The sequence below is a fragment of the Diorhabda sublineata genome, chromosome 6 (assembly GCF_026230105.1).
Source record: "Diorhabda sublineata isolate icDioSubl1.1 chromosome 6, icDioSubl1.1, whole genome shotgun sequence".
Classification (NCBI taxonomy): Eukaryota; Metazoa; Arthropoda; class Insecta; order Coleoptera; family Chrysomelidae; genus Diorhabda; species Diorhabda sublineata.
The window spans coordinates 28,159,196-28,215,629 of record NC_079479.1 but is presented as its reverse complement, the minus strand read 5'-3'; the positions used below and the strand labels follow the sequence as shown (position 1 = coordinate 28,215,629).

The following is a 56,434-nucleotide window of genomic DNA, read 5'->3' as shown; positions in this document are numbered from 1 at the left end:
AGTTAACGAGTATGAATTTATGAAACTAGAAAAGTACCTCGGAGTTATGATCAATAATATAGGAGACGGGAGTAATGATACTTAAGAAAAAATAATTAATACAAATAAGTTATTAAAAAGTGAACTACTAACAAATTGAACGAAGGTCAACATATATAAAACGATGATTAGATCAGTAATGATGTATTTAGCTGAAACATTAACTAGAAATGATAAAGAAAAAAATGAGAAAAATGAATATAAAGATAATCAGAACAATAATGAGACAACTAAAAGTAAGTGAGGTAGAATATACCTACATGGAGAGAAGAAACAAAATATATAGCATGGAGTATGATGCAATGGGATCTCGTTGGTTGAAAAAGACGCGGCAGATCTAGTGGAAGATGATCCAAGCAGAGTAGTAGTTATAAATTGGCAGGAAAAGACAGGAAATACGAAGTTGTGGCAGAAAATAAACGTTCAGGTGTAGACATGAACTATGATAACTGATCCAGCCCAACAAGAGAATCTAGAGAGTATATTTGAGGCGCAACCCCATTAGCTAGACTCATCACACGCCACTCTTCAAGATTCGGGAAGGCCAGCTGGTAGTAGAAGCATATAAACGCGGTCCTTTATAAAAGGTACAAATTATACAAAGTCATAAATTTCTCCGATTCATCTTCTTTCAACATAGTTGTAGAGAATCGAGATATGAAGTACCTACTGGTTACAGTTACTTCACCAAAAAAGCACATAAACTTTCCGCTGAGCTACGGCACAAAAATATTTAATTTTGGCTTGTTGCACTTGCACCACCACGTGAGGATTCTGTGCGCTTCCTACATACATTATGAGAGTTAGCTTGTCCACGAAGGTTGGACACATTATTGACAATGACATAAAAACCACAAACGAAAAATTCCGTTGTCATGTATGTTTTAGAACTGCAAATGCAGCTCTCGAACGGATTTCCTTGTACTATACCCATACTCATATTCACTCAACACTATCTTAATCTTGATGGGCGCGTACTCTTTTCTATGTAACGACAGCCGGTGTCTTTAAATTTACGGTACCATCTAAAGATATTATTATCACAACAGAGATTAAAACGGACCACGCGTTGAACATTGACTACTGATTTCGTTTTTTTTTGTTGTATTGCATGCGCTTGCTCATTGAGATCAGCAATTGGGACAAAATCAGATTTGGCATTTTATACAGGGATTTGATTATATGTATATACAGTGTAATACTTAAAATAAAAAGCGAGGTATACATTTCCTGTATAACATTATTAATCGAATTTTTCAATTAGTTGCGAGATGATTTCCTGTCTAAGGTCGAAACTTTCCATTTCCACCCCTCTCCATTTTATGGTTATTTTTGTTATATTTTCTTATTTTTTGGCCAGAAAAAGTTTAACTAGAGGGTTCGAACTTCGCATGCAAGTAGGGGTGATGTTGAAAAATTGTCTTTCTCAAGTTCTTTCTTCAATTCTTCTAGCACAAAACGCCCGAAATCATTTTGATCGTTGTAATTGTTGAACTGGACCGACTCCTATTTAATGAATAATACGAGTATGATCGTTGCTAGGGTGATTTTTTTTACTTCCCATTTTCGAAATTTCTTCATGACATGTCATTATGACAATTTTTACTTTGTTGTCAATTGGAATTGAACAAGAGGGTTCGAGACCACCGGGTCTATTGAAATTATGAATTTTCATTCGAGAGAGAGAGAGAGTTAACTTGTGAAATGAAAAGTTATTGAGGAATAGCAAATTTTTCATATAAAGAAATAAGATGGAGAATTGATATCATTTCCAAGAAATTCATTTTATGGAAAGATTTGTTTGTGTATTAGTTAAATTCTTCATTCGACGAAAAATTCGACTTTCGTGATGGAGCTCTGCTGCTCACGGCTTTTTTATATTGTAATCATTCACTTTAAAAACATTAATAGTATTTTTTAAAAGCACTATTATATATTTTTAAACAGAAAAAAGTGCATTTTCATATTATCGTATTCTTATTGCTATTTCAATTATTATGCTTTATATATTGAGTTCATTCATGATTAATTTCTGCATTCGAATTTATAAAATATCTAGAACGGTTGATATACTCGAAACAAGAAAAGACAATAAAGAAACATAAGGGCTGATTTTTCTCTTTACAATGCAATATATTCTAAAACGACGCGATAGAAGCTGCAGCCCCTGGCGACAATATTCAGTTGTTTTCTCTCCTGCCTCCGCTGCCTCTTGCCATCTCTTTGTGAACCGCCAACGACCGCCACATTGCTTTGTACTCGCTCTATTTTCTATTTACTCTGCCGCCAACTCTTATTCAAACCTCAACGAAATTGCTTTTCTACGGGGTTTACGAGGTTTTGTTGAGGGTTAAAGGTATACATGTTAGGAATATATTTGAAATGAAATTTCTGTAATAAGCCAAATTCCAGAAACAGAGAAAGTTAAGTATTGCGTTGAAGGGTAGATGTTTTAGGTATCTTCTGCTAATACATTTTGGGCGGTTGACTTATAATGCACGATATTAATTATGGGAAACATATTTTTGTTCAATTTTGTGTAACATTATTCCCAAATTCAACTATGGATAGGTACACAATTGAACAGCTCCTCAGGATTATTGAAGCCTTGAAACTGGTCGTTTAGTCAGCATATTCGAACAAAATTCGTCAACAATCAAATTTCAACAAAAATGTGAAAACAATTCTGCGAAGAACATTGCTGCTGTTCGAGGTTCTGTGGCAGCAGAACGGTCAACCTCGATTCACTACAGTGCACAACAAATGATCATTACTCTTGATCATTTTAATCCTTGTTAGTATGGTTGATTGGACAAGCAGAAGTGATTGATAACTATTTGAAGAAAATTATTTTCAACGATGAGACACACATTTACCGCACTGTAAATAAATACGAAAGTCGGGGTGTCTGTTTTATTATACATATTTTCAAAACTAATATGAAGCAAACGTGACTGTTATTTCGGAAAAAAATACTACTATCAGGCCGATCAAAAGATTTTGTTAATTTAATTCCACCCACGACAAAAAATACTATTGAATCGTGGAAAATGATTGCCAGTGGCTTCTGGTATGATGGTATTTTGTAATCTAATTTTTATGGTATATAATCAAGCAAAAACACTATATCATATATTTTCAAATATTAAACAATAATTAATGATTTTTAGATGATGGAACAGAAGTGACTGCACGATATCTGGATTTATTGTGCCTCATTTTTTGCTGCGATACTGAAGAATTCAGTGTTTTCAGCTGATCCATCAATTCCACTCCTATTAAAAAGTCTTGAATTTGGAATGATTTTAATTGCCAGAGATCTTCATCTTCTATTTCATACGCACCCAGGTGTAGTGCTTTGGAGCTACTTAGTGTTTCACACTTCGAGCGAAGTGGATAGAGGTTTCGTCCTCTGTGCAACAAAAACTGGACACCGAATTGTTTGCTAGGTCTAGCGTCTCCAGGTGTTTGTTGAGGCGACAGTGCCCCGAGAGAACTCCTGTTAGTATTCGTAGATTGTTGATACATCCAGCAGATGTACTCTGGTTATAGTTATCCAGAAGAGGGAGATCGCCTTAGTAGACTCATTTGCAATTCGAATTGTCAACGGGAGTCTCACGCAACCTTGTCCGTGTTTTACAGTGGGAGTCCTCAACTACCAGTCGTCAACTCAAATCCAGTTGGCAACGTGAATCGCATGAGTTGCAGGCAACGCTGCCTTCTGGTCGCCTGCAATCTCAGTCGCGTAGTTGCGTGCCGTACAATATAAGACCACGGGTGCGGAAGGTCTTATATTATTTAAAATGAGTGATCAATCTCAATCAATCAATATTTCTTTTGTTGAAGAGGTGGAGAAGCATGAAGTGTTGTACAACTACCAATCTATCATTTCTTCCGCAGACTCACTACTGCTAGAATGCATTTTCAAAAACTAGCATTACATAAAGTAAAATTATAAAAATATAATTTCACTCATCCGAGCTCTGTTGCAAACAGGTTACATAACTTCGATTGCATGATTCCAATTGCGCGTTGCGCAGTCAAGTTGCAAACTCAAATTGCAAATGAGTCGACCCGCATGCGGAGGGCCTCAATGTTTTTTGTTGAACTGTATATTTACAAAAAGTAGGATTTTTCATTGAGATCTCTAGAAATGATACTTAAGCGGTTATCGCTCGTATTTTTTTGAATAACAATAAATGCAGATAAACATCGATTTTCAATGTTTATATAAAGCTAAATGTTTATGTTCTAATAAAAAGTTCATTTAATCTTTATATCAGCGGGGAAAAATAAAATATTTGTAGCAGTATATGATATATCTTTATCGGTGTGTTTAGATCTATTTATGGTACTAAATAAATTTTCGAACAATATCTGAGAATTTAGAAAAATGAACAAGTATTCTAGTTACCTGTCGACTCAGATATGCAACATATGTTTACAATGGTAATAGGAGATCAATTTCTAGTTAATGAATATTTTACTTAAAATTTCTGTATATCCTCAAAAATTCTAAAGTCGAAGGTTTTTCTCGAAACTAAAATGGTCGATTAAAAAACTACTGAATCATAATTATATATTTTCTTAATGGTTTTGAATACCTCAACTTTTTTCACGCTTTTTTCAATTCTTACCTACTCACCTAACGGTATAGGTATTTTTAGATATATGTAGAAAGATTTTAACTCAATACCGAAAGATAAGTCGCTTAAGTTCTAACACCGCGTAAGTCCAAATAATACCTTTCAAAAATGTCATTCGATAGCGAATCGAAAGATGTATCTCTAGACAACTGATACAAAAATTTTCAAAAAAAATATAAATATAAATGTATAATATAAACAAAGACAGTTTTTTTGGTCTTCTGAAAAGTTGTCATGTTTTATTTAAGCGCTGTTAGATCTTAAGCGACGATAATCGTTACTTTCTTTGATTTTTTTTAATACTTCGATCGATGAAGGTCATTAGCATTTAACAATATGATGTTATCCTACTGTAAGTTAAGGTGAAGTTATATAATAAGTTGTTTCTACCTTAACAATCGCTAAATATTATACAGGGTCGGGCAAAATGGTCGGAGCACCGAATTTGTAGAAAAATGTCTCAGTCAAACAGTTTATATATTATGTATACTACCTATTGGTGTCTGCAGATTTCCTATTTATGCCACATGTTTTGAGATATGACACCATCGGACAATATTTTAAATAAATTACGCTAATAGCATCATAACTTTCTGAACGAGAAATTATAGTCGAATATGAGAGAATAAAAAAAAACCCAACACTTTGAAATATTCTATATGATGATTTGTTAATGGAAGCATGCCATAAGGCGTTACCATAATAGGCTTCGCCAGACATAGCATTGGTGGTTGTTTTTAAAGACGAGATGAACCTTGTAGAAAAAGTAAATCTGAGAATACTAATAGTGTCAAATTGTATGGAAAATAACTGTCTAAGACTAGCACCAGAGAAGACAGAAGCTGTGGAAGCAGGAAATTAAAATCAGCTCAAAGAGATCTGTGAAATACCCAGGAGTATGGTTAGACTCGAAGCTCTCTTTCTTATGGCCAATGGGGGTGGTACAAAAGCTACCAATAGACGAATACTAGTATCTGTTGCTGTGGGGCTCAGTTACTAATAACAAACGACTGAAGAAAAGATTCGTAGGGATCCAGAAACTTATGTCGATCAGAGTAGCTAGCGCCTATAGGACAATATCAGCTGAAACCTAGGGATTGATGGTTGATATACCCCCAATCGACCTCTTAATTAAAGAATAGCGATTTACGAAGGAGTTGATGGGAACAGTGCACGTAACTACTTACATACTTGTTGGAAAGAACGCTGGGCAACTGGTACAAATGGACGATGTACTTACAAGATAATTCCATAGGTATATAAAACCGTGGATAAATCGACCTTTCGGTGAAGTCGACACTAGCACTCTCTGGGTACGCTGTGTCTAGTCATTCCTCCACAAAAGAAAGAAATCTGCTCTACCGATCGTTGACAGAATTGAGGAAATTTGGACGACGTAGAACACAGTCCATGAAGGAAACAAGCAAGAGTTCATATCTTTTGAATGATGCTAGATATCTAGGGACGGGGATCAATTTGAGAAATGAAAGCAGTGAAGGGAAGATAAAAATAAGAATTGAAATTTCTCGCAGTGCATTTTAAAAAATTAAAAAGTTCTTTCGATATAAAAACTCGAAAATCGACTTGAAAAAGAGAATGATAAAATTTTACATATATTCCTTCCTCCTGTATGGAGTACTTTAAACAAAGCAATAATGGTAAAACTGGAAGCCTTTGAAATGTAGATACTACGAATGTCATGGACAGATAGAATCGCAAATTAAGAAGTTTTACGCAATTATTGACTACCGTAATAGCCCGCAAATTAGAGTATTTCGGTCATGTAATGAGGGGAAAACGATATGAACTCCAGTGATTGATTATGCAGGAAAAAATAGAGGTAAAGGGAGGTAGAGGACGACTAAGAATATCATGGCTGCGAAATTTAAGAGAGAGGTTTAACTACACATCAAACCAATTGTTTAGAGCAGTTGTACTTATATGAAATAAAAATAGTCATGATAGTACTTTGAGAAATAGAAGAAAATACAAGATAAACTTCATGCAGTTAATTCGATTTTCTAAATGAAAGCTATCTTTGTATTTTTATGTCTCTCAATGAATTTTGGAGATAAAGTGGAATAGATAAATTTTAATAATCGCTATCTACTGAATACCTCAAATTATGGTACATATTTATACAGTTGTAGTGTCATGAATAATTACAAATTCAATTACCAAGGAAAAAATATTTTTTTACAAAAACGTGTTTACTTAACAACTTTATCTACCACATGGATAAGAAATATTTTAAATATATAACTATACAGAATATTTATTATTATACGAGGATATATTGAGTAATTCTTAGACTACTATAGAGCTAAACAAAATTTCAAAGTCAATATATTCTCCTCTTAATTGGATACATTTATTACAGCGAACCTGCAACGTCTCTAGACCTTTCAAAAAAATGTTTCTTCTTGCTCTGCAAACTAGACCACCACAGCTTTCGTTACCTCCTCGTTGGGAGAAAATTCACGACCTCTTATACTTTATTCAGTTGAGGAAAGAGATGATAGTCACATGGAGCCAAATATGGTGAATAAGGGGGGGGTTCTAGTAATTCAAACCCTAAATCACGAATTTTTTGCATGGCAACATGAGATTTGTGTGCAGGGGCGTTATGCTGAAAAAACAAAACACTTTTGGATAGCTTTCCGCGTCTGTTCTCTTTAATTTTTTGCCATAGAGTGGTCAGTAATGTTGAATAGTAATCTCCAGTTATTGTTCTACCCTTATCCAAATCATGATTACTCTATGGCAATCCCAAAAACTGAAGAACTTTTCCAGCAGATTTTTGGACACGAAACTTCTTAGGTCTTGGAGAACCAGAGTATCGCCATTCCATCGATTGTTGCTTTGTTTCTGGATCGTAGAAATGTACCAAGTCTCATCCATAGTAACAACTCGGTTTAAGAAGTCTACAACTCGATGCTTCTACTCTTGCACGCTTTTGGTCAACATTCAAACATTTGGGGATCCATTTTGTAGTAATTTTTCTCATGTCCAAATTGACGTGAACTATATGATGAACGCATTCGTGTGAAATATTCAGTGTTTCAGATATCCGTTTTAGCCCAATTCGATGGTCTGATAAAATCATGTCATCGATATTTTCGTGGACTGACACAGAAACTGGCCAGATAAGTCATCATCTTCAATGGAAAATTTACCTCTTTTGAAGCTTGCAGTCCAATTTTTCACGATCGCATACGAACGAAATTGATCACCAAGGGTATTAACCATATTTTCGTAAATCTGCTTACCTCTTAACCCTTTTAAATACAGGTACTTGATGATGGCTCGATACTCCATTTTTCGATTTTCACAATACATCCTCCTGTGCTGAATCTAGAGAATGCCATGCAGTCTATGTTCATAATATGAATAATGTACCTACATGCAACATATTTCTATCACCTAGATTAATTAACATACCTACCTTTCCAGGTATTTTTTTAAAATGTTTTTTTTTCATCCAAAAATGTCACTGGCTTTCAGACTATGAGACAGAGCTCGCAGTTGTTTTTGGAAATAGCCATATTGTAAGGTAATTTATTTCTTTCGTGAACGAACGTGTAAAAATATTTTTTCTTCGACCGTGCGTTTTAACCCACTTTCCCGCACGCATTTTAGTTTAGTTTTCAAAGTAAAATTATGTAAATTTTGACCTTATTAAATAGTTTTTTACTTCTGAGATTATAACTATTGTTACTACAGGTAAATAAATATTTACGAAATAGTCCATCAAATAAAATTTAAACCTTTTCTAGCTTTTTGTAGCATTCTTAATTTTTTGAAAATATAAAATAATACAGATATTTTTTATATAACCATGTAATTGTAACTAAAACGTCAAAGTTGTTCAAAACGTCTTGAAAGTGACCGAATATGTGGAATCTTCTTTTAAATTAAACCACATTAAACCGAATCCGATACAATAATATTAATGTATTCATTCGACGAAGAACTTACCTGCCAAATGACTTAAAGCCGTTGCCGTCACCGTCATCTTTATGCGACCTGCAACCGATGCCATCCTCATCGACGTCATCTACCTTCCAGTTTTTATACTTTTTATATACTTTTTTGTATATACGGTCGTAGAAAAAATAATGTTCCTAACTCATGCGTAAAGTGTCTTCCCCGCACTTGATAACTGCAGTCGCGTGCGGGAAAGTATCGCTTTCCGCACTTGTTAGGAAAATAACTATTTTCATATGGAACAATTTTTATTTTAAATTCACTATATGTGGAAAACAAATTGCAATCTATTAAATACATATTACTTATTCATTGGTACATATACCAACAGAAAAGTGGCAACGAATCTAATTATATCTCAAACAAATATCCATAACTTTTTATCCCTGAATTTCGTACAGAAATTCAGAAATAGGCACGTAAATTGCAAATAAAATTACATAAGAACTAAAGGCAAATTGCGAACAAAACCAGTAAGGGCTAAACAAAGGAGTGAAGCCAAAGCATTCCATATTATTTCCAAGAGGGTAGTCAAGCGTCGAAGAGTGGATGAATCTAATATAACATCCCCCCGACCCTTTCTCCTCTAGCACTCTACATGCCATGTTAAACCATAGTTATGTATACGAGAGCCGCAAGACACGTCAGAATGTGAAAAACGTTATGAGATTTCGTTCAACTGTTGGTCACAGTCTGTGCTTTCTAAAGGTGTGTAGATTGTGCAAAATATTATTTACCTTGCAAACAAAAGACATGCTGACTCCTCCCAATCCAGGCCACTGGCTAATGATAACAAGTCGGCCAGCTGGCTCCACCTACCGCGAATCCGGCAGGGGTAAACTAGGGGAGAGTTACATCATTTTAACAGGATTGTTTTCAGGGATTGTCAGTAGATGAAGAAGTTCAAAATACCGATAGAAAATAACACTGGATTTAAAGTTTGATTAACTCATAATACAACATCGATTCGAAGGATATTTTGTTCTAGAATATTTGAAAATTAATGAAACTATAATGTTTATGACGCAGAAGTTAAAAGTTAATAATCTTATAACAATTCTTACCAGCCAAAAATGAAGATTGCAAATTAATTTTTTTGCGTTCGTCCAATGAACACAACTTTATTGAACTATATTTACCGAATCTTTATTGCACTCATCTGTCATTATAGTACCTGCAGAGGTTTGTGACCAAGACAAACATAAACATTGATTTATCAAATATTTAGTCTTAATTTTGTGTGATTGCGATTTTCACTTTAGGTAATTATACACTTTCACGGTCACCTGGTTTTTTGGCTCTAGAAAATCGAAAAATTGATGGATTTTAATGATCTTGGTCTCAAAATGTTCCATTTTACGGCGGATTTATAAAAAAAAATTAGTAGAAATAGCTGGAATGAAAATTTCTCATAGTTTTACTGTTTTAAATCGTAAAAAAAACGGTTTTGCAAAATAATCCTTTACAAAAAATTATGGTAATTATACTCTTTCGCGGTCACCTGGTTTTTTGGTTAGGTTAGGTTAGGTTAGGTTAGGTTAGGTTAGGTTAGGTTAGGTTAGGTTAGGTTAGGTTAGGTTAGGTTAGGTTAGGTTAGGTTAGGTTAGGTTAGGTTAGGTTGGCTCTAGAAAATCGAAAAATGGATGGATTTTAATGATCTTGGTATCAAAATGTTCCATTTTACGGCGGATATATAAAAAAAATACGAGAATTAAAAAAAATATTTTTTACAGTTTCATGACACTGAATGCAAAAAAAAATGACTTTCTACATATAATCCTTCGTAACTGTTTCTGACGTCGTGGAATCAAGTTCGTATATTTTTTTTTTCGCAATTTACATAAAAAAATGAATATTTTGAAAAAAAAAGTTTTTCTACTATTTAAGGTTTAAAACTATTAAAAACCGCAAATTCAGCCACTACCCCCGTGTTTTTCATAAATTCGTCGTAAAATGGAACATTTTGAGACCAAAATTATAAAATTTACCTATTTTTCGATTTTTAATGGTCCAAAAACTATTAACATTGAAGAATATAGTACGAAACTATTCAAGAAAATTGATTGTTTTTCATCGATTTCATTTTAAACTATAAAAACTGAAAAAATCATTCCTTTTGGATTTTTTTTAAATTGTTTATTAATTTATGTAGAATACAAAATATAAGAACCTTATCTGATAATGAGATAATTTTTTGTAAAGGATTATTTTGCAAAACCGTTTTTTTTTACAATTTAAAACAGTAAAACTATGAGAAATTTTCATTCCAGCTATTTCTACTAATTTTTTTTTATGAATCCGCCGTAAAATGGAACATTTTGAGACCAAGATCATTTTTCGATTTTCTAGAGCCAAAAAACCAGGTGACCGTGAAAGTGTATAATTACCTCACTTTATTATCAATCATATTTATTACGTACTGGATTACGAAATTATTAGAAAATGCATTTTTTTCTAAAATGCCATATGATTACAATTTATAAACACAAACGTAAAAGCTTAAAAAATACGCGAACACGATTACTACGATTTGGATAATGCAACTCTACAGTTCTAGAAATGTCGGTCAAAAATTAATTTTGTACATCATCATCGCACAATTACTCTACGTTCTCAATACAGATTTAAATTAAAAAAGGAAATAAATATCTTGAGATATTGATTATACGTCTGACGGAATCGAAGATTGGCTCGAAATTGAAGCGTTTCACATTAAAAATTTAAAATTTCTTATTCCTTCTCTATCAGAAGATTTGTTCGGATGAAATTAAATCAAATAAGTTTCAAGGATTATTTTTAGATAGTGACTATTCGCAATATATTTCTTATGTACACAATGCATTAATTTATTGGGTAATCCATATTGTAATAATGTGTAATTATATCTCAAGTATGAGTTTTGTTGTTTTTAGTATTTTTTCGATATTTCTATAAATAATGATAGATATAAAGAGATACTTCAATTTTCTCAAAAGTTTAAATAATTCTGGGAATTCTACATTAACGATAATTATATTTAACAAATAATTATTACGAAAAATAATAATGAATGGAAATACTTGAAAAATATCGATTCAAAGATATTGCAAGACAATTGATATCAGATTAAAATTTTAGTCTAATTGAAAATGTGAGTTCAATAGTATTGCGTAGAATCCAAAGACGTGCTCATTAATATTTGAGAAGGTTTGAGGACGAACAATATAAATATTTTCCCACAAACTGAAACGTTTTGCAAGTTGACTGACAACAGTAAGGGATGGAGTCTTCAAAAGTTTCAAACTTTTGAAAAAAATTCTGTATATTATAAACATAATAAGGGGCCATCCATAAAGTACGTCTCTCTCGTTAATGGGGAGGGAGGGTATCACCGAAGTGTGACATCGTGTGACAAGGGGCATGGGGGAGTCAATAGTTTTGTGACGTCACATGTTAAAATTTAAAATAGTAAAATGCAAAGTTTGGATGTGAATTGAAAATTTAAAAAAATCTATGAAATTTTGGACGGCGCAGGAAGCGGTATTGTGCAGCCGCTCTTATTAAGTTAGGTAATGGACTTTTTTGTTTATACAAAATTGATTATCGTAGATTTCAAGTTGCTTGGCAGTTGTTTATTTATACAAATACACTAAGCATTTGTTTAGTTTAACTATATTTAATTTTATTTCACACCAAGTATGCGACTTTTTTTTTAATAGAGGTTATTTCAAAGTACCTCGCAGTGAGGTATGTTGTAACACTTTTACGGGGTAAGTTGTAACGTGTTCTATGATAAGAATTTATTTCATATCATTTATTCAAGTTTGTCAAACCGTCGGAGCAAGAACCTGTCCTCCTATTACTCGATAATCATCATTCACACGTAAACATCTCAGAGGTGAAAAAAGCAGAGGAAAGTAACGTTATCGTGCTATCGTTTACCCCCACTGTTCACATAATCTGCAGCCGTTGGATGTTGGAGTTTATGGTCCATTCAAGAATTACTTAAGCCGAACACAGTGTGGATGCATAACAACCCAGGGAAAACGATGATCATATACGACATTCCTGGAATCGCAACAGGCATATGGCCTCTGAATGCAGATATTTTTAAAGATTCAGATTTTGTTCCATCTTATGTTTCGGATCAGCCAAATCCTGCAAGCAAAGAATCTGAAACAGATATGAACGTTACTGCCTCCATCTCGACAACAGATATTCCCAATATAGATTCATTTGATAATTGTTCCTTAGATAAAAGTTTCAGTGAAATCATAAGTTCCATGGAAAATTGTAATCCAGAAATTTCAGCTTTAACTGGGGGACAATCGAACTTTGAGGCGACTCCTGGACCTTCTGGTATTCAAAAGCAAAATGATTTCTCTCAATCTAAAATAAGGCCCGAAAGCTCCACCATGAAAATTGACTAACCGCCCTCAACGTAAAAGAAAATGCCGTGTTCTCACAGACACGCCAGAAAAGAACGAGTTACAAAAAGAACATGAAGAAAAGTTAAATAAGGCAAAGAAAACACAAGAGACTAAGAAGGGTGAAAGAAAAGGCAAAAGATCGATGACAAATGATCGAGAGGAAACAGAAAAGATAAAAATAGCTAAAAGACAAGGAATAGAAAAAGTAGAAAAGAAAGTTTTAAATTCTGATTCAGAATCTGAACCCGAGGAATGGTTTTTCTTAGCTTGTGGGGAAACTTATGAAAATTTAAACGAGGAGTGAATACAATACATTATAAATAAGATTTGGGTACATGTGAAATGTGCAACCGGTAATAAGATCTCATTTGTTTGTCTTAATTGTAATTCTGATGAAGACTGATTGAATATTTTACCTACGTCAATCATAAGACTGATTACTTAAGAAATTGATATTTTGTTACTGGCTGTGAGCCTGAAGTTCCTTTATAGTTTAAGAAAGACCATGTTTTTGACAATATTTGATTATTGTCATTTTAGATTAAGAATAAAACTTGAATGTCTAAGTTTGTTATAATGCTAAATAAATCAAAAGTCTGATTATTGAAGCAATTAAGATTATAAATGGCTGTAAGCCTAAAAAGCCTTAATAGTTTAAGTAAATAAACATGTTACATATTTGTTTATTTTCTTTTAGATTAAAAATTTGACTTAAAGTGTCTAAGCCTGTAAAGTTTCTTATACTAAATATGCCAAATAAATCTTTATAAAATATAAAACTGGTTTTCAATTCCTAATGTTACAATTTGCCCCAATCATGGGGTAAGTTGTAACATTCGTCAGTTTTTTTTCAAAGCCATTTCTACCAAAAATCGTTACAGGTTCTATCAAAACATTATTTGGGATCGATAGTTGAATAGTTGTTAATTGGAATAGTACTGCTAGATTTCATAAATTCGAAACAAGTAAGCTTTCATAGCCAAGAAGCGACAAATTGTTACAACTAGCCCCCCGCTTCCCTACATGAATGAATTTCACATTTTCGTTTTTACTGGCATGATACTATTTATTATTAATATGTAATCGTCAGAGAAAATGGCATTCAAATTACTCATACGTATTCGGAAACCCAGTCCAACGATATAAAACAGCTGGTAGGGAACTCACCGAACACCTTCACGGACTATTAATGGACATCTGATCGGCAAAGGAAATGCCGCAAGATTGGAAAAGTAGCATCTTTATCTAATTTATTTTGAGTTTAGGTCTCTTTTTAATGGAGAGCAGTTTGAATTAACATAAAAATTGACGTTTCGGCCTTAATACTAACTATTTACGTAATTGTATTGATCAATAGATCACCTACATCATGAATATCGAAATAAAAATCTGGTTTAACAAAAAAAAAATTTATTTTTCTTTAGTTTTTACATCTCGAAAATTTACTGCAACCATCAATAAAGCTACTCCTTTTCTTTTCTGTGTATTTCATACCGTTTGGTAATGTAGTTGCATTTTTTTTCGTACACGTACACATGACTAATACTAAGATCATATTTATTAAAATAAGTCAATCGTTGTTGAGAAAGTACATATGGTAAGAAAAAAGGGTTTATGATGTGTTATTCATTGTTGTTTTACTTCTTAAATGATTACGAAGTGCTTTCATTTTCCGAATGCGATGTGTACTGTCTCTGTATCCGTAACCTTCGTTTGTACAGGTGCTTTTTGTTTGATATTTTGTAGAGATGATTATAGAAATTGAATACAGGTGATATAATATTTTTCTAATTAATTAACTATTTCGTTTTGTCTTTTATTCGACTAGACCATAGAAAGACATTTTTCCCATAAAATATATAACGTATCGCCCTATATGATCATATATATGATATTTGAATATTACTTCTTAGTAAGATTATCATCAAATTAGAAATAGTTCCTTAATCATCAACTTATTTTAGATTTAAAGGGATTTAAAATAAAGTCGACGAAATAAACTGAATAAATTAATATCAGGTTAATAGTTTATTGAATATTTGAACGGTTTGACAAAGACATTTTTTCGTGATGATTTCTTATTAAGAAGAAGAACTCAAGAAGAAAAAGCGTATTCGAACTCAAATTAGAAAGAGAAGAATGAGGAGTAGAATTTAAAAGTACATAATACAGGTACACATCAATTTTTTCCTTCGACGGTTTCTCCGAACAAATTCCTCTATAACATAACAATCCTTCGAGCTCGGGACTTCTAAATTGTCTTCTTTTTCTTTCTCGAGACAACGAAGTAAGCAGATTTCGACAAGCAGATCTCAGCGAAGCTACGCTGCTCCTAGAAATTCGGCTTGCGCAACTTAGTTTTGTATATATTTTTGTGTATATTGTTTTCTTGGTATATTTATATATAGAGAGAGAAATTAAGTAGTTGTCTAACTTTGATTATTGTGCTGCCTGTTCACTTGACCCTAAGATTGTAGCGCCCATGGTTCTATTGTCCATCTTCTAAAATATTTCTTTACCTGGAAAAAATCAAGGCAATAAAGCGATTAACTGAATATGTTTTATAAAAGTTAACAACTATACGGTATAAAAAAATGTTTAGCTAAAATAATTTAGACATGAGGGTAGTATACGAGGTCTATTCTACATTCGAATGCCCCCCTTCAATATAATCCTCTTCCCTCGCCACACACCTTTCCATACATTTTTTTCCATCGATCGAAGCAGTGTTCGAAGTCTTTTTTGGCGTGGGCCTCTGGTTATATAATAGCCAGACCTCGTAAACTATCTCGATTCACTAGTACAATTTTCTAAAATAAAATATGTAGAACCAAAATTAAATATTCACTAATATTTTTAAGGTAAATAAAGTTTGGAATCATGTAAAGTAACTTCTTTATTTTATCTTCTTCTATCAACGGGTATTACTTTTGAAAAGAAACTTGGCATTAAAACATAATACTCTTAATCATCAATCCGTTTTCAATACGGCTTATCTTGTCAAAACGGTACTGCTAAAAAACAAATCTATCATTATAAATCAAAAAATGTCAAAAAATAAGTTTTTATAGAATTACCAAATAATAATATTGAGTTCTGAATACAAAATAAATACCCTAGTTAAAAAAATTATGATATATTTAGTTGTGGATTTAGTAGCAAAATCTTCTAATCTTTGGGTTTCATTGGCCCTTATAGCTCGTTTCCAGCTTGGCTTATGGAAACCCTCTCCACGCAAATCGTTCACAGTTCTTCAAAAACATTCTGATGAGAGTCTAGGAAATGAATCTAGCTTGACATGTTGCAACCCCCATTGCTTGATAAGCCAGAAACAACTCCAACAAATTCTTTGAACTTTTACTCACTCTTACCTATCAACTTATTGACAATTTGCCACATCGTTTTCAGGAATTTGCTCATTTTTCTTCAAATACTGAATCATCTATTAACTCCCTGATTTGATAACACGGAAAGATCCTCTTTTAGCTTTCCGTCTCTTATTTTGAGAATTACTCATTATTATATTCAAAAATTCGCTCCCATTGCGATCCATCCACTTTAATTCAATTTCAAGTAGGCCTCATTTGATGGGCAATGGTGGAAGAAGAACCTCAGATGACTCTACAAGAAGTAAATTCACATTTTTTTGTGTTTGAAGATGTTCGCGTAGGATATACTTTTTTGTACTTTTTTGTGATAATAGTTTCTTTTGATCCGGTTATTCCATTCAGAAATAAAATAAAACCATAAATAAAACAAGCGATACAATAAATTATATTAATTCTTGGATGGCTGAAATCATTCGACGGAAACGAAGAAATTTGAATTGAATTGAAATTCCATCGAAGCTGTAGTTGTGGATTCGCACTTCATAAGCAAGTGCCGAGTTATACATAGAGGTCAGCTGTGAAGACGGCAAACGACGTGTCAGATAAGATCTCTTCTTGCCGAAGAAGGTTGTAAAGAGTTTACCCAAGGCAACTACAATACACACATTAAGACGTTCAGAAAACCAAGAAGACAAGAGTGTATAGCCAACAGGCTAACTCTTAACAAAAAGACAAGACCTCCCATAGAACTTAGGGGAGTAGAAGGAGTCTACGCAAAACTATGACACGAGGATGAGAACCTGTTTAAATGACAGGGGGATGTTGGAATGTCCTTCTTCGCATAGATTTATAAAGGATACGAGACAGTTGGACTTTTCTCCAAGATTAGCGGAGCACACGAATTATGTAAAAAACTTATCAAAAACTTTCTCAACTGCATGCATTATGTTGAAGACGTTGTTGGTGTGTGCACGTGGGCCCACAATATACGTTGAAAGATCTTTTGAGTAGTGAGATTCTTCACATAGTTGTTTACTTTTCATACAGTAGACAATGGTCGTTATATACTTTCATTTTTATGATTTTTACTAATGAAAAAAAGAATATTTTACGTTAATTGACCATTGTAATTTTATAGGTTACAAGTTTGCCATAATGGATTGCTATAATGGATATTAAACAGTGTAATGCGAGCAGTGTATGGCCCAAAATATAAATAGCTGACCAGCATGACCAAATCATGGCTTCAACAGTATAGAAACCTCAAATTGGCCGTGGGTTACATTGGATTCGGAGGAGGAAAAGACGGTCAACTAATGCTTGTAAATTTTTTCAAAGCTCCAATTTATGATTTACATCCAGATATCCTTAGTTTATAAAATGTTTTCAAAACATTTCAGTAATTTAATTAACGTTTAAAAAAATAAATGTAGTTTGGTTTGTTTCAATTTCAATTTATCTTGTTGTTTCATATTCTATAACCTAATCTCTGACCTTCGAACCGACTTGCACCTTTGAGATTAAGACCAACTTAAATTAAAAGCGACTGTCGTGTCGAAATGAGTCATGTCCATTATGTTGTCTGGATTTTATTTTCATGAAGGGGAAATACATCAGATATTACGAAAATATTCGAAGAATTGAAAAATTATACTTAGATAGTAATTGTATTCTGTTAAGTGTGATAAGGATACGTCAAATATTTTAAATGTTCAACAAAACAACCTTAGGAAAAAGCCAAGCTTAATTGACTGACACTGAATCTTAATAGTTTGAGCTCAATACTTAATATCCAGACCTTTTCCAATTATAAATGAGTTTATAGGATTGCAAAATGGTTGGAAAGATAATTTTTCGTTTTATATAAAATACCCCCATTGCAAAAATAAAATATTGGCAGGCATGCACATCTTTGCATGCTTTCAACTTGTCCAGTAAATTTTGCACAAACTCGTGAAAGAAAAATTCTAAAGTCTTGTGCAGGTTTCCGGTCGCGGTTTTCGTAATTATCCCAAACATGCTCCATGTCATACAGGTTAGAGGACCTGGATGGAAACAGTAGATGAGGAAAATCTTAATTTTCTATTTCTTCTAAAACCACCGCAGGTCGTTGTGGCTTCACATTATCATCAATAAAAATTAACTGATGGCATATAGCGTCAATAAGTTGAAGCAGTATCCACACTATCCCTAAATACTTGTCATATCATGCTTTCATCCAATACAATCAACTCAGTACGATCATTAAATCGAATTAATTAAAAAAAATATATGAGACTTTTGTTAAATAATGCTCAAGTTAACTTTTGTTATTTACGCGCAGGTGTCAATGGTATTCTCCTTAGGAATCAGCTGAATCTTAAATCACGGATTCTTCGCCACCATTATTTAGATCAATACAGAAATACCTAGGATTAAAAACGTCTTAAGATATTACAAAAATTTCTATGAGCCATAAGTGTTTGTTACTGTGAATCTACTAGCTCTTCCATTTTCAGCAGCAGCTCCAGTTTCCTAAAAGCGATTAAGCATTTAATAATAGGATATTTAATCGATTTTGTAAAACGCCTCAATGTTTAACCTGCTTTGAATAATCCACTGACATTCTAAAATAATAGTGAAGCTCATGTTCTTTCAGTTTTGAGTATAATTTTAGAAACATTCCTTTCGTCTAAGTCTTAATATGCATCCGAAATTCTCTCTGTCGTTTTTTACATTAACAGTAAAATGGCAATTTCCGAAAAGTAAGAAGTATGAAAACTCTGCTCTGCGCCTTGCTGAGACTGCTGTGTATGCACGCTCCCAACGCCACGCAAACAAGCAGAACTTTATCAAATTAATTTTTCATTTCAGTTTAAAAATAGCATACACATTGGTTCAGTCTAAAGGTTAAAATAAACTCAAGGTCAATTATTGCCTTAGATAAAACGATCTGCTAAAATTGCATCATAAAAAAACATTTTTATTATAAGTTCAACAAGTTTAATCCCTTTAGGTGTATGTTATCTTAACTCATAATCCGCATTGTTAAATGAAATCCCTAAAGTATGGTTTTAAGTGTGTATAAAATGACATTTTTAAGCTCTTATCATTCGAAAAGTAACTAATCTTGCTCAAATTTTTCGTATTTAGATAATGCTGATAAATCCTTATTCACACATTATTTTTATTTTGTGTGATTTTTTTTCAATATAAATCAACTTCACCAGCCCGAAGGTTATTAAAGGTGTGGCACTAATAATAATAATAGCCAAGTTGATTCAGATCTGGAAATGAAGCTGGAAATATTATTATAACGCATGTTCATTACATATTGGGTTTTGAGTTAATGGAGTTACACCTTGTCTAATTTCATTTTGTCTAAGCTTTGAATGATCTTTCGATACTCATGTAGGAAGTTGTAGTAGCTACCATTTGCTAACAGAATACCGTAGAGTGTTCTGAGAAAAAATTTTAATATGGAATTCGAATAGCTCGACCAAAGAAGGTCATCTAAGATGCCATCTTCTTGTTTTAGGTATTACGAATGATTCTGTATGCTGCTGGTGCTTGAAATTGGAAGAGTGGTGACTACCCAGCATACAAATACGCGAGAACAAACTTATCCACAAATTCTACAGTTTTATCAGTGACGTTAAAAGTTTCGAGCATAGGTACCTGATTGGCTTTACTAAAGACATCGGCACTTGGTAGTTTGCAGTGAGAATATCATAACGTTTTTACATAGTAAACAAATAAATTGAAGCAATTGAGATAATCCTAAACAGTATTGGGGATTTCTTCTTAACGTGCACTACGGCTCTTCGTCGTTGTCAAAGCAGGTTTTCAGCTTATTGTGAATTGATGTAACTTCATTCTTATTTTTTGGTCTAATTTGACCGTACTAGTAAGCAATTTTGCTACCCATATTGCACAAATTTTTTTGTTGTAGCTTAGCTTCTGTTTTATAATTTCAAAGAATAAATTCTGTTATACTATTAGAATCGAAAATTTCGTTATCGCGAAACAAAGGTTTTCACAAAACTCTAGTAACCAGTTCACCACTCAAAATGGTCGGGCGTCCACTTTCTTTTCATCATGAAATTTAGTTCAACCATATTTAAAATGAATGTACCATTTCTAAAGAGACCTACCATTTATTACGCTGTTTCCGTACACTTAACGTACTTGCCTATAAGTTCCAAGATTTCAAGTTTTTACCCAACAATCAGAATCTGCACCCAGTCCAAAGATTTTCAATTGCAGCGTACATTTCAAATTCAAATATCGCATAATACCGCATCCGAAAATACCAAAATAAAAGTGGTCAAAGCGCTCCTTGTGGTGTCGAATGGAAATGTTCCGTACTTTCTACATAAGCCATTTATTTTATTTTGACCTTATTCTTTGCTTCTTGGGAGAAATACGTATATTTTTAATATATTATAATGCTCTGCAGCTCTGCCCCATGCTTATAAACTAATGAGGAATACTGTCTTTAGAAATCCTGATCTTGGTAGCATCCTTAGTTGCCTGAAAAGTCTCCAACCTCAACCTTAAGATCTCACCAATTATTCTTGTCCGATTGAGGTTAGAGAGATAGAAAAATCAATCGGCATATCAAAATGGCGCAAAACCCATATACTGACTGAAGAATCATGCAAGTACTTTCGAATGAACATTTTCCAGGTCTTATACTTATTGACGCAGCTTAAGCAAAATGAGTTATTTCTTGCACCGATTCATAACTGTAGATGAAATTTGGATCTACCACTACACTATTGAAACGAAATAACAGTCAAGACAGTGGATTGGGAATGGGGGGCCTGCTCCTAAATGGGCAAGACGGTTTTATAAGCCAGAAAAGTGATAACAACCGTTTTTTGGGATAGTTTGTTTTCCGTGTCAGATTGAAAACTTTTCAAATAACCTTCGTACATTTGTTTTTTGAATTTACACAAAATTATTTGTGAAAAGTGTACAAAAATCTATGTATTTATTTATGATCACTTCATTCTATTGGTAAGGCCACATCTTCATTTTTAAAGGTATGGGTTCCAAACAAAAAAAACTTCGTTAGCACTTGAGTTCCCAGAGATGAGTAGATAGATAATTTTCATTGTATTTTAATATCAACTCTGAGCTCTTTCACTAATCAAGGGGGTTATAAATCTAATTTCTAATCACTTGTTTTACTGGAAGAATATACGATGCAATGGTGGTGACGCCTGATATTTTTTAATGTGCAGGTCCCAAATCCAACAAAACTGCGTCTGTATTTCTATATGCTTAGAAAACTTTCATGATTACATCGTTTAGAGGCACATTTAAAATGAAAACCTTGTGTCTTTGGAAATGAACTTCGTTTTTCCGGTGACGTCTCGAATAAACTCAAGCTGGGTATACGAGAAGTCGCAGAAGATGAAATCAATCTAAAGATCCGCAATTAGAAGAAGGCATGGCAGGTCTGGAAGGGAGCAACCGAGGAAGAAAACTCAAGGAAGTCAAGGCCGGTAGAGGGTAGTAATACCAAGAAAAACGACAACTTCATACATACCAGCGGATTTAATCGGTAACAAACTATTTCTTGGATTTCCTACTCCATTACTTCAGGGTAAAAGTTATCTCAATCCGGTATTTTAGTTTATAAAACATGAAACACGCTCGATATATATATCTCAAATTCATCTTATTCATTAATGTAGTCTCCTTCAAGACCATTTCAACGCTTCTTTAACTTCTCGATGCCGTGCTTGTAGAAGGATTTATCTTCTACCTCAAAATAGGCTTCAGTTACTTCTTCATTTGAGCTGAATTTCTTACCGGCTAACATTTTTTGAGATCAGCGAATAGCCAGTAGTCACTGAATGCCAGATATGGACTATAAGGTGGATGAGGAAGCAATTCGAATTCGATTTAACCACCGTTGCCTTCGACCGTGAATCGGTACATTGTTTTGGTGAAACAGTGGTTTGTTCTTCGACATATGAGGCCTTTTTCCCTTGATTTTTGCATTAAAACAATCCAATAACACCATGTAGTATTCACTGTTGATTGATCTCTCTTTTAGCAGCTGCAGCCCACTCAGATGATGATCGTTTTGATTCCGGAGGGAAGTGCTAGATCCATGTTTCATTCATTGTCATATATCGACGCAAGAAATATGATTTATTACGTGTTAACATGGTCAAATACTGCTCTGAATCATCTACACGTTGTTGTTTTTAGCAGATTGTGAGTAAACGCGGTACCCATTTTGAAAAAAGCTTTCTCATGGTAATGGTAAAATGTTCATGAATAATTTCAAACACTCGGGCTTCTGATATCTTTATGGTCTCAGCTATCTCATGCAATTTCAATTTACGATCAGATATAAATCAATTCGTGTACTTTTTTGATGTTGTCTGGAGTAACCACCACAATTGGTGGACCAGAACGTTAACCGCAATCGATGGAGCAGAATCCGGAAAACACTTTTGAAGCCATTGTTGAGCTTTTACATTATTTTTTTCACAAGGAGCAATGATAAATACACGAAATTGTTTTAAATTCATTGTTTTGAAAATAACTAACGTAGCTTCACTTAAATGGCTCTCACTTTTTTCTGACTAATCAGGTTTAATAGTGAGGCATTGTAATCCCAGCGTAAATTTTAAAATATTTTTCCTTGTTTAGTTAGTACTAGATACTATTTTATAAATCATTTTATTAATACAATGAGTTTTCAGTACTACACTAGTGAAATAATATTATTTTCACGGTATATGTTCTTCAAATTAATATATTTATTATTATACGTTCGAAGATAATTATGTATGTATATGTTTTTTATTAGATTTATTAAGCATTCAATAAATTGAAATAGATTGAATTCCAATAAAAGGTATTATGATTATTACCATAAATACATTATTATTTTGCGTAAATTCCCTAGTTAGAGACGTCGCTGTAACCAACATGATATAACTCTCGTCGGTGACAATGCCAACGTAAACCTCATACCTTAGGGTGAGATAGGCGTGACTAGGGGGCGAACAAGGCGGAGTCTTTCCATTTACCCCCACCCCCTACACCGCTTTGTTTTCGTACACACCGCCGGAAATGCGGTGGCTTGAACCATCATTGTTCTTGTCATCAAAATATTGGGATAACATTTCTCTAGTCAGATATAATCTTGAATCCGTACAGTGAACACACACCGATCGTCCTTATCTTTTTTCTTATCAATCTCGCGATAAAAAAAACCGTAGTAAATGGTACGTATATAAGCGAGTGATAACCGTCATTCATTCGTTCGAAGTGACAAGTGCTATTTTTTTAAATGCTGACTATGGAGGAAAATTGTCGTCATTTGACGACCAGTGACAACGATGCAAGATATTCCGTACCTGATAGTCCCTTAGACTTGAGAGGGTCCACAATAGAATCTCCAGAAGTTAAACAAGAAAAAGAGAAATCGAAAAAATCCAGTCATCAACTCATAAAACCTCCCTATTCTTACATAGCTTTAATAACGATGGCGATATTACAGTCACCTCATAAAAAATTAACTCTAAGCGGTATATGTGAATTCATAATGTCAAGATTCCATTATTATAGAGAAAAATTTCCAGCTTGGCAAAATTCTATCAGGCATAATCTTTCGTTGAATGACTGTTTTATTAAAATTCCTAGAGAGCCGGGGAATCCAGGAAAAGGAAATTATTGGACGCTGGATCCTTTAGCGGAAGATATGTTCGACAACGGAAGCTTTTTAAGAAGAAGAAAAAGATACAAAAGACCTTCACCGAATATTATGTTACGCGATCATCACGCGTCGGCGATGGTAGCTTCGTTTCTCTCAAGTCAAGAAAATTATCATCACAGCATTTTCAGCCATACTAGTATGCACAATCCTTACCCTTATATTCCAGGAATTCCAACAAATCTCCCTACAAATCTACCGTTGTTAAGTCCTATAGATTTATCGAGAATAAGTCTCAGTCATCTTGGTTTGTTACCTCAACCTACGATCTGCAAACCGGTGCCTGTTCAACCATCTAGTGTTACTACAGTTTCCGATTCAGAAGAATACGGTACAACGGACATTAAGAAAATTAAACCAGGATTTTCAATAGACTCCATTATGGGGCATGAAGGTAATAGGAGCAAAAATGATATGAGTCCTGACATAACGCTTACAAAAATTCACAACCATGGATCTGCGTTTTCTCCGTTATCTTCTAGTGACGATTGGACGAGGTGAAATATTCAAGATTTTTTGTAAAGGTAAAATCAGTATTTTATTTACGGGCGTATTAACAATCTTTTGTTGTTATTATCATAGATAAGAGATTCATATTCATTTTCTATCAAAGTTAGTTTCCAACCGTAAAACTTTAATATAGAACTTAGAGGATCAGATGGAAAGTAGAACAAAAAGATTTATACTCAATTAAAAATATTATAAATTTGTAGAGTTTCTTTCAAAAAAACTGTTAAATATACTCATTAATGTATAGTATTCATCACTACAAAAGAATGTGCCTTTACTATCCAAAAATTGTAAATTTTTAGCTGTTTATTGGAAGCGTATTGTGCAGGCATGCACCATTATATTGAAATACCTAACATTCTTTTTATAGTTTATAGAGATATTTGAGTTTTATAAAATTTTATTTGATTCTAATACAAACTGTTTCATGTCTCGTAATGACTGACTCAAAGGCGATGGGTATAAATATAAGTTACTTTCTTAGATCGTGAAAAAATCTATAGGAAAAACAATACGGGGGCGGGTTTTCAATGAAAAAATTATCATATTATTTTTCAATATAGACAAAGTACAGAGTTTGTTCAAACTATCCAAAAAATAATTGTTAATCAGTCAAAGTAATTCATCGCAAACATTTTGCAAAGTTATCTGGAGAATAAACTTCTTGTTTTAAATGCTTACAGCGTCAAAATCATCATTTAGTCTATAAGTTCATTCGGAAAATACGGGGACTACATAATAAATGATAATCGCGTAAACTAGTATGTATTTTTTTGAAACAAAACATTGGAAAACCATATTTGTAGTTGAATTTAAGTATTAAAATAGATAATTTTTTTATCAATAATAGATAGTCAAATTGGACAAAGCCTAATGAGAAAACTAATTAATAATATCCTTTATGGTATCATTTTAGTTGAGCAGGTTATGAAAATTTCAAAGGTTTTTTTTTGGAAAAATTGACCTCATATTTTAAGCTCTGAATACGTAGTTGAAGTCAAAAGTCCACAAAACTCGATATAATCCATCATACAACGAAAATATTTTCAATAAACAAACAGAAAATGTTTATTCAATTTACTAAGTAATACGGAAAACTGTAATACATTTCTGTTGAAACATTTATTCTCCTACATGTCCAAAAAATCATAGATTCTGAATTTGTTTTTTTTTGTTGATTTTCATAACGATTTACCCTTTCTTAAAATTGGAAATTTCTAGAAATCTAAAAAGTGTTTTAGCATAACAGCATTCCTAGATATGCGGCATCTATTACAGAACCACTTTTAAGTTAAACATAGAAGTACTAGCTGTTTGAATGTTAAAAAACTTTCCAGTATATCTGCTACTCCCGATAATAAATTACCAATCTATAGGAATCATAATTCTTCTTAGCGTTCCCTTGACGTTAGCGATCAGCATGGCAAAACTCTCTCTATCTTGAGCTAGCTTAAATAACTGTCCCAGTCCATTCTCTAATATTCTTCAACCAAGAGGCTTGTTTACTTCCAATTCGTCTATGACCTTCAACATCATAATCAACTGAAGGATACTAAACCGGCTACCACGCATTATGTGTACCAAATAAGCTATTTTCCTGCATTTAATGTTATCCACCAACTCACGAACCGCATTTGCTCTGTTAAGTATTGCATCGTTTGTTTGCATAGCTGTCCACGGTACCTTGAGCATGCCTCTATATAACCACATTTCAAAAGCCTCTAAGCGATTAATGGTAGATATTTCTAAAGTCCATGCTTAGACCCCACATAAGAGAACTGACCATATGTAACATTTGATCATCCATTTACGGAGTTGAAATTTTAAATTTTCATTGGAGAAGAGTGATCTCATTTTAAAAAATGTACGAGCTACCTCAATTCGACATTTTATTTCCTTATCGGGATCCAGTTGTTCGGTAATGTAGCAACCAAGATATTTGAAACCGGATATTCTTTGAATCGTTTGTCCGTTTTATATATATTTTGCTTTAGAACAGTTAATTTTTAGTTAATCGTCACACATTACAACTGTATCGTCTGTGTATCTGATTGTATTTATAAGTTTACCTTTAATTTTTACTCCATATGATAAGTTGTGTCTAGCTTGCTTAAAGATCTTATCTGAATACACATTAAGCAGAAATGGTGAAAGTATGCAACCTTGTCTGACTCCTCTTAAGATTTTGCATCCTTCTATCGATTTTCCGTTGAATCGAATGCCCACTCTTTGGGGCCAATATAATTTTTCGATTATTCTTTCGTCGGAACTATCAACTCCTTTTTCCCTTAATATATTTATCAAATTGTCGTATTTTACTCGACCGAATGCCTTTTCGTAATCGATAAAGTCTGCAAATACATCTTTCCGTTGGTCCCGGCATTTTTATAGTAATATAATCAGTGCCAAAAGTGCTTCTCGTGTTCCCAACCAATTTCTGCAGCCGAATTGAGTTTCGCTTGATCTTCTTTGATCGTTTTTGCGCTATTTTTGTGGTCAATTTAAACGTAGCTGAAAACTATCATACGATTTTAATTTTGCGAGAGACACATCACTCTATACGGTTTTTTGCGCTTGTTGTTGGATTTATTATTTTTTTTCTTGTCTTGTTGTAAGAAAATCTGCTTTCATACATCTATATCAGCTTACTGTGATTGATAGCACATCCAAACTTCAAAAAACTTTTTTCTCCTCGAATCAACCTCTCTTTGCGACGGCCTCTGGTAATTGTCCAACAACTAATTTTCCATGTTCAGGTTGTTGGGATAAATTTATTTTTCATCGCAAATAACAATGCGTCTAGTCAAATAATCTTTTGACAGGCCAAGGAGATATTTACACACTTCAAATCGATATTTGGGTTGAATTTCGTATGGCACTATTCCACAATTTTTATAGACCTAACCTAAAGATTTTAAATGGTGATGTAAGATATCTTTAGAAGGTCTAAGAGAGTCTGATAATCGGCTGATACTAGGTTGATTTTCAACTGCTTACCTTCAATTTCAAAAATTTTCCTTGCTGCCATGTCTTCTTCAAACTTTTGTATACAATATTGTCTTAATAATACACGAATTTCAAATTTATCGTTCTTGGTACTATTTCTTATAAATACAATAAGCGTCATCAATAGATAAAAAATAGAATTAGGGACTAGACTTAACAACTTACGCTATTCTTAAATTTAAGCGCAGAAATTTTCACATATGAAAACCGACATTACTTATGAGATACCTTCTGTACAAATGAAAAATTGTTTCTCCCTATTGCGTATAAAATGGTTTCCTTCACAATCACTGGTTGTTTATTACAGTGACTGTAGTCAAAGATTAAGCACTCACATAGATTCAATACCTTTATTGCCAAATAAATATAAGGCAAACTATAAAGATTCTAACAAAAGTTTTGTGGATTAATTTCGAGATAAAAAGAGAGACCAATCTAAAATTTTCATGATTGTATCATATCTCCGTTAATAAATAATAAATAAAATATCAATTTATAAACCTTATTGGCACACTAGACCGAAAAAAATTTCTCTCAACTCTCGTAGAGAAAATAAAGTCCCAGGTGAAAGTAACAGACGAAATGTTGAAGCCATTAGTGTTTTGTTTAATAAATGTTTTGAAGAAGAACCGAAATCTAATGCATAATGATTAACTCAAACAATTGAACTATCAGTCTATAATGCAGTCTATAAAACAAGCTTCATATATACCAATCTACTAATATTATTTTAACACAGTAAAATGATTAAAAGCTAATGAGGAAATGTACGCATTTTCTGAACTCACTTCCAGCAAACAAAAAACAAGATTCTGATGTAAGTACCCGACCACGCCGGGGTGCAAGGCGATGAACAAACTGAACATAAGAACGTAGTTCTTTTGCTATGGCCCCAACTTTTAATATGTTTGTTTTAATATGTCAGTAAGCATTATAAAAAATTTGGAACTATTAAGTTTTGGCACTTTGATCAAACGTTACACAATAAATGAAACTGTTTTTGTTCAAATTTTGTCATAATTTAAAACAATACGATATAATTAGCAGTAGTTGTTTGTCTTATCGTTTAATTCTCATCCTTTCTCTGTAGTATTTTGAAGCTAATATAGTTGAAATGGCTCACTCCTTTCGATGTCTTCGTATTATTGATTTTAACTGCAGCCGACTGATTTCAGCACAAATTCTTATAATTCGTTTGTGAAGAATGCATAAACATTTCTATATCATACTAGTACTAGTGTTTTTATATATTCTTGTTCAAGCTTCTTCTAAAAGATTTTCGAATGTTCGACTTGAACAATAATCAGTAATAGATTTAAGAAATTGACTGGCCTCCAGTTATTTTATGATATGCACTACCCTTATATCTATGCCTTACTCTAACAGAGTTGGATTATGAGTCCTCCGAACGCCTTTATGTTAGTTTATTTCGAGCCATAAAACAGTTTAAGCTATAAGGCAAATATTTGTAATTTATATGGCTTGAAGTTTCTCAACTGCTTTCCTCCAACACCTTTTGTTCACGGTTGCGTAGCACCAGTTCGCTATGTCTAACTTCTTTAAGTCTTCCTTACATGTATCTAGGCATTTTCTACGCGGACGCCCTCTTCTTCTTTTTACGCTTTCTCTACTTGCTAAGGCTCTTTTCACTCATCTGTTTTCTTCCATTTTAGCTATATTCCCCAACCAACGCAGTATTTTTGCCCCTACTATATATTTTCTTTATTCTTCTCCATTCATCTTGTTCCACTCATATCTCTCCATAAATACTTCTTAACACTCTTCTCTTCCATGCATTTAGCCTGTTTTCCTCTTTCTCATTAATGACCCAGCATTCACTACCATATAACACCATAGGTTGTATAATAGTAAATTCATGGCTTCCTTGCCATTGAGATATCTTTGGACCTTAAAAGGTTTCCTAGAGTTCCTAGAGCTGCTTTATTGCCTTTTCCAATCTCTTGTGGAATTGTTTAATTACGTCCCCTTCATTTGTTACCATCATCCCAGGTATTCAAACTGTTGTACTCTATCGAACCGGAACTCCTTGTTTTGCTCTGTTGTGGTTTTTAATTGGCTGTTACTTAAAAAGTGGTTACCATAAGAAAAATGCCAAGTATTAAAATATAACAATGCGCCCTTGCACATTATCCTCCCAATAAATAGCCATGAATTCACGATTCTAGGGTTTTAACAAATTTTATATGGGTTTCTGTAGTAGATGCAGTCTCTCTCTTTCGAGGTTGTTCAAAGCCAAATATTTTGCAATATCTAATATGGAAATGATTCTCAAATATGTTTTTCCAGCGGGTTGTAGGGTACAACGGTCTTATTGGAAGGCCGCGACACTTAATTCCGTTTTCATGGTGCAAGTTCCTGCCGATGAAAACCACCAAATACTGTTCATTTGGGGCTTGAATAAATTTGAGGACATTTTCTCTATATAACACAAGTGAGAATCCCTTTGACCTTTGCCATAAAAGTTCACATAATTTGTGAAAATTGAAGTCTCCTTTATCATCGAATATTCAGCTCACAGTTTAGTTAATATTTTCTACGATATTTTCTTTTGACGTTTGAATCTGGAATTTCTCGATAACTGGTTTCGCGTTGCCTTTTCAAAATTTTTTGCGAATGCATCCGAAATTTCAAAAATTTGTTTAATTTTCAATTACTAATTTCGACACATTCAACATTTTATTACTATACTACCCACCAACTAGAAAGTTGTCCAGATCCTCAAATTCATCATACTCTTCTCATATTTATATTGTTAACACCAATTCAGTATCATCAATACCGAAGCGAGTGTTTCATATATTATAAGTGGAATAAGCGTGTTGTTATTAAATAACAAGCAAAAGAGATAATATTAAACATGTTTCATTATCAAAAAAATGATAAGTGTGAGCTAGACTCCTTATTATCAGATAATATGTGGTAGGATGCAGTAAACTTGAGTTCCAAAACAGCCACATTCCTTTAAAACAAACAAATGTTCACTATTTTCAAGAAGAGTCAAAAAGTAGTCATTACCACTGCCAGCCTTTGCCAACGCGAGTCCTGGGGCAGGATATTTTCTTTTAGTGATTTATCGAATGTCTTTTTCCGTCCTCTTGTCCAGGTCGTCAATAATCCGAGACGTATAAAGCTTTCCTCGGCTCCCTGTTCGCTATTCACCTGCGCGGATCTCTAAGTGTAGTTTTTGTGAGGTACAGGAATTAACTTTGGAAATAATCGATTTTGAATTTGTTTTACAGTTCGCATTTTGACATTTATTAATAGGCATCGCACCAAAAGTATGCTTTTAACATACAATTATATAGTTTAGTAGATTTAGTTTCTCCATTAGATGCTTCAATTAATTACGAGTAGTTATCAGGCCTTCCTAGGTGCCAGGATTGGGACGACTTACCCTAAGGCCGGCACTGCCAATTACATCTCTACCCTAATATAAAATCGCAGATTTTAGGTGAATAGTACACGATTTTCATAAAACAGAAAACTGTTGAGTTAGTACCAGAAAAGTCAAACAAAAACTTAAATATGATTTAGATATTGTCGTGGTAGAAACCTCACTAAGACAACAAAAAATCATTGAAAAGTTTTGATTGAGGAAAGTAGAAGGTCTATTCTGGTTTTTGGAGGAGGTTTACGTGCACAGCATATATACCAACGAAACGTTGGTTTGACAATTATACGAAAGGTCAAAAGGACAACGATTGATAATAGTTCATGCTGAACGTTGAATGGGATTCACTTATAATACTTGTTCGATATTTAAGTCAGGAACAAAAACAGAAAAGTATCATTCTGAATTACGGCAAATGGTTACATTATATTGAATCCACTTGCTCCGTATGACTCTGAAAGACACAAACTCCGTAATTGTTTGTGTCAATCAGTTCGGGTGAATCCAGCTATCCACTGAAAAATAATATCATTGAAGGGCTAATGGAAAAATATTGTTTTCAATTCTAGCTGCTTGAGACATAAGGCAATTTAATGTAACTAATAAATTGGAGGATGTCAAAAATTTGTTGAATTTCAGAAGAATAAAGAAAAGTAAAAACATTTTATTAAAATAAAAGTACAGATAGACTCTTATCAAGATATTTGACCAGTTATCAATAGCAAATATCGATAAATAAAAAATATTTTTTTATAATGCAATTTAAGTGCGTCATCGATCACTCAGGGCTCATAACACTCATCAATGGAGGCTTTAGTTCATTCTAGTTGACACCAATTAAAACTCGCTTGTAACAAAAATGCAGATAATAAATAATAATGTGAAAGAAATAGAAAACTGAAACGTTGGTAAAGCAAATTAAATTTAAACAAATTGATATGAAATAGAAGTTTGTATGAACCCGGGTAGTAATACTAATGTCCGGTATTTAAGATAAATTTCTTCTAGATATATTTTTAGAATATTATCCCCTGTTTCAAAAAGCGCTATTATTTTTAGTTATTTCAGAACATTTTTCCACACAGCAAAATGTCCAACATTGAAACCATTCATTATGTTGTTATTATGTTATGTTATAATACCCGTTTTATTCTAAGACGTTGAACTAATTAAAATTTTTACCATTTTTATTTTTGGTGCATTCGCTGAGATGCTACCACCAAAATTTTGTAATAAGTAAAAGTTGTTTATTCAAACTCCAATGTAGTTATAAGTTGAATGTTAAATTAACACCACCAACTGACAGAAAAAACAGTCGACGAGGCAGAATACAGAAACTGTGTACGAGGATATATTGAAAAATTCTTAGCCTACTATAGAACTAAACAAAATTTCAATGTAAAAATATTTAATTACTCAACATATTCTCCTCTTAATTGGATACATTTATTACAGCGAACCTGCAACGTCTCTAGACCTTTCAAAAAAATGTTTCTTCTTGCTCTGCAAACCAGATCTCCACAGCTTTTATTACCTCCTCGTTGGAAAACAATTTACGAACTTTTAAACTATTTTTCAGTTGAGGAAAGAGATGATAGTCAGACGGAGCCAAATCTGGTGAATAAGGGAGGTGTTCTACTAATTCAAACACTAAATCACGAATTTTTTGCATGGCAACATGAAATTTGTGCACAGAGGCGTTGTCCTGCAAAAACAAAACGCCTTTGGATAGCTTTCCGCGTTCTTTCTCTTTAGTTTTTCCCGTAGAGTGGTCAGTAATGTCGAATAGTACTCTCCAGTTATTGTTCTACCTTTATCCAAAAAATCAATCATGATCACTCCATGGCAATCTCAAAAAACTGAAACGAGAACTTTTCCAGCAGAGTTTTGGACACAGGTCTTGGAGAGCCAGAGTATCGCCATTCCATCGATTGTTGCTTTGTTTCTGGATCATAGAAATTTACACAAGACTCGTCCCTAATAATAATTCGGTTTAAGAAGTCTACATCGTTTTCAAATCGAGCACAGATCGAACGCGATGTTTCTACTCTTGCACGCTTTTGGTCAACATTCCAACATTTAAGGATCCATTTTGTAACAATTTTTCTCATGTCCAAATTGACGTGAACTATATGATGAATGCGTTCGTATGAAATATTCATTCGGTGCTTCAGATATCCGTTTTAGCCCAATTCGACGGTCTGATAAAATCTGTAGTGTTGAAAATACTCCCCGATTATTTATGGAAAGAAGGTGACTTTGAAAACTATTACTGAGTGACAACAATCATTGGAATGATGACATATTTCACTCAATCAGAAAACAACCAGGTATACCTATGCTTCCATAACCACAATACATGAAATCTATATACCGTATGTTTCAAAGGAAACCAACCATAGGATTTCCCATGTTACCATTTAAACTCTATGTTAACTTCGGGTCGCCTACCTGTGCGGCCAGACCCTTGTCGCTCCGGGAGAGCGATCGACCGCCGATATTTTCGGGTCGGTCTTTCTACCTGTATTTTATTGTTGATACATTAAATAACAATTTTTTCTGTTCATAATTTCTTCTTAATGCTATTTTATTAAACGCACTGAAATTACATTTGACATGAAACTGTTTAACGCTATTTGATTGAATTTTCATTTTGTTTATTTTTTATGTTATTTTGCTTTATCTAGTTGGAACTTTCTTATTTTATAACAACAATTTAGTTCAATATTTCATCAGAAATATAACAAAATCAAAATAAATAGTACTTTTCAAATCAAAGCTTTTCGATAACAATTTTAAACATAATTTTTGGTTAAGAGGACCAGAAAATTTTTTAGAACGCTAGGTGCCCGAAAACGATTTTTAAACTACAAAAAAGGAAACAGTTCCAAGCTATTAATCAAACCTGTCATTTGTTAAAGTTGTTTGATTTTTTTCATTCGAAAACCAAAATAAATATAATTTCATAGCTTTTAACAAAATAGCAATAAGAAGATAAAAAAATATGAACAAAAAAATTGTTATTTGCTATATAAACAATAAAATTGAAATACAAGTAGAAAGACTGACCGAAAAAGGTCGGTGGTCGACCGCCCCCCCGGAGCGAGAAGGGTCTGGCGACCCGAGGTTACCATGAAGTTTAAATGGTAAAATGGGAAATCCTATGGCAGGTTTTCTCAGAAACATACTGTATATCTGTCTATGACAAAAATTATATAATAAGAATGATACCAACAAAACCACAAAAAACAATTAAGAATGGTATGAACTAAACTACTGGGTGATAGAAATATTAAAAATATTTATATTACGTTAAAGACAATTTTGCAACCATAGAAAATGAATATTATAAAGACATTGAACATGAAAATGAGTGAACTAAAGCGAAGCGAAGTTAACAGAAGAAGATATTAGTTAGTCCATCATATTTTGTTGAAAAAATTTCATATTTATTATTTGTTTTATGGCATACGAACAAAATTTAGATTGCTAGATACCGTCTAATTGATTGCAATAATTGTTATAGAGAATACTAAATTTGGAAGATTTTTTTGGTACTAAAAATTGCAATCGGCGTTTAATAATTATTTCCAACTTAATTTCTTACAGGTCCTGCAGCTAAAATGAACACTTTCTACTAAAGCGCTTCCGTATAGTCAAATGGAGCATTCACTGAAAAATACTTCATAGGTTACGTGGAGAAATTGTTAATTAAAGCAAAACAAACGACCATAAAATTGTTAAAAATGTATGGGATCGTGAAAGATTATTTACACCAGTTATGGAATCAATCATTAATCATTTTCTTATAAGAAATGAAGTAAAGAAATCATAAGAAATTAAAATTTTTAAAACTCGCTTTATCACAAAAATCTTCTGTTAGCTGCCACATAGCAAAACGAGACCTAATTGACCATATGCAAACAAAATTGGTGATAAAATTTCAACGCCTCACATATTTTGGACGATGGTTATTAAGTTCTATTAAAATTCATATACAACCAAGAAAAATTCGGTTATTTTTATACCCGTGTTTTTTTGAAATGTGCCATAATTTTTTCATATTTTGACGATATATGCTATTTTCATAATATAGAATCCTCTATGTAAATAAAAATTATTTCATTGAAGATAATGTATTCCAAGTGATGAAGAAACAGTTGTTCTCAAATAAGGAGTGAACTGGATGTTTTCAGAAACATCTTTACATGTGTTCACTAAGGACTAAAGAATATACTTATGAGTTTTTGTTTTTTATTTATGTAATTCTCCAAAATTTTCTAGTGTCACGTTCAAATACACTCTATTATCTCTCTTTTTAAAAGTAATTACATACGAGGTGTGATCGAAAATTGGTAAGTATTGAATAACTCTTTTTCAAAATTACTTGCAATTACTTGCTCTTTGATACCATTGAACCAATAGCTTCGTGACTGAAAGCATTTATATATATATATATATATATATATATATATTCGAAATAAAAATTTTTTCCGGTGTTTTTTCCCATATTCCAGCGTCGGCAGCACGCAAAATCATTTTTTTTTCTCAAAGTACTCTTCAAAAACTATTTGTGCGCCAAAAATCATTATTATTGGTTTTAATGATAGGTTTAAGTAAAATTTTAACTACAGTGACTGGACTAGGAAGTCATAGTTCACGTTCTATTGTGCCCAGTTCTTCAAGCTTCTAGTTATTATGTAAACATATTGTCCTATGATTTCACTGCTCCATCTATTCTGACACCAACTCTTTCTTTTTCCTTCTTTGTCGCTGCTCTATATTTCTAATATGATTAATCCTCATTTTATCTTCCCCAGAAATCCTATTGGGACGGAAGCCTTATAAAAAAAATTAAAAAAGTAATTAACTGCAATTTTTCATTACACCTCGTATATTCAAAAGCACTAGTAGGAACGCGAAATTGCAAATATAAAATTGCGATAATGTCACCAATATAAAAGTCGTAAAAATGTTTTATATAAATTTATAGTATTGCCAATTTTTCCAATTTGGAAGTGTGGCAGCTAAAGATGCCACAAATAGTTTTATCTCGTAAAGACCAAAGATTTGCGAACTGTAATGTGATTTAGCTGTTGCAATATTTATTGTTTAGATGTAGATTTGTAGATAGTAGGAAAATGGAAACTTTTCAAATACCTCTGTAAATCACCAAATAATCTCATAAAATATTAGCAGAAAACTGTACATTTTTCCACGGAAATTCTGAGAATAAAATCGAGAGTAAAGAATAGAAAACAAGTGTGCAGTGTGCAAAGCTTTAAACCACTAGAACATTTTTAACATTAAAAAGAAATTTAGAAATGTTTGTAGGTGAAAATTCGAATGAGAGGCTCTCACTAAAAATTTAGTAGCTTTGTACTTTTTGTTTTTGTTTGAAAATCGTATAAATGAGTCTTTCTGAAAATGGAGAGAAATGTGTATTAAGCTGTTATTAAATTAGTTTACAAAAGGCAATTCGCCCAAATAAATGATGAAGGAGATAGAAACTGTGTACGGAGACCCTTCACCGCACTGACGAAGAGCGTTTGGAGGGGCCAAAAATTGTGACAACTAACGATATCATCGAAACTGTTCATCAAATGGTGCTGAATGGCCGTCAGATTAAGGTTAGAAAAATAGAAGAGACTATCGGCATATCGAAAGAAAACAGTTCTCACATACTAGCTGAAGAATTGTACATAAGGCTCGTTTGGATCGCGTTTGCTCATTTTGAACCGAAAGTTTATTAGAATTAACATTTCCCATGTCTTACTGACGCAGTTAAAGCAAAATGATATACGATTTTTCACATCGATTCATAACTGCAAATTAATTTTGATTCCAACACTACACTTTTGAAACGAAAAAACAGTCAAAAGAGTGGATTGCAAAGACTGGAAATGATCGAAACATATAAATGCTGTTCCACCAGGACATCTGTTCCCCAGATCTGGTCCCTCTGACTTTTTTCTGTTTTCTTCCACATTTCTCATCAAGTTACCCCATTGGAAATGTACTATGACAACATTTGAATATCTATTAGTATATGTAAATTGAAACAGGTTTTGTATCGATGTGCTATTGAAATTCTTACATTGATTAGCTGCACCTACAGTTAAAGATGAGATTGTAAATCTCCAAATGGTAAGGGAGGATCTCATACCAAAAGATCTTTATAAGAATGTATATTCCTGAATTGTTATTTCCAAACACCTCACTTTGCTGGCGCAACTTTGCTGATGTGGAAGAAATTATTTGGTGATTTAAAACAATCTTATATACTGTGTATAGAAAATAAATTGAATGTATAAACACACTCAGTTGAATAAGTTAAAAGGCGTCGTATTAAATTGTACATAATATTGCAAATTACAAATTGTACAGTGTAGATATAAGATTTCAACAATTCTCCTTCCATACTATGTATAGACTAGTGAAGCTGTAACAATATTATTCAACATATTTGTCTTATTTTCAAAAAATGTATAGATTCGAAAAATTTGATTTGTTTCATAATGAAATGTACTTAGTTATCATGAAAAATATTATAATGAACTGATTGACACTTTATTTAATATTTTTATCTGTTTTGATTACGACATAAAGAATACCGATATGTTTTTGTATTTTTATTTCCCCCTGCATCAATTGTGTGGCCAAGAGAACATAACGTGATGTTCATTCCAAATTTTAGATGTAACCCCGTATATAGGAATTGGAATTGACTTGTAGAGTTTTCAGATGATGTAAGACCAATAACTAATCAATTTTATTCGACTGTATAACATTGGTACATCTAATAATCATAACATATATAATCAGATCCACGTACATAAATCATATAATGGTATGTTGTCAAAATTTACATATACAAATTTTGTCCATTATGTTTTCTTAAGTGCTGTTTTTTGTGTTTTTCTTCATACTCTACTTCTTTTCTCAAGTAAAGTATCAATTACTTTATCCCACCTTGCTTAAGTTTTCCTCTTCCCTGCTCTTGAATCTTCCAGTCTTTGTACAAGAATTCCATGAGTGAGATATTCTCCAAATCTTGTCATATTTAAACATTTGTTAACCTATCCTGATCACTTGATGTTGGTGGTTAGTTCATTCTAAATTTGCTTTCATGATTTAGCTATATTATATTGTTTTGTTACAAAAAATCGGTTTTCATAATTTTATCATGTAGTACACTAGGTACTACATATTCTTAATTTAATTCAGTACATATAAAAAAATTGAACAAGTGAATTTTCATAGACCAGATTCGAACCCGGGGCCAGTAGTTTGAAAACACGGAGCATTAACACTGAGCCATCAGCGACATTTAAGGTGTTGGTCGTATATCTAATTTTTAATGAACCATATCTTTCTAGAAAATTTATAAATTGAAGTACTTTTTGAAACAATATAAAATTGATTCAAACCTATCAAAATTATTATGTATTCAGATTTCTCAGTGTTTCTATATTTTATATTTAATTATGTTAAAAAAACCAACTGAAAATGGATATACATAACTGAATAATAATATATTCTATGAAATATTTGTTAGAATAAAAGAATAGTGTTTCTATTAATTTAACAAAAAAGACTTCAAACGAAATTATTTAGTAGTCGTGGATAAATTATAGTATTTTACTCGCGTATAATGAGTTATTATTCACTCAGTGATTTATGGTATTGCAATCGCTCGTGGCAGTAAACTTCACCTCGTGGATTATAACCTTCATTATACACTCATGAATAATATATTATTACAAAACAACAAGTACGTCTAGTGACAAACAGGAATGACATCAATGGAAACGTTTTCGCGCTAAAATTTGAACTGTCAATTTAAAACCACATCTTTTCTGATAAAATACAATGTTTTAGTTTTTCAAAATATTTGTCGTGTATTTGCATAAAAATTTTCAAAATGCGAACAAAAGTAAAAAAATGCATGCTGCTTATTTGCTATTAGAAATAAAGGTTTATATTGAAAAAAAATATTAAGTGATCTAATCACAGCGTACTCAACACGTCAGCATAATTATTAATAAAAACAGAACTCCATGTACAGAGTCCTTCACGACAAACTAATCGATATGTATATGGGAAAGTACAGCGACTAGTGTTCTGAAAATTTGCTTGAATGGATTTTCTAAAATGCTCGTTTCAGCTAAAATAATTTCAGTTTTCTGAAACTGAAAAGGAGCAAAACTTCTTTTGGAAACTACGCAAAATTTTAATACAACTTTATATAATGCATCGTATGCCTAAAGTCCACCATTTTTTAATTATTTCACATTTTCGAAATTTTTGCACACTTGCAGCCCTAACTAAAAAAATGGTATTTCTAAATTTAAGTGTGTCAGGTCTAATATTTTTGGGATTTGGACAAATAACACTTAAAGCTTTCAAAAACTGTGAAAACCTTAACAAAAATTTATATATGGTTTTCAGAAAATGATCGCTTTTTAAAAACTTAATTTTTTCAATTGGCAACCCCCATTTGTCTCTTTATCATTGGATTCTTTAGATTCTACGCTTAAAATTAAGGGGACTTTGTTTTTTCGAGTTTTTACAAAAACCCTTAATTCGAGATATATGAATTAACGAAGTCCCCTTAATTTAAAGCGTAGAATCCAATGGTAAAGAGAAAAATGGGGTTTGCCATTTGAAAAAATTAAGTTTTTAGATAGCGAAATTCTGCACCATTTTCTGAACACCCTATATAAATTTTTGTCAAGGTTTTCACAGATTTTGAAAGCTGTAAGTGTTATTTGTCCAAATCCCAAAAATATTAGACCTGACTCACTTACACTTGGAAATATAATTTTTTTAGTGGAGGGCCACATATGTCCAAAAATGTCGAAAATGTGAAATAATTAAAAAAATTCTTGTTTTCGTATTTCAGAAACTAAAGTAGTTGGAATATTTCTGTTTGTGGCTTTACAAGAAAATGATACAGTGCAGTGCAGTCTCAACCGAAATGAGACACAGTGTACAACCCAACCCAAATAGTTAGATTGTATAAAATTGTGAATACGAAGAAATAATGAATTTTCAAAGTATTTATATTGCTTTGTAAGTCAAGAAGAGTAGTATGATTATGTAAATTTTCAATAAAAAAAAACTAGCACCGATTGATTCAAATATATTCAACACATAGTTGATTCCGATCATTTTCTTAAGTAATTATATTGCAATGTTATTACAGCTACGATAATCTCAAGTTAAAATAAAAACACAATTACTGCATTAAATTAACCAAACAAGCAAATAAAAGAGGCCATTGTTTTAGAGTGCCATAAATTTTCGTGTAAATACAAGTGAAGATCATGCGGCCTATACTATTTGTTTATTTTGACGCAATGGTTTTATATTCGGTTGTTAGTACAACCGTGATGTAAATACTTCTGAATTAAATTATAACGGTGTACATCATAAACTGCGATGTTTCAGATTACAATGTGAAAACAAAGAATCACTAATATTTGTACGTAATAAGATTATGTGGGTTGGGTTTGAGCAAGAGATAAATTGAACAAATTTTATGGAGAAGGATGCTTATCTTTCAGTGGTGATAAGTTTCTCTCTCTGTAATAATCTAATTTTATTGAAATATACAATGCCCAAGTCGGTATTTTTGTCATAAGCAGTTATTTAAATTACTTAATATTATGTAGAATGATAAAAATGTTGACATTACCAGAAATTGTCAGTATGTCACAGATTTTTTTTAAATGAAAGTAGGTTACCAAATAAGATATTGATACTTATATATTAATAAGAACAAATCAGGGGTAGATTTACCGTATCCCACATGTCACAGTTTGAGAAGTTTCTGGACCTTGGTAGCCCCGAAATAGAGTACATACTAAGTATTTTAGAATGTTCTTGATTTTTATTTTCTCCTTAACTTTTTCCTTATGAATCCAATTTTGACTTGACAAATATGTAATAAATGAATATAAAAATACGATATTAGTCACTAATCTATTCAGAAACCTACAGTAGAACCTCTCTAAGCCGTTATTTTCGGGACTAAGGGTCAAAATGCGAAAAGGTAAGATTATCAGAATATACAAAAAATTTTTATTTACATATTACATATTCTATTAGAAATATATTCATACAAAAAAAGTCAGTTATAGATTTTTGTTAAGCAAATGATATTCTAGACTTATCTCCAATATTCCTCCATTCCTTGATCCACAAAATGTCCATAGGTTTGAGGTTGAATTTTGCTTTATGTACTAAAGGGTAATATCAAACGTGTTCTTGCCTTTAGTGTGTGAAATCCTGGCAGGGGGTTGACTTCAGTGTGTGAAATCCGACATCCGAATCCTTGTACACAGTTTCCTCGCCATTATGTTCCAAAACAACGATAATTATCTGGTCGTCATTGAGCTCCTCACTAGTTTCGCAGTGTTTGTTACATTGGGTAATCCACTCCTCAACTTGACTGGCAGGGACCTTCGTTTGTACGCTTCGTAGTACTCCAATGATTTCTTGTCTGTTTTACTCGTCTAAGATCTAGTTACTTTCAGTAATAACTTCCAGCCAAAGCTTACACTAAGAATTTCGCAAAGTGTAAGGTTTCAGTTCGTTCCATGAATCAGCAATTGTATAGATGGCAACAAGCAAGATATTAAAGTATTTCATTCGTTAAAATATGTTAAAACCTTTTTTGGACTTTCCTGAAATTGAGCTCCCGAATCCAATGGTGCGAAATTTGGCGGTAAGAAGATAGATTTTATGTCATTACTTTCACTAATTCTCAGATGGATGTGATGGTGTGTTATCCAACAGCAAAAGAGAATAGATGGAATGATAGAAGATTTAAAACTAGTATTCTTGAAGATGATAAAGAGAATTGTAAGTATCAAAAACATCATAAAAAGGACAAAATGATGGTCGAATGAAATGTATCGAAACAATAAAGAAAAATCATGGATTAATTTCAAACACAAAATATCAGAGAAAATAAAAAATTATTCTATGGAACACTAAATTAATAAAGAAAAAAGAATATACTATGATGAATATAAAAGACAATGAAGAAAATATAATCGTAGAGCAAGATGATGTAATAGAGTGACGGAAGGAAGTTGTAGAAGCAATTAAAACATTAAATCAGAAAATACACTGGAAAGAGATGATATAACAGATGAAATAATGAATAATATTAATGAAAATGAATGAATAATGATTGAATGATATAATGCGGTAGAAAATTAACTTGAATAATAGTATTGGTTAGGTTTATACTATCTACATATAATAATGGCGATAAAAGAAATTGTAAAATCTACTATAGTATAGCACTAATAAGCATACCAGCGGAAATAATAGCTAGAATAAGAGAGAAAAGAATAGAAAATAATGTCGAAGTGACTTTAGAGGAAGAAGTAGATAACACAAATGACTTAAGATGGTAATAAGAAATTGGAATGAAATGTTGTCTAAGTGCGAGTAATTATCTACTTTTAGGTCACTTTTAGATCTACTCTAGGCCAAATCCACCCACTAACGATTTTGTCGTTGAAATTGTTAAAGAAATGGCTAAACGGAAATTCAAGATGCTCTTTTTGAGATACATACAAGTGAATATAAAAACCTACAGTTAAAGTAGAAGCACTAGGGATTGCCAAAAAGTAAGCTTTCTACGATATGCGGTTATGACAATTTTATGGTGCCTCTTGCATGAAATACTTTAAACTAGTGCTTACCAAAAAAAGATGTTAACAAGGAGATGGCAGCTTGAGCTAGCAAAAAACTATATTTTTAATGTATGTAAAGTTTGTTGATATTGTTTTCTAATTGTATTAAGACCTTATCCTCAACACTCAATAATGAACTAATGGAAGAGATAAAGTGAGAGTGAAAATGTTCCATTAATTTTGTAATGCAATTGTAGGATATTTTCAACATTTTTCAGAATTTGTTTTGTTCTCAGGGCGATAAACTATCAAAAAATCATTGTTTTTAGATGAAATCTAGAAACCATTTTGAAAATCTTCCTCACAATTCCAGTTCCAATACTTCGTGTAAGAGATTCTCTAGTGCTTTGAAATGAATAACAAAGTATCTTCACACGACACTTCCAGAAGATCTGCTGAATGAATTTGCATTAGAGATTGACTGTTTGAAAAGTATAAACTATGGCCAGCTGATAGACTGCTCATAATCCATAGAAAATGTATCCATCCTTCACTTTGCAAAAGGTAAATCATTTACAGGTTTTTACAATTTTAATATCATTAAGTAGACAAAAAACATTGTAAAGTTACAGTGCCTTATCAATAAACGTATTTTAAATAATGGGAAAAAGCATAAGTACTTAACTGCGGGCAATTGTCAAGGTATGACAGGCCCCTAACTATATAAATCCACCATTTGAGCAGATACATAGATTTTATTATCTATTTGCCTTTAATTCCAATAAAAAACCCCTTCAAATCACTTTGTTCAGATATAAAATGATAGCTCTGAGATTTAGTTTCTAAAAATCTCATTTGTACTGAAAATCGGTAGTTACTGAAGGCCTCGAAACAACAATAAATTATTTGGTGTCAAGACGGGATTTTGAGACTGATGACTCATTATTACAAATCTGAGCCTCATGTCACTGCTTGTATCAGAAAAAATGACTCGAATACTGAATAGATGGATGGGGGATGTTGCGAAAAAACTTCCTTCCACTCGCAAATCGATGAACAGAAATCTTGAAATATTCCACAAAATAGAATAAGAAAAAATATAGCTTCCTGAAGAAATACAATTCAGAATACAATAAAAAAAAAAGTAATAGGACAAAAACACCATTACACCTACATAGACAGGAAAAAATAACACTAAATGGTAGACCAATGACTTGAAATCAAACAAAAGAGCTAGAAGATAAGTGTGCTGGAACGAAACACACTGATAACTTGAGAAGTACCCCAAGCACATTCCAAGTTGAAGTTTATCTAATTGGTTAATTTGTCCCATTTAGTATCGATAAGAAATATAGATGGCAGAGAACAATAATCATGGCGGATAGACAAGTACTCATTCTAGTAATTAGTTCTAAAATGGTTTGGAACTACTTAAGTCCACTTAACGAACTAGACAAGAAAACCATAGTAACCCTGTTGGGGCTAAGATAAGCAATGATACTATTAGGAAACTATGACCAGAAGAAATCGGAAGATTGCATTAGCCAGAGCAAACATTTTTATAACCTCGTTGGACCAGGGAAAAGAGCTACTATCTTCGGATACTACTACTATGAGGAGAAGGTGGCATAATATAACACAATATATTTCAGTGAATCGTCACTATATGAAGCATACATTGTAGATACAAAATAATCTTTTGTGAATATTAAAAGTACTATCTCTCTTTTGAATACTCTACTTTTAACGTTCCCATCAATAATAACAAGTTTGTGCTACAAAAAACATTTTATGCGAAACATTTATATTTACTCACTCGATAATGTTATTGGATATTCAACATTTCTTCCTTACGTGATTTTGTTGGGAATTAAATCAAGACGAAGACCAATTTTGTGGAGTGTATTCAATCTTTTTTTTTAAATTAACTAATCCGTCAAACAGAATTTTATAGTGGGAACTTTGTTTGATTAACTTGTGAAATTATTATCCTGCTTTCTTTTCTTTGTTACCGTATCATCATCTTCATATTTTTGTATATAAAGACGTGTATACGATCCTCATAACGAGATATTATATCAAACAAGTGAGCATAAATCTAAGGTATGCACGTTCTACATTTGTTTTTTGATAACAGGTGTAAGAATTTTAGAATAAATGTTATTTTATATCAACTTGTTCTAATGTAAACACATTCTACATAAGTATTTGTCACAAATATTTACTTTGTGTTTTAAATAGAATAGTTTTATATTTTTGGATTTAAAATATACAACGGCTTTATAAATGTATTCTATTCCAAGAATTTCTGTTTATTCTACTTCTGAAAAAGCTTTTATTATATAAAACTTTACTTTCTATCTGGAGTGTGAGCAAAGTAAACTTTTCTCGCCGTTGTAAAATAGTGATAGTCAGATAATTCTTGGTATTCTTTATTGACTTATGGAAATGTTCCCAATATACAGGGTGTATATAAATTTAGCATTGTTCATTCTTGATATTTCGGACGTTTATAAATTGGTCGGTAAGGTGAAAGTTAATCAACAAAGGGTTCTGTTTACCTGTGAGGGATACCATAATTTGGACGCTGTTAATCTTGGCTACAAGATTATGAATATAAACTTTACTTAAACTTATATTTTCAAGTATTTATGTATTTTGAGACATTTATTATAATTTACAGCTCGCACTAGTTTTTGAATATATTCATCTTCAATTTTGTTTTCAAATGTTTGGAGAATTGCAGGTTTTTGTAAGTCTAGTAATGTTTAACTTTAGTTATTTTATCATAATTCCACATACCCAGCGGTATTTACAATTACGACAGTTTCCTCTCAATTAGTACAATGTCAAGTCTATCATAATCTACCGTATTGCTTGTGATTATTGGCCCGCCTCAGTATTATTATTTATTTATTATTATTTGTTTTCAAAACTGCTTTTGACAATATTTAAAATATGGCAGCGATTTTTTTGTAAAACAGACTCTTATAAATTATTTTTTTCGTGGATACCCTTAAGGATATGAAAATGGTATCTGTTCAGTTTCTTTTAGCAACCAAACCTAGAAATTTTCAAATATTCTCTCTCATTATTTTGTTATTTACGGTTCTTAAACCTTAACTCAACACCCATGTACCTTTTTTTGTATTCTTATAGAAAATCATTTATCGTGTAAGTATAATTCATATCTTTGGATGAGCAAGTAAAACCTGGAGGTAAATCAGAAGAATAAGGCTGATGCTCGACTAATTCTGAAAGCTGAGCTACTGCGGCTGTTGCAATGGCAGACCTAGGATTTGGTGCATTATTCGGATGCAACAGACCTTCTTTGCGCCTTTTCTTACGACGTAGTACTAAATTTCAGTTTCCCAAAAAACGTTTATCATTACATTCATCGCTGAAGGTGGCACTGAATCTTTTCTTCATCATTTTCATCATCTTTTCATATTCAGCCGCTCCAAATGTCAATATTTCTATAGAAACAGGGCTTTTTAGGTGGGTAACTACTCTGTAATAACCACTGTGAGATTGAACTGAATTGATTGAATGAATTGAACATTGTCCAACGTTTTAACGAGTAGGTATTGAGATAGGGATTAATATAATAATAATAATCGTTTAGTCAATATTCATATTGAGACTACTTGACATTCCAAGATAAAGTCAAATGACAAGAGTTGAAGAATTGAAAGACGAAGAGGAATTATACAACTAAAAATATAAAGTGAAAACAAAGAGGTGGAAATGAGAAAATATTGAGGAGTATCTGGCGTAAATAACATATCCAGAGAGTGGAAAGAAAATCAATCCATATCCCTACACTAAAATGAAAATGGCCTAATATGTGAAAACTGAAGAGCAATATGCTTATCATCATAAACAAACCATTATAACGTTTTTCGTATTTATTTACACTCTTTCTATTCGTGGGGTGAATTAATAAAAAAGTCTCTTATATTCTTAATTTATTTACACATTATAGAATACACTTAACTTAATAATTTACTTATAAATATCACTTGAATAATTTCTGTGGTTACTTTCTCTAATTCGTTCTTATCACTACGACTATTTATTTAAAACTAACTAACTGTGTTTACACAAATCATTTATATACCTAAATAAAATTCTAAAAAGGTCTAGAACAAAATGAAATAAAGATATAGAAATTATTTAGAATAAATACTGTAAATAGCACGCTTGCTATAATAAAAAGTTCTAAAAGGAAACAGGAAAGACGCGTCTGCCATTTATAAAAAGCAGATGAAAGGCACCTCACGAATACGCCGAATTTTGAAATTGCAGCGATGAGAATCATAGGAGACATTGATGAAGAACTGGAAGATAAGCAAAGTGCATATATAAATAATAAACAAACTATAGATTACATATACATATTAAAGAGCACACTAGAAAGAAAAATAGAACAGAATAGAATGGACAACAAAACTGATATCAGTAGTATATATAAAAGACTTTGGAATCTCCCAAAAATAAAAGAGATATCAAGAGAGAAGGTTCAAATAGAAAGGGGAAGTGATGGAAATAGGATTAAAGTAGTAGAGATGGAATATCTAAGAAAAGTAGCTGAGAAAACGAGATTGGACTGGATGAGAAATTATGTATTAGAATAGCTCAAACAGGTATCAATAGGAAAAAAAATAGTTGAATTATATTCAAATTCACACGTGTACATAGAGAAAAGATTATCACAAAACCTAATAAGAAAAGCGTCAGACGTAAAAAGTCAGGAGAGAAGGGTGAAAGGGAGAACATGGAAAAATAGGCAATAGCAAGCAAAGAAACGAAACAAGTAAAAAAATGGATAAAAAGGGAGTGAGAACTAAGATTAACAATACTTCAATGCTCAAAAGAGCATAAAGTGTTATACAAAATAAGTATATGATTTGCGCGTAACTACCAAAATTTCTATTTTCAATTCTTGAACATTGAAATGTATCAATTTAATTAAATGTTTTCGAAAAGAATAGGAGCAATATAATCATTTAATCCTCGAGAACTCAATAAAAAAAAACAATTTGAATCAAACAAATTAGATTTTGTCACTAGACCTCGGAGTTGTGTATTTGTTTGCAGATTGTAGAAAGCGTTGAGCATGTAATTGGAATTTTATTTACCTTTCTATTTTGAGTTAAGACTTGGGGTGATCGTGAATCTACACATGCATTTTCACACGGTGAGTGGACCATAATCTGTGCAGAGCCTAGAGCTAGGAATTAGTAATGACTATTAATCAATCTACTACCGAGATAATAGTTTAGAAAGATTTGATGGGACATTATTTATTACAAATTATTTCCAAAAATCTGCATGTCTACACTTTCCAGACTGTGAAAAAAATAACTTTTTTAATGTTTTATTATTTTCCTCACTACCTAATATGTTTAGTTTTAAACAGCTACTTCTCAAGAAAATTATGTGAAATAAAAGTATGGGGAATTACATTTTATTCAACATACTTTGAATTTGTAATATTTGTAATAAAGTTTAAGTTTGCGAGTATTCATATCAATTTTTATAGCAATAAAGGAAGATTTTTGATTATCTGTGTTAAACGACTTTAATATATTCATACTCTAACGGGACTATTACTTGATGGTGACAATTAGAATAATTCCAACCGTTTTTACCGTCAATCTTTTATTTATATTTGAAAAGTTATTTATTTATAGTATTTCTCTCGAAGATGTAAATTAATATACACTGTCTTTCACTTATTCAATATATTTAAACCTAACACTGGTATAAACTAACTTATATGATATTTAATTATCAGCTAATACTGGACTAACTTATTTAATAATGAACTTTTCATTACTTGTCTAATTACTTTTCTAATTTATTCAAATTCACTTATTACTCTTCTATATCATTCTGTTCACTATGATTATATTTATTCTGAACTAACTCGTTTATATATCCAAAACAAATATCACAAAAATTTTAGAAAATAAAAAGACAAACTTTCCTAGAATTATAAAGTTCCATTATAAGCAGATAGGGCCGACTTCACGGCCTATATCGTGGACTTATTCGTAATATTACCTCTACTTCAGATGGAAGTTCCCCCTGGAACTCATGTATAGATGGAACTGGATGTTTAAATCGGCAACTCGAGCCCATTCCTACACTTTCCGCTTAAGGTGTTTTTTCTTTTTTGAAAATATAAACCGACCACAAACATAACAAGTAATTAATCAGTAAATTTAAAAAAAAAACTTGATTTATAAAAGTTTCCATGAAAAACAAAACACGAAAAATATCAATAATAATATAATATGTATGTATATATATATATATATATATATATATATATATATACATATATATATAATAATTTTCTCCTCATTTTCAATTTTCATAATAATTGGCTTATAAAATGGAAATAATTCATAAATAAAAGTTTCAATCTTGTGTACTTAATTTTGCACATCATCGATTGTTGTGTTTGCGTTTGTTGAAGCTTATACTAAATCGATGTTATAAATGTTGCTCCCAAAAAAATTCAAATTCGGTCGTTGTTGAGTGATTTTATATGAAAAAAACTTTTTACATGCTTCCTGCGAGAAGATATCGCTGCTACAGACCGACAAATCGCTAGTAATAGTGCAATTTGTACAAAAAAAAATAAAAATCTTGAGCTGGGCCACAGTCCCCAAAAGTTTGGGAGTCGCTACCTTATTTTTTTTTGGAAACTTTTTAAAATTGAAACATTGCTATAATAAAAATAATGTAGTATAGTGAAAATCTTGGTAAAGACGTTAAATAGTATTTGGTAATAAAATTAATGAAAATTTCAAATACAAAAATACTTTTCCAAGGTAAGCAATTTTTTTTAAACTTAAACTGAATGCAAGAGATTCAGATTTTACATTTTGACGCACGTCAAACAAGTTCACAGGAACACACGTTTTTTTGTAAACATACAGTATATATAGCGAAGTGAGTTTTTAATTGGTCTTCTGCGCAATTGATAATGGAACTACCATAACATCTAATATCAAAAAATTAAATTGATTCTATTCTATTTACACAAAATCTCATAACAGAATGATAAACAACAATCTTCGAATGACAAAAGTGTCACCTCCCGGCCTTCCCTTGGGGAATCATATAACTTTACAAAAGAAGTGTTGCAGAAAACAATGACACGATTGACACGTGACCCATTTGTTATAAACCTTTGTAGGATTTGGGGTATCTAAGCTTCTTACTATACTCGAACTTTGTTTATTGGTACATGAAATGTTTGTTTGTTGACTTCATTTCATCGTCTATCGCCCAATGTATTTTCATTATGTCAAGAGCTGTAACAGTAAAACAAATATACTATACAGTGCTTTTCAGATAAAAGTATCCACCTTTAATAACTTTTGTAATACTGGTATTTAGAAAAAATCCAAAAACACTTCAATTTATGTTGGAAGGGGCAAGCATTATGGCTTATTTAAACTTACTGGAAAAGCCACTCCCTCACCCCTAGCAGCATCCCCTTTATTTTTTTAAATTACTTTTCATATTTTTTACGTAAAATTTGGATACTCCTCTTTGATCTGATTTCAAAAATGTATAATACTTGTAGGTTAAAGTGGTTAGTTTATGAAATAAACAATTTTTCTTTTAAGAGCACAAATTTTACTTATTATTTACTTTCACCTTATTTGCCTGTACTAAAATGGGTTGTACAACAGTTCAAACTCTTTAATCTTTTTAACTGTGCTATTTATTCTACTTAAAAAATCCAAACAACAAAAAACTCTACTTTTTATTAAAGTTTGACATTGTCAACTAGAATTTGTAGTCACTATTGATAGTGTAATTTGATACATTATTTATTTTGTTTCTCTGAAATGGTTTACTCTTTGCAAGAAAGAATTGAAATTGTAGGTTTATACTACCAAAATAATAATTGTGCAAGAGCTGCTGCTAGAATATTTAACGAATTACATGACGGAAGACATGCAACTTATAAGTATGTAATTCAACTGATGGAGAAATTTACCACAACAGGGTCTGTTTGCAATAAAGTGCATAAGCGAGAGAGACTCGTAAATAACGAAGCAATCCAAGTGGCAATTTTAGGGAAAGTCAGCTTAGAGGCTCAACAACCCCAATCGTTGTCAACAATAAGTAGAGCGATCGGTGTTTCATCTTCTACAGTTTTCCGAGTTCTACATAAATTCAAGTACCACCCATACAAAGTTAAGTTGGTGCACGAGTTGAATGAAGATGATTTTGAGCGTCGTCTAGAGTTTTGCGAATCAATGACGCAAATTATCAATAACAATCCACAATTGTTAAACAATATTTGCTTTTCTGATGAATGCTCATGGTCATTAAATGGCTTAGTAAGTAGGCATAATTGTAGATATTGGGCTGAAAGTGATCCACATATTATGCGTGAATTCCATACACAACATCCCCAAAAGTTAAACGTTTGGTGTGGTATCCTAGGTGACCACATTGTCGGACCTTTCTTCATCAACGGAAATTTAAATGGTGAATCATATCTTGAGTTACTCAGGGAAGGGGTTGACCCACGTATTACAACAATAATAGAAAATGATGATAACCTTTCCGAAGATTTACTGGTATTTCAACAAGACGGAGCTCCCCCCCACTATGCTATGCCTGTCCGACAATTTTTAAACGAAACATTCCCCGCTCGTTGGATAGGTAGAAGGGGGCAGATGATGGAGTGGCCACCTAGGTCACCGGATTTAACACCCCTAGACTTCTTTTTATGGGGGTATTTAAAAACAAAAGTTTATGCTACCCAACCAGAATCTCTGGATGATTTACGAGAGAGGATAGAAAATGAATGTCGACAATTAAATCCAGCCGTATTAAGCAATGTCAGAGAGGCATTTCAAAATAGATTATACCATTGTATGGAAGTGAATGGTACTCATTTTGAACACTTATTGTAACTTCATAATAAATAGCACAGTTAAAAAGATTAAAGAGTTTGAACTGTTGTACAACCCATTTTAGTACAGGCAAATAAGGTGAAAGTAAATAATAAGTAAAATTTGTGCTCTTAAAAGAAAAATTGTTTATCTCATAAACTAACCACTTTAACCTACAAGTATTATACATTTTTGAAATCAGCTCAAAGAGGAGTATCCAAATTTTACATAAAAAATATGAAAAGTAATTTAAAAAAATTAAGGGGATGCTGCTAGGGGTGAGGGGGTGGCTTTTCCAGTAAGTTTAAATAAGCCATAATGCTTGCCCCTTCGAACATAAATTGACGTGTTTTTGGATTTTTTCTAAATATCAGTATTACAAAAGTTATTAAAGGTGGATACTTTTATCTGAAAAGCACTGTATATGATAAAACAAAGCATGAAAAACCTTCGAGTAATATTTTGCTTATCTAAAGAAATAATTTCGAAAATATTGATTGGAATAAAAATCCATTGCTTTGCATTTCCACTTGTAATAGAGATGTCTTCTAAATTTGATTATATGTATGTTAACTTTACATACAGTTTTCTACAATACCTATCCACAACCGTTTAGCCACTTCCTCAATATTAAAGTCCTTCTCTTATCTTTTTGACCGTTAAGTGGTAAATTAATCAACCGATGTACCAGGAAATGGAGACAGTCCATTTTATGTTGGATACAATGGAAATAATCAGGAAGGATCGACAAGCATTTTCAATGGTTTCTAACCTATTCCTATTTGTAATTACGAGGTATATAAAAATGTATGTTTTCATTTCAAGAGCTTCAAAATAAAATTTTCTATATTTGCTTTTTTCGTGTTATATATAGCTACCACATGCTCTGAAAAAAATACTCAAACTCTTTGCCAATCTGCTTCTGAAAATGAGATGGGGTTAGATCCATCCATAATCATGGAATACGTATAAAAAATGTGAAATTATTAAAATCCAAAAATAAATTGTAGAATGCATTCGAATTTATGCAGATTATTAGATGTGAGAATAATTTGAAAAGGAATAAAGGGGACTTGTCTTTAAAGTCCACACTTTAGATCCACGTTAAGGAATTAATGTGAAATTTCCAGCAAAGTAGTTTTCCCAGTTTCTACGCAAAAAGATCATTGGCCAAAAAATTTAATATAAATAGGGAAGTTTAGTTATAAGTTCCAGGTTACCTTCGATATATGAAGACGGTAACTTATTGTAAATGTTGAGGTATTTGCATTAAATAGTGTGTTCAGTATAATTATCACCAAAGGTTCTATAAATTCTAGCAGTTGTGATGTTCAGAGCTGCTTACACGTTCTGTTGAAATATTTACATCTTCACCTATTTAAGTACTTTTTCTACGACCGTTCACTGTCACGTTTTTTATCAACAATTTCTGAAGTAGTTACAGTAAGTGACAGTATCTAACGTCCAGCATCAATCGTGTTCTTAGGGCCACTTTTAAAAACAGAGAACCACAAATTATTCTATAAGTAGTAGTACTTTACATATACTTATTGGTTTTGTAACTAATTTGAATGTCTGATTTACCGCAGAAACATGACGGAAACTAACAATGTAATCAGCGAAAAATTACTCTTTCGACAAACCGTCCTCGTATTTGATTTAGGCAGATCATTTAAAAGAAAGTTGATTCTATTTAAAAGAAGTTGATTCTATACATGTTTTACTTGAAACTGTTTTTATATTTATGGAAGTTAAGAAGTTACGGGGTCATATAAATGAAAATAACCAGAAACAATTCCAAAAGCACTATTACTGCATGAATGCAGGAGATATTTTTGCTAATATAGTAATTTTACAAACAACTACCAGAACCAATATATCTTATGAAATGTTATAGAGTATTTTATCTAAACTTAAACATACTTTAAATTAGTTTTTGTATTGATACTATGAATAAAATTAAAAAATATTATATATATGTAGGCATATTTCACCTTGACTTATTTTTTAAGGTTGTGTAGTCTTCCGATGTAACCCGATTTTAAAAAGCCGTTCCCATATTTTTCGTAAAATCCGTAAACATATGACAATCCTTCATTATAATGTTAAATAAAAGTTCCGAAAATATTTTCCCAACAAACCTCACATCGCCCTTTTTTAATACCTGATACAACAAAATACAAACTGTTACAATGATACATTATGTACATCGGTGCAGTATATTTGACGTATCTCCAGTTAGACAGATCACTCACGGGGAATTTGTCCCATTGAAAAATCATCCGGGCAAAAAGTAATAATCCCTGATGGACCAGTGGCTTGTAAATACAAAGCCACCCTTCATACCAGTCTTTACCGCCCGCTGTCATCATCAAGGAAAGCTCACAGTTTCCTTTGATATGTCCTTTCGCTAAATTAACTCGTTGATAGTTGATATTGCTGCCAAGGGATAGAACGCTTCATGATTACCTGTTATGTCTTCTGAGAGGGTGATGTTTTTACTTGAACGAACACCTTTTCGACATTTATTGAAGTTTATCTGTAATTCATCCAGTTTATTTTGTATCTTTATAAACATTTGCAATTTTTTCAAATTTCTACTGAATTCGTTTGAAAAACCATAGCTAAATTTTAAAATTTACAATTTTATTAATTTGATATTTAGAATTCAAGCATGGTCATATTCATTTTTTATTAGTTCTGAACAATATTTAAGACTGAAAAATCCAGGAAGGGAAAGAGTCTTTTCTAACATTCTAACGTACATATATCTGAGAGTAACACGAAATTGAAACCCAACGTTATAAGTTCACTAGTGATTTAGTACGGTACGAGATAGATGTTTATGGACGAGGCGACGAAGGAGCGAAATCAAGGATAATCTAATCCATTACCTTAATAATAACTTCACGTACGTTATGTTAGTAGGAAAAATGAAAAGTAAAAATATACCAAAATCAAAGTGCGTTTTTATCTTTTTATAGCTATTAAGCTATAGTCGTTTATAGACACCCCCATAAATAGTTATTAAAATAAAAGTGTTTCGAGTATTTACAAAAAATATTTTTTGAATGATTGAGCTTATTATAAATTGTAGATAGGATCTTTGGATATATCTACAATATAAATCTATCTTGGTATGAATATGAAAAAATAAATTAATAATAATAATCTTTAATTAAATCATCATTAACCAATTAAGCACCTGCTAGCTTCCCTTTTATTTGTAAATAATAATTCTCCCCCATCGTCAAACAATAGAGACACATTGAAACAACCGAGGATTCTAATAAAGCATTCTCGATACAAATAAAGCCTTTTTTGTGACAGTTTACATGTACTAGCGACGAGGCAAAAATCGCGAACAGTTGCTCTAAAACGGCAATATGTGAAGATCGAGAGCATTATACACCACTCAAATCCATCTTTATTATACGGGGTTATGAATATCGAGTGTTAAAATTAAAATACGCGGTCCTTAAGCTGTATTACAATAGGCTAAGGACCTTCGAGGGCAGCAGCTGTGTTAAAAAACGCGACAGGACTGGCTGTTAGCTTTTTTGGTACAATTGCTACAGATTCTAAGCGTAACTTACACCAAGATATAATTTTGGTTCAAAAATTTATAGTCCATTCGTTTAATCAAGAAAAAACTACCTGACTGAACAAAGCGCCACAGGGGCAGTCTCTAAAATGAATGTAGGTACACTCTTGTACATTCATTTTAGCTCTACTACATTGTAGTTTCATAAACATTACTTTTTCGGTATACACATACATATATAATATATATAACAGTTGTCTGAATAGTTTCAGATCTCGACCTGAAGATATTAGCATTTATCCATATGTAGGAAAATACACTTGCGCATAAAAATGTAAGTGGAATTAGCACTGTCTACGGGCAGTCTTCACCATCATTTACGACCTGAAATTTTGCCCAGATGAATTAAAACGTTGCCGTATTAGCTTGGCTGTTGACTAGCGTTCAGGACGGCCAAAAACTTAGACAATTAACGACAAAAGTTGACCAAATAGTATTGGATGAACGTCGGATTAAAGTTAGAGGGATAGAGAATAAAATATTATTATTAATATAGAAGTCGTTTACAGAGTAGAAAGCACTGTCCAGTAAATATGCCCTCAAATTATTGCGAAATGCGGGAAAAGATGATATCGATTTGATTCCAATTGGCAAGTGATTGTGCATTTTTTTGCTTTGTAAAATATTGTTCTCTGCGTGGATAGTCGTGCAACGACCTATAGAAGAGGCTATGAAAGGGATATGCAATGCCAACCACGCATTTTCCAGGCCTTATTGCCGCAATATAAGGAAATTTGGTGTAAAAAAATGGAAAATGCACTTTCTCACGTTTAGATAATCTCCATAGCCAAAATTCAGCATCACCAGATCTCTCTCGCAGACTTTTTTTGTTTCCTAACCTCAAAGTTTTACTTAAGTTTTACTTACAGGAAAGATATCACCAGGGGAATCGCTAAAAAAGTATATATACAAAAAAAGAGAACTATGATGGAAAATAAAAATGATTATCAGATAAAAAATTTTTGTTTCTCTATTAGATCAGTAACTTTTTAGACCACTCTCGTACTAAGAAACAACCATAAATAGAAAACGTTTTTTTTTTCATTAATTACGTGTTCTATACCTTTCTACCAATTTTTTCCAAAGATTTCAATTGATTTTTACGAACATCACCAACTTCAAATGTTCAAACTATGATAGAATCAATAGGAATTGAATTGTTAGAAATACTCTTCAAAAACA

At 32.3% G+C, this 56,434-nt stretch overlaps 1 protein-coding gene across 1 annotated transcript; it reads left to right on the top strand.

Moving 5' to 3' along the window:
• The first annotated feature begins 23,546 nt into the window (after window positions 1-23,546).
• On the top strand, window positions 23,547-35,345 carry LOC130445313 (forkhead box protein D3-like). The gene is made up of 2 exons (XM_056780879.1): window positions 23,547-24,657; window positions 34,671-35,345. The coding sequence occupies exon 1, from the start codon at window positions 23,711-23,713 to the stop codon at window positions 24,632-24,634; it is 924 nt and encodes a 307-aa protein (XP_056636857.1). The 5' UTR covers window positions 23,547-23,710; the 3' UTR covers window positions 24,635-24,657; window positions 34,671-35,345.
• The last annotated feature ends 21,089 nt before the right edge of the window (window positions 35,346-56,434 follow it).

Excerpts from the sequence above, each read along its gene's own strand:
- LOC130445313 (XM_056780879.1), top strand. The coding sequence starts at position 23,711 with ATGCTGACTATGGAGGAAAATTGTCGTCATTTGACGACCAGTGACAAC.